Source organism: Pithys albifrons, chromosome 3 (assembly GCF_047495875.1).
Source record: "Pithys albifrons albifrons isolate INPA30051 chromosome 3, PitAlb_v1, whole genome shotgun sequence".
NCBI lineage: Eukaryota > Metazoa > Chordata > Aves > Passeriformes > Thamnophilidae > Pithys > Pithys albifrons.
In genome coordinates, this window is record NC_092460.1 from 22,896,202 (window position 1) to 22,966,555 (window position 70,354).

General features: G+C 48.1%; 1 protein-coding gene and 1 long non-coding RNA gene across 3 annotated transcripts; one reads left to right on the plus strand and one right to left on the minus strand.

The window, feature by feature from the left end:
- The first annotated feature begins 1,961 nt into the window (after positions 1–1,961).
- On the plus strand, positions 1,962–32,100 carry HDAC11 (histone deacetylase 11). 2 transcript variants are annotated; one of them, XM_071550990.1, is made up of 10 exons: positions 1,962–2,003; positions 3,892–4,040; positions 7,035–7,135; positions 13,313–13,429; positions 17,737–17,779; positions 18,912–18,988; positions 20,005–20,067; positions 22,741–22,837; positions 25,850–26,028; positions 30,254–32,100. In XM_071550990.1, coding segments are annotated over exons 1-10 (1,017 nt in total). In that variant the 5' UTR covers positions 1,962–2,001; the 3' UTR covers positions 30,443–32,100. The 2 variants fall into 2 exon arrangements, with proteins under 2 accessions (XP_071407091.1, XP_071407090.1); XM_071550989.1 differs by lacking the exon at positions 1,962–2,003 and adding an exon at positions 2,111–2,379.
- Positions 32,101–37,136: 5,036 nt separating this feature from the next.
- On the minus strand, positions 37,137–38,109 carry LOC139669301 (uncharacterized). The gene is made up of 3 exons (XR_011697231.1): positions 38,038–38,109; positions 37,306–37,552; positions 37,137–37,196 (listed from the first exon to the last, which is right to left on the minus strand). It is a non-coding gene; the product is annotated as an uncharacterized lncRNA (long non-coding RNA).
- Between the last annotated feature and the right edge of the window lie 32,245 nt (positions 38,110–70,354).

Below are 70,354 nucleotides of genomic sequence, written 5' to 3' on the forward strand. Positions count from 1 at the left end.
TAAATATGAAAAACAATTTCTGTCATCCAACAAATATGGAAATGAGTCTACAAGTTGATTTTTAATTTAACTAAACGTTAATATAAATGAAAATGAAATAAGAACACGTTGTATTTGCAGCTTATTAACCAAACACTCAAACTCTAATTAAGCCCCAAGCATTAAGTAGTCAGGAACAAGGAAGAAAAGGTAGATATACTGAATGAGTACTGATGCAGCACACAAAGGGGCAGAACAAAAGAAATGTTAATTAAAAGATAATGTCAGAGGGATAGAATGTTTTCATGGGATAACAGTCTCCTGCTGCCAAATAAATACCAAGGTGAAGTCCAAGCATCCATCAAAACTGAATGTCAGGCCAAAGCTGGTGTATTTTAAAAAGAAAGACATTTATCTGGAATTCTCATAAAAAAGACATTACTCCTTCCAAGAAAAGTGCTCATGGGCATTTCTCCCTGCTCTGACAGGAACTGCTTCTCTCCAAGGCCCATCATTCATGATGGGGGTGTGGATTTACTTGTACACCTGCATAAGGTGTGCTTTTTCTATAGATTCAAGCATAATTAGTTAAGTACACTTAGTCTTGAAAATCACTGATTCTTCCCATGTGCCTGAATTTAGGGATGGTGTTCCCAGAGGGAATCCTGACCTGTCCAAATCAGCAGGACTTCTGCTGCTGTTGGGTAAGATCACTATTTCACCTTTGTTTTCTTCATCCTAATGCAGACCTGCTACATCTCTGCACCTACTGGGAACTGAATTTTGTTATGATGAGGACGAGATTTGCCAATCCAAATATATCATCTGTGTGGAACCACCTTGAAGCCTGACAGAAAACGACGGTGGGGGCTGAGTCCTCCCGGCTCCCACATCAGACCCACAGCTCGTCCTGTGCCTGCTCAGCTGCCTTTGGCTCAGTGTCACCTGTGTGAGCTGGTTTGGTGTCACCTGTGTGAGCTGGTTTGGTGTCACCTGTGTGAGCTGGTTCAGTGTCACCTGTGTGAGCTGGCTCGGTGTCACCTGTGTGAGCTGTTTTGGTGTCACCCATTAGAGCTGTTTCAGTGTCACCCCTGAGAGCTGGTTCGGGGAGATGTCACCCCTGTGAGCTGGTTTGGTGTCACTTGTGAGAGCTGGTTTGGTGTCACCTGTGTGAGCTGGCTCCGTGTCACCTGTGTGAGCTGGCTTAGTGTCACCTGTGTGAGCTGGTTCAGTGTCACCTGTGTGAGCTGGCTCGGTGTCACCTGTGTGAGCTGTTTTGGTGTCACCCATTAGAGCTGTTTCAGTGTCACCCATGAGAGCTGGTTCGGGGAGATGTCACCCCTGTGAGCTGGTTTGGTGTCACCTGTGAGAGCTGGTTTGGTGTCACCTGTGTGAGCTGGCTCCGTGTCACCTGTGTGAGCTGGTTTGGTGTCACCTGTCTGAGCTGGCTCAGTGTCACCTGTGTGAGCTGGTTCAGTGTCACCTGTGTGAGCTGGCTCCGTGTCACCTGTGTGAACTGATTCAGTGTCATCTGTGTGAGCTGGCTCGGTGTCACCAATGAGAGCTGGCTCAGTGTCACCTGTGTGAACTGGCTCAGTGTCACCTGTGTGAGCTGGCTCGGTGTCACCTGTGTGAGCTGGTTCAGTGTCACCTGTCTGAGCTGGCTCAGTGTCACCTGTGTGAGCTGGCTCGGTGTCACCTGTGTGAGCTGGTTCAGTGTCACCCATGAGAGCTGGTTCGGGGAGATGTCACCCCTGTGAGCTGGTTCAGTGTCACCTCTGTGAACTATTTGGTGTCACCGTGTGAGCTGGTTCGGTGACACCCATGAGAGCTGGACTGGGGCGATGTCACCCCCGTGAGCCGGTTCGGTGTCCCCGTGTGTCGGCTCGGTGTCCCGCCCGTACTCAGGCCCAGCAGCCCCTCCCGCCCGCCGGTGTCTCTCCCTGTGCCCGTCCGGGCCCGCCCCGCGCCGGGCGGAGCTGCGGCCGCACCGCCCCTTCCCTGCGGCCCGGCCAGGCGGGGATGTGAGTGCTGCGGTGGGGACGGGGACGGGGACGGGGACGGGGACGGGGACGGGGGCGGGGGGGACGGAGACGGACGGAGACGGGGACGGGGACGGGGACGGGGACGGGGACGGGGACGGGGACAGGGCCCGGCGCGGCCTGCCCGGGCTCGGGGTCGCAGGGCCGGGGCTGTGGCCGCGCCGATCCCCGCGGTGCGGGTGTGGGTGATCCCCACGGTCCGGCCGGGCGGGAGAGGCCCCGTGGACGGCAGCGCCATGGCCTGCAGGGAGCAGGAGGAGCCCCTGGGAGCGGAGGGTGCCTCTGGCAGCGGGGCAGAACCCAGCGGTGCCCAGGCTGCGGCTCCGGGCCCGGCGGGGGCGCAGCACCTTGGACACAGGTGTGTTCGTACCGGGCAGGGCACAGGGCACAGGACACAGGGCACAGGTGTGTTCGTACCGGGCAGGACACAGGGCACAGGTGTGTTCGTACCAGGCAGGGCACAGGGCACAGCACCCGGGACACAGGTGTGTTCTGTCCCAAGCAGGGCTCCGCAGCTGTGCCACAGGTATGTGCTGGCCCATATAGGGCTCAGGGGTCAGCACCTATGCCCCAGGTGTGCTCTGCCCCAGGCAGGCCCAGGCCAACAGCCTGGCTCTGTCCCTGGGCACTGTGTGGGCACTGCACTGTGGGCTCTGCTGAAAAGCCGCCTTTGTCCTCTGGTTGGGTTTGGCTTGTTTATAACTGGGTTTAAAAGGGTGGTTTGAGCATATTCAGACTGGAAATAAGGGTCTTTCTGTGTGTATTGTTCACCTGACAAAAGGCTCTTGTGTCTTGCTCAGTGCATTGTGAAGCCTTTTGCAAACTTCAGCTGAATTTTGGGGAGCAGGAGAGGCCTCAGGGTGCCTTGGGTTGGGGGCACAGAGGGAGCCACAGAATCATAGAATGGATTGGGTTGGAAAAGCCCTCCGAGATCATCAAGTCCAACCCTTGGTCCAACTCCAGTCCCTTTACCAGATCATGACCCTCAGTGCCACGGCCAATCTCAGTTTAAAAACCTCCAGGGATGGGAACTCCACCCCCTCTCTGGTGGTGGAACAGGCTGTGAGCACAGAAACCCCTCTTGGGCTGCTGACCCACCTGTGCAGACAAGTGTCCACCAAATAATTGGTGTTTGTGTGTGCAAACACACAGCATTGCCTGTTCACTGGTGGGTTGTGAAGGAGGGCTGTGCTTCCTCTTCTGTTGGGAAAGATTGTTGAGAAAATACAATAATTTACAGGAGGAATGAATAAAGGAAAGTGTTAGTTAAGGGTTACAGGCATGAGGTCCGGAGTTAGGAGTGTGTCCTGTGGTTTTATGCCACATAGATACAATCCCAACCCTCTTCCCTTCGCTCATCTGGTCACAAAATAGGCTGTTGCTTCCAGGAAGGCATCCTAGAAATCTTTCCCAGCTTGTGTCATGTGTAGCAGCAATGTGGTTTGGTTTATTCAACTGTGTTTTGATACAGACTTTAAAATGTGAGACCTGTGTTGAAGGTTATGTTGTCTGTAAAACTGGATGCCCCTTTGAAAGCAGAGGTGGAAAGACAAGGGGAGTAAACCAAATTTTTCCATTATTTAATGTCTGCAGTGAACTTGGTCTGCATAATTCATTATTGTACATTTTTCCAGCCGTCAGTTGTTCTGTTCTCCCCACTGCTGGTTAGTTCAAGAGTTTAACTCCCTGACCTAAAGAGCAGTTGAACAAGCAAGTGTTGCCTTCAGTAAGTGTTGGAAAAAGCATTCTCAGGAATTATTCCTAAGGTAAAGGTTGTATTGATAAGGGCTCTCATTTCAAATTTAGGGTGGAATGTTTGCCCTGGTAACTGGTTTCTGAAGTGGTGCTGAGTGTGTTGTTTGCTGTGCAGGCCCCACAGGACGGAGCTGTACCAGGACCCCCCGGCGGGATGTTGGCCCATCGTGTATTCTCCAGATTACAACATCACCTTCATGGGACTGGAGAAGCTGCACCCCTTCGATGCAGGGAAATGGGGAAAAGTGATCAACTTCTTGAAAGGTAAAATGCCAGAAGGTGCCTCTTACACCAACATCTGCACAAAAGCCAAAGCAATTATGTGGTTAGTGCAGACTTGTGTTGATAATTGCCAATAAAATAGTGACTGAACATCCTCATTGCTCATTGTGTAGGCTTAAGCTACGTTCTTTAATCATATTTGGAGTGCTTTAATGTTTTTATATACTTGCAGATTTAAATCTTAACAAGTTAAATTGATTGTAGGATTTCTGAGGTCGGTTGGATGTCATTGTTGAATATCTTGTCTGTGAAGTATTTAAAAGATTAATTTGTAATGTGAGAGCAAACATCCTACACCAGGGCTTTTTAATACAAAGTTTTGATTCACAGTCCTTAGAAATTGTATTTTCTGGCCTGCTCCATTGAATAAACCCACAGTTTTAGGTTCAGCTCAGTCATGGTGTCTGTGCAGAGTGAAACTCGTGAAATGTGATTGGAAATTGGAGCTCATTAAATGATTTGCTCTCCCAAGAGGCATGAACAATGCTAGGCAGAGTAACTAGTTTGCTTCATTTGAGCCAGGCCCAGGCTTTACAAGACTGTGAGTGAAAAGGAGGAAGAAGAAATGTGAGCATAACCCTTAGACAATCTTAAAATAGTTCTGGGCTTTACAGCTGGAATGAGGCATGACATGAGCAGAATTCCATTGCTTGGCCTTTGCGAGAAAGGGTCATGTGGGATGTCTGAGAATTGTTTCCCCCTCTAGAGTGAGCAACAGGGTCTTGGCTTTCAGCCCAGCCTGGGTTTGGTGCAGAATGGGGAGCCTTGTGGATGTACAGTATTTTAACACTTGGCTCATTTTTAATGATTCAAACTCTTTCAGTTCTAGGTGAGTGTACGAGAGAAATATTTCTTTTAAGTTTCCTCCTGAGAACAGCTGCTGTTTGCAGGTCCAGTTTGTCCTTGCTTTTGAGGACCAAGCCTGGCTCTCAGTCAGAGCACAGACTTCAGTTTAGTGTCAGTGAAAGGGGAATCCATGCTGTGTGAGCTGCAGTCTTACAAACAGCTGGGCTTACTCCCAGTGCAGTGAGTGCCTTCCTAAGGCTTTGTGCTGCCCCTGGTTTACACCTGGTGGAGCAAGACCTGGGGCATTCCTGTGGCTGCTGAAACCACAGGTGTTAATGATGGTTTGCTGCAGGTGTAACTTGGTTATTGTGCTTGCACTGCTGGCAAGTGGTGCTGCTCAGGCTGAGTTAAGTGCAGCTTGTGTGAATCCATTCTTTAGCAACCTCATCCTATTGCTCTGATAATGTTTGGAAAGAGCTTTGAGGCCCCTCTGGCGACAGGCAGAGCTTTTCTGAACCTTTTCTTTATTGCTGTTTAAACCAACTGAAAAATACAGACAGAAATTCATTAAGAAAATACAAATGTAAGAACCAAGGAGAGGATCAGGCCTGTAAAATCTTGGCATCTCTTTGTTTAAGCTTGCTCATCAAGTGTAAAATAAAACATAAAAAGCTTTTTGCCTTGCCAAGACAAAGGTTGTCCCAAAGCCAGACCTCCCTTTATGTGGCCCTAATGACTCCTTTAGCTGACAATCCTTTGCAGTTCAGGACTGCCCTTCCCTCTTCAGGCTGCCTTGTGTGCATTTAACTGAGATTGAGTGAGTTCTATCACTCCAACACACTTTTAGTAGCTGAGGTTTGGCTTTTTCCTCTAATAACCTTAAATAATTCGATCTTTGGTTCCATGGCAGTTTTGTTAATTAGGCAGAACCTTTACCTTTCTGTTCCTTGTCTGTGCTTTTCCTCCAGCTCTTTCCCCTGGGATGTGTCCGCTCTGAAGTGTCTCAGGCTTTCACACAAAATGAGTTTCCCCGCTTGTTTTACTGTCCTTGCTTTGACAGGAGAAAAAGCTGCAGGATAGCCCAAGGTGCTTGGTTTGCTCTGGCACTGCAGGAACTCCTGGCAAGAGCTGACCTACCCTGTTCCTTTCAGCAAACCACCAGTGAGCACTTCCCAGCTCCCCCTCCTCCTGCAGAGGGAAGCTGACAGCAGTTTGGCTGCATGGAATGTGCCTCAGGCCAGACAGAGCCCTGCCAAGGCAGATGCTGGAGCAGGTGCTGCCCTTATAGGATGCTCCAGAGCACAAGTGCTCACGTTGCCCAGTTGTTTTCTTCCTCCTCCAACTATACAATTAAAGAAAAGATGCAGCCTTAGAAGGTGCAGCAATTAAAGATCAAGATCTGCCTGGGAAGATCAACATGAGCCTTATAATTGTTGTTTGTAGTGATGATATGGAAAGTACCCTTGTTTTTCTGCACTGCCTGCCTTGTGTGGTTGGCCCCAACCTCAACTCTCTGGCAAGTATATCCAGATGGATGCATTTAAATGTATTATCTCTGATCACATCCTGAAATCTTGGAGTGATATTTTGTAACTTGCTCTTATAAAATGAAGTATTTAAAAAACCTATCTTTTGGTGCTTGAGAGAAAGTATTAATGGTATTTCCTGACATTAAATTGAGGTAGGGGTGTGGCAGAAATACCCTAATTAGGCTTGCTTGCTTCTATGAACATCCAAGCAATAATGTTGTTTCGAATTCTGATTTATTGTTTTATTCTCCTGTGATTTAGGGGATTAAATACTGGTGCAAACTTTGGGATTTCTTAAAGCATGTTAAAAAGTGATGAATATTTGATGTTACGACCACTAAGTGTACCAAGCCCTGAACTGAGCAGTGTTGTGATTCTGTTGTGTGTGTCCATCCTCTGCCACCACCTGCCTGTCCTTCCAGTCCAAACAAGAAGCTGCCACAATCACACGATATTTCTCAGTACACACTCCCTGAACAGCTCACTGGCACAGAGGGGGTGTCTTTGGAGACCTTGCAAACTCTGAGTGACCAGAGTTGTTTCAGCCCCAAACAACAGCTGAAGGTGTTACACTGAGGTCAGAGCAGCACCTTGGCAGGGTGGGACATGGGGAGCCAAGCCATGGTGTGCAATGCCAATTGTTATTTCTCTCCTGTTGCAGAAGAAAAACTAATTGCAGATGACTTGATTGTGCAGGCACGGGAGGCGAGCGAGGAGGATCTGCTGGTGGTTCACACGAGGCGCTACCTTAACAAATTAAAGGTGCTGTGCTTGTCCTTGTGCTTTGCAGGGAAACTGTCCAGAACTGGTGTCAAAGGCAGTGGGTATCCTACAGATTCACTGTAGAAACAGCTTCATAGATGATAAATGGTGTATTTGAACATTGTTACTGAGGATACTGAAAGAAAACCATGGAAATAGTGGCAGCTCACAGTGTGGAGGGGTGGATGGGACAGAGGGTCTACCATGGTAAGCAGGTGACCTGAAATGGTATTTCAGAAAATAAAATAATCACAAGGCAAATTTGAATGTTTGAGATGAAAGTAATAGTCTCCTTAGGGAGTGTAAGTTTTGATTTCCTCTGGTAAAATAGGGTTATGAAATTGAAAATACTTTGGAGAGCACTAACATGGAGGACTTTATTGGGTGTTTTCCAGTGCAGGGATTGCTTTGTGGGGTTTGGGGTTATGTCATATTGACAGGGGGATTCTGTGCAGGGGTTCTGTGCTCAGTCTGCTGTGGGGGGCAGTGCTGTCTTCATGGAGAGCTGCAAGATCAGTGTAGGGGCAAAGCCTTGCATGTTGTGTGTGAAGGTTTCCGGTACCAAATCACACAGGAGATAAAAAACATCCCTTGGATATTTTTATATGAAACATTGATTTGTTAAACTTCAGTGTAGCTTTAGAACGTTAACATGTAAGAGCTCTGTTTCTGACCATACCCACACATCTGTAGTGGAATTGGACAGTAGATGAGTGCAGGTGACGTTGCTTTTATTTTTAAATTCTGCTTGGAGGGTGGAGAAGGAATATGTATAAGAAAAGAAATCTTCCATTTCATCATTCTAAAGAAATTATTTTGAGTCACCTGTGCCCTTCCACAGTGGAAGAGTCCTTGGATTGCTATTTCTGGAATGTTTTATTTTTCTAAGTGATCTGTTATTTGTGTGAACTTTTTTTCATTCTTACTCTTTCTGAGGTCTCTTCTGCTTCTTCATTCTGTGCCATGAAGTTAGATGTAGTTTCATACATCATTAGATTTGATCTTATTGCAGCTATTTTTGATACTGAACTTTCAATGCCATAGAACTACCCACCCCTTGTTACTGAATCACTTCTTTAGAGGGGGGTGTGATGTGCACAGCTCAGTTTGCAATGCCATAGCAACATTTGCAGTCCCTACAGGGTTGGCTTCACAGGGAATTGTCTGCATAACTTGTGTCTTGGTGGTCAAAACTAGCACTGTTGTGTGCTTTCAGAAGGGATTAACTGGGTATCACTCACTGTCCTTTTCTTGGGAGAATATTTCCTGCGGCTGTGGGAAGATATTGTTGGTCATGCCAGCACATTCCTGCCAAGCAGTGAAGGTAAAAGTGCTTAGTTGCAAAAGAGAAATAATGTGGTTGTACATGAAAATCCCTGAGTATCCACTGTATTGCCTTATCCAAAGTCTGCTGTGCTCTTTTTTAATCCAAATACCTATAAATGCTGTAGTTTTATAATAGATCAGCTCTGAAGACTGGGAAGGTGCTTGTCTTTCTCAGAATGCCCACGTGTCCCAAAATATTGGATCACTGCAAAGTCTGAGCATGAATTTGGCAGGAAATGCATGAATTTGGCAGGAAATGCATGAATTTGGCAGGAAATGTCCTGCTCCTCCAAGAGGAGGTGGTGGTTGGAGTCTGAGCAGCAGCAGCAGCCAGAGGAGTGTTGGGTGAAGAGAAGCAGAATGATGTGCACAAAGTAGATCTGCTGGGAATTAGTTCTGGCTTGGCAGGAAGGGTCTCCCTGTTTCCCTGCTCAGTCCTCACAGCAGAGTTTGGCCTTTTGCCCTGAGCTGATTCCCCCTCAGTTACTCCTTTGAAGAATGCAGATCTCCAAGGTAATGACTGGACAGTGGATAATTTGCTTGCAAGACTTTTCCACTCAATGCCTTTCTCTGGTGTTGTGGAAAATAATGAATTTGCTGCATGTCAGCATTCTGAGATTTTGGAAGGAGAGAAGCAGTGAGCTTAAAGCCAGTTTCAGACTCAGTAGGTCTTTCACTTGGACCCTTTGATATATGAGAGATTCCATGATAACATATGTGAGTGAGCAGTGAAATGTGAATGCTGAGGATAAAACTTGGGCACCAGTGGAGGGCAAGGGGGGCTGGGACAGCTGGTTGATCAGTTATAAATGTATAACTCACTTTAGTTCATAGATATGCAAATTATGCAGGTTTAAAAAGAAGAAGTTGATGCCATGCCAGTGTTTATACCTGGTGAGGAGGGGGTTGGTGGGGCTCAGGGACTGCTTTGTCTCCTGCCTGGCCGGGGCAGTTCAGCTGCCAGGAGCCCAGGGGTACCTGGGGGGGATCTGGCAGGGCCTGGGCCTGGGAGGGCTCCCATGAATGAAGGCACAAGGAGCAGGCTCATGAAATAATTAGTAATCCTTGTGTCTGGTTTGGGTGTTGAGATAAGCCAGCACAGGCGAGTCGGGGTGACCAATTAATGAAGTGTTCTTTTGCTGTAAAATGTTCATTTCAAAGGTCATGAGAGCAGATAGATTCATTTGATCCCTTTTACCTAAGTTTTCATGTAAAATGTGTCAGGTCTGTAGGAATATACAAAAATGTCCTTTGAAAGGGAGTAATATTTGAATGTATTTGGAGAAAGTACCAAACCAGAGTGCCAGTCCCTGGGAACAGGGTGTGACAGTTCAGGTTCCAACTCTGTGCAGGTGCTGTGGGGCCTCCTGTGCAGCCAGAGCAGCTGGCAGAGGTCTGAGGGCCAGGCAGCTTTTGGTTATCAGCACTTTGGGTTCTTCCTTTCAGTTTGTCCAGTCTCTGGTTAGGACACAGTGGTTGGTGCCCGTGGGCACCACTTGTGCCAGTGCAGCCCCTCATGCCAGGTGGGAACCTTGGCTGGGACCTGCTGTGAGAACTGCAGACTTCCTGCTGTCCTTTGTGATTTTATCTTGTGTTAATTCAAGCTTTCATCTGAGATCAGCTCAGCTGGTTAAAACTTGGTTGTAATAACGCCAAGGTCATGGGTTCGATCCCCTGTGTGGGCCACTGACTGAAGAGTTGGACTCGATGATCCTTGTGGGTCCCTTCCAGCTCAGAACAGCCTGTGATTCTGTAAGAACACCCTTTCTCTGCCTACTGAGGGTGGATCCAGAGAGTTTTGTCCCAGGGAAGCTTCTAAATACAAATCACGTTTGCTGCTTGGTGTTGGATTTGTGGCTCTGTGAATTTTCCCTTGAAGCTGGGACCAGTTCCAGGAACTTACCAAAGATTTAAACACAGTTTAAATTTAGATATTAAAGAACAAAATTCCGTAGTTTTTTTTTTAATTTGACGCGTTGTTGGCTATTTTAAAATGCTGGAATGCAGTGAGTGCATAACATGAAAGGCAGCACATCAGAGGGTGGGTTTGATCATTGATGGTCTCTGTGTTCATCCAGGAGGTACCAGCATAAAAGCAGCTGCTTTAGATTTACATCCTCCTCATATTAGTGCTGCAGTTTAACTCTTAGTCCTTGAAGACTAAGCATTTGAAGACATTCAACCTTACTAAGAAGAGTTTACAGTTAAGGAATTAAAGTTAATAGTGATATAAGTGAGAACACCCTCACTGAATGTGTGTGTTACTGCAGAGTTTGGGAAATTAAGGGAAGAGAATTAAAGCAAGGGAAATTAAGAACTCTTAAAGTTGTGGTAGTTTGGTGTGTGTGTGTGTGTTTCCTTTTGGCTTTGGGGATTTTTTTGGGTGTAACATCTTGGTGTGGGGTTACACTTGGCCACATTTGTTGCTGCTGCCTGGGAGTTAGTGTGGAAGGAAGCATTTATTAAAGAAGGGGCTAACCTGACTTCTTTACTCCTTTTAAGAAAACAGGGAGATAATTTTTTAAAAATTGAAGCTTAATTCATCCACTGGATTATTTACTGAAAATATAGAAAGAAAAATAATTAAAAAAATCTTACAGCATTAGCAATAAAAATATAGGAGTTATACTAAGTTGATAACTAAAGAGTAAGTGAAGACTTGGTATTGAATAATTTTTATATATGATTATTACTCTTCCTTGAGTCCAGACAAGTTTTAATTTCTAAGTCACATTATTACATGTCTACAAAACTTTACTGGAGAATCAGTTATTTCATAGAGTCACAGACTGGGGACCTCAAAGCCCAGCCAGTCCCACCCTCCTGGGCAGGGACTCCTCCCACTATTCCAAGTTGCTCCAAGCCCTGTCCAGCCTGGCCTTGGACACTCCCAAGGAAGTGATTTGATGGTGGCTGAGTGAGAGCAAATACCCACCAAAAGAAATAGTAACTGATACTGCTCTGATATATGCAATCATGAGCTATGAAAAATACTTATTAAAAAAAAAGAAAAGATTTGAGGAGTTTGTTCTCTCTCAGAGGGAACTGCTGTGTGAAGGCTCATTGTGGGAGCCAGGACAGCCTGGAAAACATACTGAGCATAGTCCTCAGCTGTTCAAATTAATTTTTGAATTTACAGCATGAAAAAATCTGCAATTATATAAAATCAATTTCTTTTTGAGGTTGTCCATAGCTGTTCTGGGAGTTTACTGTGGGAAACACTGGAAAACAAAACCAGCACATGGGAAAAAGCACAAACCATTGCACAGCTGGAGAAACACAATCCCCAGTTCCTGAGGGGTGTGTTTGGAGCAGGATTGGCATCATCTGGAGCTCATTCTTGTGCCCCAAAAGTTTCCTCAGAGTCAGTGACTCTCCCCCATGTGTTGGGAATTACTAAGTCTGGAGCAGTGAGAGTCTTTGGGAACGTCCCCAGCAAGCCTTGCCTGTTCCTTAATCCTCCTCTCATGGATTTCTTCCCTTCTCTCAAAAACCTGCACCAGCAGAATGGTTGATTCCAGTCATTATTGCTCCCACTTCTCCTGCTGACATTATTTTTTTAAACTCTGTTGGAACTTGCTCTGTGATCATCATCCACATTTGAGATCAAATTTATTTTTTATCCAAATATGACCTTTTCAATCCCGTTTTAGAACAACAGGACTGAATATGGTTTTTCATAATGTGCTTATTCAAAAGCTAAAATGTCTTGCAAAGGGACTTCATCAAGATAGACTGTATTAAAAATAATTACAGCACTTTATGATGGGCAGCTGGTGATATGGTAACAGAGTAATGGGTTGATAGTATGTCAACAGAATAATGGCTTGCAAATGTAAAAGTAGTAAGAGCTTAAAATGAACTGTTGGCAAAATTTAATTAGTACTTGGAAGACCTTTATTAAAGGGCACCCCTTCACCCCACCCCGTAGGACTTTGTAGTTGAAACATTGGGAAGTTATTTGGAGTATCTGAGGACCCTGAGGTTGGGATGGGATTGGCTCTGGTTCAGATTGCCCACTTGGATGCCCTGCCAGCTGTGAACAGCTCCTGTGATGGAGTAACAAATGCACTGACCTAGTCAGAATTCCTAATGCTGGAGAAAACAGGATCTATTCAGGATCTGTACAGCTTGGCAAGTTGCAATCCTTGGTCCCCAAATGTTTCAGTGTTGGAGGAACAGGTAGATTCTTGCTTGTGACTTGTGCTTTGAAATATATTTAGCAGTGTTATCACTGGTAGCAGTGTTAGTGGAAGTTCTTTGAAGGAATCTATGTGTTTGCAAAAAAAGGCATTTACATATGGCAAATATTTTGTGTTCTAACCTTGAAGACTTTTGAACAAAATGTTTCCTTGAAATGTGTTTAATATGCTAAACAAAATTTAATCATTTCGCCATGCTTAAGTTTGCACTGTGTGTTCACTTAAGTTTTTGAACTTCTTAGCTCAGTTGTCTGTTTGCTTGTGTTTCCTTTCTCCTTGGCACATCCTTTTGATTCCTCACAGACAGAGATATTTCCGGGTTGAACCTATCAAGTGTAGCTGAAGGACATCCCACAATTCCTCCTCCCAATCCCAAGGATAGCAGATTTTCTGCAATACTAGCTTGCTGTAAAATGGCTGATCTGTTACTGTGTGATACTAAAATCTGGAAAGTTGTGATTCTCATAGTTAATTACTTGAGGATGAACCTGTTGGGAGGTCAGGAATGAGGGTTGGTGTGGTCACCCCCAGCCAAAACCCTTACTGAGGCCCTGTGAGCTCCTTTTCAGTAATCAGCTACTAATGAGAGCTCTAAATGTCCTCATTAAACCAGACTACATTAATGGGAACTCTCTCTCTCCCCTCCTAGTGGTCCTTTGTTGTGGCTACAATCACAGAAATCCCACCAGTGGCCTTTCTGCCCAACTTTGTTGTTCAGAGGAAAGTTCTGAGGCCTCTGCGAACCCAGACAGGAGGAACAATCATGGTAAGGAGCTCTTGGTTTTCTGTTACCACATTTAGACTTGCTGGTCCTCTGCCAACCTGGCAGCTGTACTGTTTCATAACTGAAATAATAGTTGTAATATTAATATCAATTAATAGCTGTGCTGTTTTATATAACTCCAAGACTTGAGGCCGGTAGAGGGCAGTGGGTTCATGTAGAGTCCTAAACATGAGCAAAGTCCCAAGGGAAGGACAGACCTGGTTTTATGGTCAGGAATTGGCAGAGGAGACAATGAGGGTCAGCCTGGGCAGGCAGGACTTAGACAAATACAGAAACTGAAGTAGTGTTGAGCAACATTCAAGTACAGGCAAATTGTAGGAATGGGAGGTTTCAATACTGATAATACAGAAGCTTTTTTAAAGCACATACTTGCCAGATGACCTTGGAACTGTATGGGAAGAGATGGATCGTTTGGTTGTTCTTGAATGTAATTTAAAATTCATGTCCCTTGGTTGTTTTAATGTTGGAAATGAGTTTATTATCTACTTTTTCTGTTGTAAATACTGCAGAAGCAGCTCAGCAGAGCTCGAGGGAGACTCTCACCTGAGCAGAACTGTGCTCTGAGTTAAAGGAGTGACAGGGCTGTGCCAGGGGCACCAGACAGTCATTCTGCCTCAGAATTGCCAGTAGAGGTGTTGGGGAAATAACAGGGGAGAAAACACTTAATAACTGGAGCTGAGAATGAGCTGTTGAGGAAAAGATGCCCTCACAACTGGGAACTGGGAACTACTGGGCTCTTTTCTGCCCTGTTTTTATCAGTCCTTGCCAAACTCTGCAGTGGGTGCTGGGAGGAGATGGGACCAGCCCCACACTCACTTTGCAGGTACAGAGCTGACACAGTTCTAATGGAAGACAAATAATCTTGTCTGGAATTATTAATATTATGGTACTAATAGATCTTTGCTGCATTTTAATAACTCCTGCTGTGCAAGTGGAAAGGGTTGCAGCCCATGTTGCCCTTGCTGTATCTGTTTGAAGCCAGTTGTTGACTCACTGTCCTGTGGTTTGGCAAACCCTTCACTGTCCTCTGTGCCAGATTTGGGAATAGGACCTATTGCAACTCCTGATGTCAAAGGTGGGCGAGGCTGGGAGGCCAGGAAGGAGTGGTGAAGCATGGCATTATTTTCAGGAACAGGCTAAGAGGTGGCTTCCCTTTTCTGTCAGCAGAAATGCAGGTCCTTAGTACTGGAACCAAGGATTCCAGTTCTTATATGCTTCCCTTCTTGAAGATATCAAGAATTCATTAAGGACATTAATAATATAAAAAGGTCTTCTCTGTCTAGCGCATAAAGGGCAGTGCAGGGCAGAGTTCAGAGACCAGGCTGGACCTGCCCCAGGGCTGGCCTGGGAGGGTGACTGAGGGTGACCAACCCAAAGGGTTGGTGAGACAGCTCTCCAGGTTGTCTTTCATCCCATGAGGCTGACATGAGGTGGCTGTTGCTGCTCTCAGGTGTTTGTCCGGGTGGATTTGGGCACTGGGGGGTTTCAGCCTTCCTGGGGTTTACTCTGTGAAGTGGAGAGTCAGTTGTTTCTAAGGCAAGATGAAATACCCTGATTTATTTTTTGTTGTAGGTACCCTTTTAATGATGGAAGTACTGAGTGCCTGATCCTTTATTTGAAAAAAAAATGGCAATTTCTTTCATTGTTTTAGTACTCTGTTGTTAAATCTGTGTCCAGCTGCTGGATTTGCAAGTGTTTAACTCTCCCAGTTGATGGTTTTTGTTACTGGAAAGTAATAGAGAACCTGGATGACTTGTGCCTAAGCTTAAAGATCTATTGAAGAGATTCAGAAGCATCTCCTGACCGTGCTAGTTAATTGCTTTAAACATGTCATCTTATTTCCCTTTGTAATGCCCCAAACTCTCGTCAGAGATATGTAAAAATCTGGAGCTCCCCAAGGAGCTGAAGCAGCTCACGTGGGATCAGCGTCAGAGAAGCAGCAAAGGAAAGTTTTCAGGATGTTTTGGAATGTGGGTATAGTGGAGGGAAAGCTCAGAGTCACCTCCTTGATGCTGGAATGGTCTGTGGGAAGTGAGGGAATTGCTGCTTGTTGCTCTGGGCTGTTCAGTAAAAATGGCCAGTGGCTTCTTCCTTAGGACCACAGAGAGCTCTGTGGCATTTGCCACATTCAGGGTCCTTGCAGGTGGCTGAGCCTGGTTCTCATTCAGCCTTGGGAGCAGGAAGTGGCTTTCTGTTAAAAATTAAAGTTGCACATACCTTGCTCGCTGGGGACTCTTTTCTCCAGCTATTGCTCTTCTCACCTCTTAAATCCCATTTCCTAATTCCACTTCGATTCCCTGGTGTCTCTCTGTCTTCTTGGGTGTTATTTACAGTCAAAGAACAGTGGGGTAAGGAAATGTGTGAAGGTGTTTGTGCAGTGTAGGATGCTTTTGGTGAAGCCTGAAAGCCTGGCTGAGCATGACAGAACCAGATAAAGTACTTCAGATGTTAAACCAGTTTTTTAAGGAAAATGTAAGGATATGAATTTTGAAAGAACATGGAGGGTTCTGGATAAATCTTGAGATTAATTGGATTATGGGGATAGGGCAGATAATGAAAGTGCTGCCTCTTTTAGTAGGTGTGAACTGGCAAAAGCAGAGATGGGGAGGACTGGAGAGAAAGAATTGTGTTTTCATGTGCTTAAAAATATTTGGTTGTCACTGAGAGGGAAGTTCCAGCCAGGTGGGGGTTGGTCTCTTCTCCCAGGCACTCAGCAATAGGACAAGGGGACACGGGCTCAAGCTTTGCCAGGGGAAATTGAAGTTGGAGATGAGAAAAAAATTCTTTCCAGAGAGAGTGCTCAAACATTGGAATGGGCTGCCCAGAGAGGGGGTGGATTCCCCATCCCTGGAGGTTTTTAAAGTGAGCTTGGCCGTGGCACTGAGTGCCATGATCTGGTAAAGGGACTGGAGTTGGAGCAAGGGTTGGACTTGATGCTCTCGGAGGTCTTTTCCAACCCAATCCATTCTATGATTCTGTGAGAGCAAGTCCTGCTGAGCAGGGCCATGCAGAATCTTCTCCTACCACAGCTGCCTGTTCTGTCTCTTGCCTCCTGACATAACAGGTGCCGTCCCCGGGCACTTTGGCATTCGTCTTGGTGCCAAATGCTGTTGTTTTTATCTTTTTTTTCCCCATGATGGGGAACTAAGTATGTACTTGAAAAGCAATTTTGATTAATCAGACAACAAAATCTGTGCAATGCAAGTCAGAAGTGCATCTTCTGCTATTCCTGATGGGCCTCTTTATCACAAACATTCCTGTTGAGTTTCTCTATTTTTAATGATATTTTAGCACTATGGGAAGATTGGGTTTTGGTGAGGAATCCCTAGGAAGTGTGATAAATTGCTGATAATGTGCCTCCCTCTGACTTAATGGGTTTTATAGTTGAGAAACTGCAGTCTTTCCCCAAGATCTAATTTGGGTGAGTTGGCATGATCAGAGCAGGGTGATGTTTACCTTCCCCATCATTTCCCTAGGAATAAATTAGAACTGTTCAAATGTGGCTGTTGGTGATGAAGACTTCTCACCTGTCCAAGCTTCATTTTATGTATGATGTGTAATGTTCTTTCCATGACTATGGACAAGAATTAATCTATTTCTACGTCTTCTCTCTCCTGTTTTTTTTTAATCTGTTTTTTAACTGTAGATAGTACTAATTTCATTCTTTTGTCCTGTCAGTTAAGCAGTACTGCAGTTAAACACTGGCTTGACTCTTGCTGACTGAAATAAGTCAGGTCTTTCAGTTAAAATTTCATCATTCAAGCCTTGTGTATCTCTTTTGTCAATACTTTCCTGAATGTCCATTGAGTTCAAAGGAGAGATCCAGGCCCAGTTTTGCCATGTTGGAGAGGAAAGGGTTGCTAACATTCTGTACCATGTACGTTCTGTCATTTAAAGGCCAAAAGTCCCAGGACCCTTCCTACTGTAGTGCTTTCCTGGCCCCATCCCAGCTGGAACTGTGTCAGGCTGTGCTTTCAGGACTTGAACTTTACATTCCTCCTGTTTTTCCATGGGCAAGAAGGATATTGTGAAATTCTTGCTCACTTCTTCCTCTTCCCAGCACTGCACTTTCACTTTTCCAGTTGCCAGGGAGGGAAATGGACGTGACACAGCAAATGTTCCTCCAGCTCCCGATGCTGAGGGTGGTTTTGCATTCAGAGATGTGGGGAAGAACAACCTCCAGTGGTGAAACATCTGAGAATTCCATGGGCCCCTTGGGATGCTGAGGGTCAGTTGGGTGGAAATTGCTTCATTCATTCATGGAATTCTGACTGTAATTGTGTTTTAAGGCAGGAAAACTCGCTGTGGAGAGAGGCTGGGCCATCAACGTGGGTAAGTGCAAGGAGGGCATTCAGTGGGACTTGGACCTGTGTGTTTGAAAACAGGGTCTTCATTTACGTGGTGTGGATTCTGCTTTTAATAACAAAGTGATGATTGTGTTCAGCTAAAATCAACTCCCAAGGGAAAATAAAAAGGGAAAAGTACTGGATTTGTTCTCTCACCCACTGATGCCGTTTTATTATAAAATATTTTTGGAAAGGAAAAGGATAATTGGATAAAGCTGTGAGTCATTCATAAGGGCAGGTGTCTGGATTGAAGTAGTGTGAAGAAATGGAGGAAAAATGTTTGGAGCAAATGTAAATATTTCAATAAAATCCTTGTCTTCATTAAATAATTTTCATAGTTATTATCATCAACTGATGTGTGTTTCAGAGCAGCTCCAGGGGTGGGTTGGTCTGTGGGTAAGCAGGGCTGGACCAGTGAGTGTCTATTTTTGGCAGTGCAGTTTTTCCTGAAAAAGCCTTGAGTGGACAAGCTGTGAGGGATACAGTGCATATAAATGTGCTCCTCTGCTCACAGCAAACAGCAGTGCAAAGCCAGTGAGCCACTGAAGCAACAAAATCCTGCCTGTCATATGGGCCTTGGCTTGTTGTTTTCCTAAAACTCATCAATTCTGGGTTTTTCCATTATTTCTTGCACGCATCCTCTACAAAGTGAATAGCCATGATTAAAAATTAAACAGGCATTAAAAGCAAACAACCAAGGCCTGTCATATATACTGATATATAAAATGAACTTGTTAAGTTTCTTGCTTAGGTATTTCTAGTGGGTTTCTCAGTAAAATAGTGCTGATTTATTGTACAAAACCATGTTCAGGGAGGGGGAGGACTCAGGACTTCCCCATGTATCGAGTGTGTGCCTTTTTGTTTTCAGGAGGAGTTCTGGAAGAGTCTTTAGGTCTGGGTGTGTGCAGCAATGGCCTGTGCACAGTTCTTAGTTTGGGGGCTTTTTTTAGTAAGTTTTTTGGATGTTCAGCGTAGAAAAGAAGTTTCCAAGTCCTTTCCACCTGCCTATAATGTTATTGGTGCCTGCCATGTCTCTCTTTGCAAAGCCCATTTCTGGTTTTGGTGTCCAGCTTTTCTTTCGTGTCTGGCTTTTCACCCTTCCCCATTTCCCTGTGCAGGGGGTGGTTTCCATCACTGCTGCAGTGACAAAGGTGGAGGGTTCTGTGCCTATGCTGACATCACACTGGCCATCAAGGTAAGAACTGCTCTTAAACCAGTATCTTCTGCTCTTTGTGCAAATGGAGAAAAAAATCCACAGAAGTTCCTAAGAATTAATTTCCATCTTAACAGGTGCAAAAGCAGTTGTCCCCAGATGGGTGGGAATAGGAATTTGCAGGGAGGAAAGGTTTGCAGGGGTCAGAATTACCAATGTAAACATGAACCACTGCAAATAATGTTGTCTTGCAGAAAGCACTCCAGATCAAACCAGATGGGCTTTTAATATTCTCAGTGGTAATTCCCCAAGCCTTGCATTGAACCTGAGCCTTCCACAGTAGTTTCAGTGGTTCCAATGACACTGCAGGGACAGAAAACCTCTCTCTGAATGAAGCTGCACTCGTTCAGATTCAGGAATGAAAATGGGAATGACTCAGTCACTGAATGTGAAAGAATACATTTGGTATTTAGCTGTTGAAAGGCTGAAGTAAGGGCCTTCTGCAAGCAGGGTTTATTTTTACCAAATGAACTGGGGTATATTTGGGTAATGGAATATTTATAAAGTATCAGTAATAATCAAACATTGAAGAGCTCTAATGATTGCAGCACACCATGTGACATAACATCCTAATTTCTGTACATGGTAATTTGCAGAAAAGTAATCCACTTTTGATTTTTTTACTCCCTAACATTAAAATACAGATTGAGAAATTATAGTGGGTGACAGTTTATACAAAATCTTTGGGGTTTACCATGTCTGTGTTAAAGACTGGGAGTGGAATGAGATGATCTTTAAGGTCCCTCCAGCCTAAACCATTCTGTGATTCTGCATCTCAAATGCAGGTTTCTTGTGTTTAATCTGGTGAATATATAGAGGGGGTTTATTGTAGAAGCACAAAAGGTATCTTTCTGTGTCAAACAAGCTTTTGTCATTAAATGTATTAGAATAATTTAGCAGTTTATTTGGTGACTGAAATTAATATGTTATGGAAGCTTTAAGCCTCCAGTTTAATCGGCCACCCAACTTTCTAAATTTCTCCATGTTGTTCTTTCCAGTTCCTATTTGAAAGAGTACCAGGGGTGTCTAAAGCCACAATTATTGATCTGGATGCTCATCAGGTGAGTAGTTTATTCTGTGCTGCAGATATTCTGCTTAAAACACAAGTGGCTGATAAATACCCTTTTGTAACCCTCCTATAAACTTCGACTTGCAGAACACAAAGTGCGTGGGAGACGTTGGAAACCACACAGTTTAGTTGTTGATATTATGGTCCTAAGGACTCTTGAGCCAGTTGAATACAATTAAGCTGAGCTGCAGCTCCATCCTGTGGCTGGATGTGAAACCCCCGCTGCGCTGGAGATTGGGGCAGAGCCGCGGTGGGTTCGGCCGTGGGGCTGCCCCAGCTCTGCCCTGCCCTGCCCTGTGTGATGGGCACAGAGCTGGGAGGCTGAGAGGGGAGGGCACAGCCCTGTGTGATGGGCACAGAGCTGGGAGGCTGAGAGGGGAGGGCACAGCCCTGTGTGATGGGCACAGAGCTGGGAGGCTGAGAGGGGAGGGCACAGCCCTGTGTGATGGGCACAGAGCTGGGAGGCTGAGAGGGGAGGGCACAGCCCTGTGTGATGGGCACAGAGCTGGGAGGCTGAGAGGGGAGGGCACAGCCCTGTGTGATGGGCACAGAGCTGGGAGGCTGAGAGGGGAGGGCACAGCCCTGTGTGATGGGCACAGAGCTGGGAGGCTGAGAGGGGAGGGCACAGCCCTGCCCTGACAGGGACTGCTGTGAGCACCGAGGGCAAACCTCAAACTCTGCGAAATAAACCCTAAAGAAGGGATGGGAATGGTGTTTTTAGAAAGGCAGTTAATGCACCAAAGTGATGTCCTGTTAGAGGATTCAGACATTTCCAGGCTGGCAAACCAAAGACAAGTTTGCAGGTGCTGCTAAGATAAGAATGGAATTTGTCTGGAGACCTTGAGCTGGTGCAGAAGCAAGAAATGAAGCTGCAGAAACTCCATGGAGTAACATCAAAAGAGCTCTTTTATAATGTTAAAATAAGTTGCATTAAGACTGTTTAGATCTAGCAATTTTTAGGAAAGAGGTATTACTTAATAATGAGCTAGAGCTGTGTGATGTTGGATAGTTTGCATGTTTGCATAGTGTGTGTAGGTTTTATGATTGTGTGTAACTGTGTGAAAAAATAGCTCTGAATATGGTCCCTCCTGAAACTTGAATATTCTTGTGCAAAGAATAGTTTAAATATTGTTAATGTCAACAGAGTTGCACCTTTCCTCTTTTTCTTTCTCTGCTGCTCCCGTTCTCTCCACAACTACTGTAACCCATGACAAAGAGGACAGAGAAATAAAATACCAAAGAGAGAAACCCACACCAAAATTATATGCAGTCAAGTGATTTATTTAACGAGAGGGGTTGAAGCCCCTGAAAAGGCCCTGAGAGGCTCCATTGAGAACTGTCTGTGGAGCTCAGGTGTCATGACAATGTCCAATGTGAAGCATTTCAGGTCATTTATTATGTATTATTTCTAATTTATTATTACTTATTATGTGTTACTAGGTTGTTTATTATGGCGGAGAGGAAGCCTCATGGCTGCAAGTTTGTCATCTTCTCTCTTTTCCTTTATCTGCATCCCAAAATTACCATATCAGGACAAGGGTTATGCAATAGGAAGATGTTTTGTGTTCCTCTCTCTCAGGGTGTGGATCTGGTTTGTGCTTTTTGAGGGTGGTTTGTTTTGTTTTTAAAAACTCTTGCTGTGTGTTTTGGTTGTCAGCTGTGCTGGTATCTCTGTGTGCCCAAGGAATCACCCCTTGTTTCCTTCTTTGGGGAGTGGGAGGTGTGAGAAGCAGCTCAGCAGACCCTGTTTCAAAATGCAGATTTTCCCATCTTGTGACTGTTCCAATTCTTAGTACAGTGGTGAGTCCCACCCTCCTTCAGAAAGTGGCTCACTGAGAGGCTTTCATATTCCCAGACTTGTGAGCATGAACCAGTTATTTGTGGACCAAAGATGCTGAAGAAATAAGTTGGAGTTGCCATTTTTTAGCATAAAAGCTGAATTACAGAAGATACATCTGTAGTTTAAATGAAATTCTGGGCATAGGGGCTGTGCTGCTCTATGTTATACTGATTTAAACTAAATTATCTTGGTGACTGCTGTGGAAAAATTATTTTTTTATTAGTGAAAAAGTCTGAATGAGAGCCAAAAGAAGAATATTTAAGTTCAGAAATGGGGAAGGGGGAAATATTCAAAATCCAAATTTTCTCTTGACCATCCACCTTTACACACCCACCACAAAATTTTTTTAGGGAATTTCTGTTGGGTCTTTATTGTCTGCAGTTTTTCCAGGGATTACTTATCTCCCCAAGGCTTGAGTTACAAAAAGAGCTGTAGCTGCTTTATTTATTTATTAATTCTTACATAAGGATACTCAGTTCCCTGCAACAGTTCAAAGAGGCTTTTTCTTGCACAGCTGGAGGATGACAGATCTATTTATTGGTCACACTTGCTTTTGTGATGCTGCTGAGGACAATCAGCTTCTATTTTTCACTTATTTTTCTTATGTGTGTAATTGGATCTCTGCTGATTCCCTTCACACAGACACAAGTGATAATAAATACCTGATCCCATGAACCCCCATAACTCTGCACTTCCAGAAAACCTTCGAGGCTCTGAGTGAGGGAGAGACACAGGAGTTGTGAATGTTGGAGCTTTAATTTAATTTAATTCTGATTTAATTCTGTGCTGGCATGCCAGGAAGGGCTAACTGTGACTTGCCTGCAGGGGAATGGCCATGAGAGGGACTTCCTGGACGACCCCCGGGTGTACATTTTGGATGCCTACAACAGACACATCTACCCTGGGGATGGGTTTGCCAAACGTGAGTACACTGCAATGCCCACTCCAAACTGGGAAAGCCCTTCTGTGGTGTTACAGAGCTTCAGTTACTAATAAGCTTCCTTGCAACAAATTTTTAATTTCACATGGTTTTCAGTGATCACTGTGATGTATCTCAGCAGTGTTTTCCCTCACCTCTGGGATGAGTTTTTGCGATGGGGGTTCAGTGCTCCTGCCACGCTTGGAGCGGTGAGTTAAATACTCCTTAGATTTGAAGAGGTTGTTAGAACCTCATCTTGCCCTTAAACTGCATTTATGAAAGAAATCACTGATGATTCACTGAGGTACCATCAGTACCTGGTACTATGTAAAAATGTTTCATGTTCCTTTGAAATTTATAAATTACAAATACTGAGATGTGGTGTCTTGCCAGTAGAAGTTGGTTTAGAAGCATCCAGAAAAACTGCATCTGAACATGAAACAAGTTGGGAAGCAAAAGGAAGTCAGGGAATAGAACCATAAAAGTTGGAAAAGCCCCTTAAGATCAAGTCCACCCCCAGCCCTGCCAAGGCCACCACTCACCCACGTCCCCAAGTGCCACATGCCCGTGAAATCCCAGCAGGGGTGGGGATGTCCCTGTCCTGTGCTGCCACTGATGAGAGCTGGTGCTTGATTGTCTTGGTTGTGGTTTGTTTGTGCCTGTTGTGTCCTGGGACCTGCCACAATTAATTAGTGGGGCTTTGATAATGGTTAAATTGGAATGCAAAAGCCCAAAGTTGATTTGATCTTTGACTCTGGTGCACTCGTTTATTACAGGTGTAATTTGTTCACTGAGTTAGAGGTTGTTGGGGGCATGTTGGATTTCCTCAGTGATCCCGTCCTTCTGCAAAGCCTTCCCTTGGGTTCCTGGCAGGAATGAGGTGCAGTGCATTGCACTGCTGGTTTTTGACCTGTAAAGATTTTGTGGATTGGACTATTTCAAGATCCTGAACTAAAAAATGGCCATTTAAAGCACACCATGTTTGCAGGCAGGCAAACTGCAAACAAATGCAGGGGTCTTCCCCCCAGGAAAAGCATCCCTTTATTCATGTATCACATGGCAACCTTGACAGATGGATCAAGGCCAAAGCCGAGTAAGTCCTTGTTAGGAAATGTGAAGCACTGAGCTCACCCCTCCCCTGTGAGGTTGGGAATACCAGCATTCCTGTCCCAAGGATAAGGTGCCAAAGGCATATGAGTATGTAGGTCCTTGCAGATTGCATAAGAAGGTCTAAATAGGGTTTTTTGGCTAAATCCTTTAAACCCTTCCTGCTTGGTGACCCTGCAAAGGTGGCATCACAGAGGGAACCTCTGAGGAGAGGCAGAGGCTTGAAGCTGGCAGTTGGAATCCTTGGGGTGAGCTCTGACTGATCACTGTCTCCTGCCTGGTTTTAACATGTTTTATTGCAGGAGCCTCTTCTGCACATTTTTACCCCATGCCCTTCTTTAGGGAAGGGAAGAAAAGCCCATTGCCTCATGGTAAGCCATGAGCACGTTGAATCCCTCAGGGGAAGCAGTTTGGGGTTACCCAAGCTTTGGAGGAGAAGGGAGAAGATGGGTGGGGAATAGGACTAGTTCCCTGGAGGGCGAGCAGGACAAGTTGATAGCTGAAACTCCAAGTTCAGGCCCTGAAAAGCTCCTGGGTCTGAGTGTCATTTTACGAAGCTGTAGAAGTACCTTCACTGAGGAGCAGGAGAGGGACAATGAACACGTGGAAAAGCTGTGTCCATCCTCACCTAGACATCTGTCCCTGCTCTGTCAGTGCTCCTGGTCTGTGTTGGTGGTGGAGAGGAGGGAAGAGCCCTGCAAAGACATGGCATCTTATTCACCATCTCTCACCTTCTTTGTGGCTCCATCAGAACAGCAGTTGTTTGTCCCCTCCTCCACAGCTCCAGCCAGCAGAGCTCTCACCCTGAGGAGGCTCCAAGTGCTCTTCAGAAGAGCTGTGCAGACTTACAAGGACATTTATATAACAATAAGGAAAGAATTCAGGAAAATATCATAAAACCCCCCAAAATCTTAGAACTAATGTTGATGCAGTAAAATGGAAATGAAAAAGAATACTTCAGTGATGTTGAACAAGGATGGAAAGCAGAGACAAACCCCTACCCAGCAATCACAAGAGTAATTAAGTGTCATTCTGTCTTCAATGCCCACTTGGTGGGGGCTGAATCTGTCTTTATCCAAGGAGTAAATTTGAGGCAGAGGGTGTGAGGTGGAAGTCACTCCTTGGAACACCTCTGACATGGTTTGGTGTTAATTCCCATGCAGACTTACACATACCTCATAAAGACACCCAAACCCAGCCTGCATAACCTTGGCCTTCCTCCCTTCACCTTCTCAGCCCTCCTCTTCTACTTCTGTTGCTTTATTAGAAGCATTAGAAATAATTTGATTTAAATTAAGAATAGATAGTTGCTCTTCTGGTAGGATTACAGGGTAAAAACATTAAATTGAAAATGCTTGGGGCAAAGCTGAATCCTGTTATACATTCATAAAGCAGTTCACATAAATTTATGATCCTTTGCTGTGAAGTTTTGAGTGTTGTGATAAAAATAAACCATCTTCATAATTTCTCATTGATATTTATCTTGGTTTTTTCCCCCAGCTGTTTTCTCTGCAATAGCAGTTCAGTGTTTTCTTTGCCTTATGCTTTATTTAGGTTACTTTTAAGTTAATAATTTCCTTTATGATTTCTCTGCTGATTGGTAACTGGACATGTAGATCAGCTGCTTTTCAATAACATTTTCCACTTGCATCTCAGAGATCACTTTTTTCCTCCTGCATCTAATTTTCTCTCTTCAATGGATTTTTTTTCAAGGTCATTGTGCTTAACATTTGCTGGGAAAAAAAGTGGTTGAGTAATTCTCTTTAATTCAAGGTTCTCTGAAAATGCAATGTATTGAGAAAACTTCCAGAAATGAGATTTTTTTTTTCACTTGCTTACCTAAATCTTGCGTTTTCTTTCAAAGCAATACTTTGCTTATTGAGGAATGGTTGGTTTGTTTGCTTTCAGGTGCCATCAAACGCAGAGTAGAGTTGGAGTGGGGCACAGAGGACACAGAGTACCTGCAGAAGGTGCAAACCCACGTGGAGGGAGCACTGAACGAGTTCAAACCTGACATCCTGGTTTATAATGCTGGCACTGACATCCTGGATGGGGATCCCTTGGGAGGGCTGGCCATTTCCCCTCAGGTTTGTGTGGCACTGACAGCCTGGTCTGTGTGGCACTGGCAGCCTGGTCTGTGTGGCACTGGCAGCCTGATCTGTGTGGCACTGGCAGCCTGGTCTGTGTGGCACTGACAGCCTGATCAGTGTGGCACTGACAGCCTGGTCTGTGTGGCACTGACAGCCTGGATGGGGATCCCCTGGAAGGACTGGCCATTCTCCCAAGGTTTTATGGCACTGACATCCTGGATGGGGATCCCCTGGAAGGACTGGCCATTCTCCCAAGGTTTTATGGCACTGACATCCTGGATGGGGATCCCCTGGAAGGACTGGCCATTCCCCCAGGTTTTATGGCACTGACATCCTGGATGGGGATCCCCTGGAAGGACTGGCCATTCTCCCAAGGTTTTATGGCACTGACATCCTGGATGGGGATCCCCTGGAAGGACTGGCCATTCCCCCAGGTTTTATGGCACTGACATCCTGGATGAGGATCCCCTGGAAGGACTGGCCATTCTCCCAAGGTTTTATGGCACTGACATCCTGGATGGGGATCCCCTGGAAGGACTGGCCATTCCCCCAGGTTTTATGGCACTGCAGTGCCCCAGCCCTGCTGCTTGCACACACTGCAGGCAGTGTGTTTGCTGGAGGAAAGGGGCACCCTTTGCCCTCAACCGGAGCATTTCCCTCTTACAGACATCAGAGATCCAGCTCCCTTTTTTTAAAAGTGTTGTTTTTTCCTGCCTCTAAATATTTTTGTCCATCAGGTGCCTGTTCAGTATAACCCATCTCCACTCCAAACTCTGCTGGTTTTGAACAACCAGACAGTAACCAGAGAGACAGACATTTTCACACTTCACTTCTGTTTTTCTTGTTTGCTTTCTTTGTTCTTCCCCTCACGTGACCCATTTTGCAATGTATTTCTTTTGTCACCTACCCCCAGTATGCATCTTACACTTAATTTAGACTGCCCATGTAGTGTCTTCCAGTTCTAGCAGTTTTGTGCAGCCTGTCTGGTATTCCTAGCAAGTGAACACCTATTTTTCTTTCTTTAATTCTTTTCTTCACAGGTATCATTCACTTTCTCTCACCAGTTTGGTACCACACTTAAATTCTGAGTTTTTCTGTGCAGCTTCATAGAAGTCTTCACCTCCCAGTTTATGTACCTTCCCCTTCCACCTTCGCTTTCCAGTCTGCTTTCTCAAAACAAACAAAAATGTACAGATTTGTATTTCCTCCCTGGTTTTAATGATTCCTTCTCTGACAAGCCCCTCTGTGCTGCCTCTCTCCCGTTTCAACTTTAATGGCCACCAGTTCAATACAGGGAAGTGCTGGGTTTGGGAGCTCTCAGATTCCCCCGATGGAGCCACCACTCCATCTACTTGGCTTTCCTTCTGTCCATTGTGGTGCACAAAGGAAGAGCTGAGGGGTTGGACCTGCTTTTGGCCTTGGAGAGGTCGTGGCCTGAGGTGGGAGGTGGTGGAGCAGCCAAGGGAAATGGCAGCTTAGGGTGGGGGAGAATCCTTGAAGATTTGCCTCAAAAAATTTTTTTGAGGCTTTTTAACTGCCAAGCCAAGGGAGTTGCTGTGGGTTGTGGTAGAGGGAGAATGGAAGGATGGGGAGGGAAGATGGTGCAGCTTTCCTGCTCACAGGGAGAGATGAAAGGCAGAGGGTGCCATTTCCCTGCACAGCCTGAAGGAACAGAGGCTTCTGCAGCTCCAGCCTTTGTTGTCTGCACTGAGGGCAGAATTTCCTGTCTCTCTGGTCTTGTGTAAGTGTGGAGGCACATTCCACCACGTTTGGAATCCCAGGCTGCTGGAAAGGCCCAACCTGAAGGCATTGTGCCTGGACAGTTGATCTCTCTGAGGTTTGGTGGCACACCTGAGGGTATCATTGACACCTTGCACTCCTGCTGCAGTGTCAGGTCTGCTGAGAGTTGGGCTCCCCAGTGCTCTCAGTGATGGTTTCTTGGTGCTTGAGGCTGCAGAAGAACCTGAGGTGTGGCAGCCACGTCCCTGTTCCTCTATGTGGAAGTGGGAACTGTGCTGGGCTGTTGTTCCCACTTGGTGTGTTTTCTTTCCTGGTAACACAGAAATGTGGGAATAAGCCCATTTTTTCCCCTCATCTCCTCCAGGCCCAGCCATGGGAGGTGCTGGAGCAGAGAGGTTCCTCTCAATAGCATCTACTTCCAGTTCTTGGGGGGCGCAACAGAATTCCAGCTCCTCCTGGAATTCTATTTCTTCCTGTAAGGGGCTGTTTCTTGTGGAATTCTTCAGTTTTCTTTGTCTCACTTGTTCAGTTGTCACTCCTTGTCCTTTCACAGGGCTGTGTCAGCAATAATAAACCACAATAAACAGTACTGTTGCATGGTTTTACCAGGTATTTTTTCTGCTACATTTGTATTTTGTTTTTTTCTTTTTATTATCTGTTTGTGCTCTAATTAATGGCAGGGTAATACTTCTTGATGCATTTACAGTCTCCTTTAAGCAGCCTGAGGAGTGCACATTCATTTCGTAACACTTTCGTTGCTGCTTCCTTAATTTTCTCTATTTCATGGCATTCTGATCCCCTTCTCCAGCTTTGCAGTTATTTAAGCTCTGAGCTGTCCAGTGTCTGTTATGTTGCAAAGCTTTTGGGTTGGGGTTTTTTGAGGAGTTGTAATGAGTTACGTGTATCTGGAATTCTTTGCTTTTGCAAAAAGTAGATTTTAATTCCGTTCTCACTCATTTATGAAGTGTTTTTTCCCACATGTACATTTTGAAACCCAGAAGACTCAAACTTTCCAGCTGTATGGGCTCAGTGACAGGACAGTACCCTCTTGGTCAGCAGTCTTTGTTATTTTTTAGTTCCATACCCTTCTCAGTAAGGAATTATTTAGAATTTATTTCCTTTTTTATGTTGTTTTTTTATGGGTTTACCGTTGCGTACATTCTGCAACTCCCCCTCCAGCCACAGATTCTTTTAGCATTAATTGCAGGCTTTTATTAAAGAAACTGGGACTTAGAATTCAGCCAGAGATGGTGAATGTGTGAAACCTGATTTGAATTTTGGGTTCTTCTGTAGGATTGTGACATCTTGAGTGATTTGCTAAACTTTTGTCAGTGAGTGCTGTGCAAGATGAGCACAAACTAAGGCACTTTGAATTCAGACAGTCTTTCTTAGTCTCAATTCCTCACGTGGAAAAGAGGCTGAGCATTTTTAAAATTTGTAGTCAGTTTAGACTTTATGGCCTTTGAGAAGAAATTCTTTGAGGAACTTGTACTACAGACTGTTATCTGTCATGTCCTCTAAAACAAGTCAAGGGTACTTGATTTGCTGGAGTATTTTGTTGGGGTTTTTTTTATGATTGTTCACATACACCAGCTAACAGGGCTTTTAAATGAGCTTTTAACTGCTATTGTAAAATATAAGGCTGAAACACTTACCAAGCATCCAGTACTATAAATCCATAACCCAGAGGTTAGAACTGACATACCACAGGATCACAGAATATCCTGAAGTGGAAGGGACCCACAAGAATCATCAAGTCCAACTCCTGATCTTGCACAGGACACGTCAAAAATCACACCAGTGATTGAAGAGTGTTGTCTGCGGGGTTTGCTTTGGGAGGTGGGGGAATGGCCATCCTTGGGCATTCCCAAGCCTCATCCACATAGAGTCAGCACTGCCCTCAGTCCCTGCTGCTGGTTGTCCTGCTTCAAGCAGGACACTGGTCTAGAGATGTCCCAGCCTGCATTTCTACAATCCTGCAGCTCCACAAGCTCAAAGGCTGGGCTCGTTTTTTTGTCCCAGATTGCAGCAGATCAGAAGGAAAGACATTTATCCAAGTCAGTCATGCTGGGCGGTCCCGTGGTGTAAAGCAGAGCACTCTGGACTCTGAATCCCAAGGACTTGAGTTCCAGTCTCAGTGGGACCGTCCCCTGGCAGTTCAAGCCCTCCCTGCCATCCCATCCCGTCAGATCTGGGATGCTCAGCAGGGTCAGCCCGGTCAGTACCGGAGGCTGTGACAGTCCCGAGGACTTCCCTGTCACTGTCCAAGCTGGCTCGGCCGTGGCAGATGGACCTCAGGACTGAAACGGTGGGGCCAGTTCTGCTCACCCTGTGCCTCACCTGAACAATCCCCTGCGCAGGCTGGAAGGGCTCGGGCACGTGGGGAGAGCCCTGCCCAAAGCTGCATTCTGAGTCTGGCCATACAGACATGTACGTGTTGATACCACTTTTTTTCCCCTTTGTGCCTGCTGTGAAACTGCAGGGCATCGTGAAGAGGGACGAGTTGGTGTTCAGGGCTGCCCGGCGGCGCCGCATCCCGGTGCTGATGGTGACGTCAGGCGGGTACCAGAAGAGGACGGCGCGGATCATCGCCGACTCCATCCTCAACCTGCACAGCCTGGGGCTGCTCCCCGGGGCCCTGCCTGCAGCAGAGGCACAGGGACCCTGCTGAAGGCTTGGGCAGCCTGGCCCTGCAGTGCCAAGGCACTGAATTCCAGTGGGATTCTGGTATGGACAATGCAGTCACACAATGGCTCTTGCATTTATCCTGAGCAAAGGCAACACATCCGTCCAAGCTAACTGAGCCTTGCACTCAAGGGTTCTGTCTCCATGTCTAATATTGCTGTGGAAAGCTTTAATTGCTTCTCTCATTGCCGGGGGGGAGGGGTTTGTTATGCTGAAAGAACTATGCAGTTGGTATCCAAAGACTGTCCCAGACCTGTTTCAGATGGTGCAGCTTTGTCTGGGGGGGAAATACAGACTAAACCCACTGTTTGGGGTTTTTTTTTTAGATACTGCATTTTATTTATTGCTTTTTTATTTGAAATGTTGTTGTAAAACGTGTTCTGTGCAGACTTCATTGTCAATTTAACCCTAAAGTAAAGTGCAATACTGCAAAAACCAGTGCAGTTGGTGGCCTTTGAAGCCATAGCCTGTTAGAAGGAAAGGTCATTAATTTATATTTTATTCCTCTTGTTGATAGTGGCTTAAATCTTACTCATAAACACCTTGAGAAACAGAATAGGAAACACCTATGGCTCCATATGCAAATGAGCCATAAGGGATCAACAGGAACAGTCTGATGTTTGCCTCTCTTGCATGTGAAAGGCAATAGTTCCTATGCATTGTGACTCACAGAGTAAAGAAACTGCACTCAAATTAAACCTGATTTTAGAGTTCTGAGCAGCCTTGCAGAAAGAAAGTGTGTAGAAATACAGGCTGTCTTACTCTTCCCAGCCTGGCATGTATAAAACAGTGATGGGTACATTTAAGTTGGTTTTTTTCCCCAACTAGTGCTGTGTTTTTCACTTGCTCAGAGAGTAACGGTACTTGTAGTTGCAGTCATAGTTGGTAAGTAAATTGTTCATCATTATTGTTCATCTAAAACTACAGTGGAATTTCTATGTGAAGTTAATGTGCTAACTTTATGTGGAGCTTTTGGAAGGATTTGGGAACAAAAAGGTGTATTCCAAGCAGATTCAGTGCACTACCTGTAGAGTTTGGCTTTGTTTAAGTTGGTGTATTTTGCATTGTAGCAGTGGGTTGTAAATGTACTAAACTGTATATTTTGCAAGAGCTTTTATAACTTCCAAGTGTTCACTGAGTTGTACTCCAAGTTTCATGTCATGTTTATGTTTGAGCCTTCCCATGAAGGCACACCAAGATTTTCCTTGTAGTGGAGTTGGTGTATAAGCTATTTAAGGGATGTTTAGTGCTAATTATAATACTTACCTCACTTAATGTTTGTGTTTAGATGGGGTTTGTCAGTTGTAAAACTGCACAGTTGCTATAAATACCTGCTTTAAACCAGAGTTGACATATTGCACTAAGCTTGAGTTGCTACACTGGGATTAAAAAGCACTTTTAAATTTCTTACTAGAAGAACCATCAGAGTACGACTAATGTTGAGATTTATTTTTTCTATACTGTCTGACGTTACGGAAAGATGTTGTTATTCTTTCATATAATTTTTATAAAATTATAAACTACATTTCTATAAACTAAACCCCTGTCATAGCACCATCTGGTCTTTTCCCAAGCATCTTCTGTTTGTGTTAAAATGTTTCCCTAATTTTCCCTCAGTGGAGATTAAACTGATGTTGAACAATGCTGACTGACTTTTCTTTTCACTTCACATGGATCTTGGCTGCCAAAAACTTTGACTGGCAGTTTCTCAAAGAGACCAGAAGATGTGTTTTTTCCTACTTAAAACAACTGAAACTGCAGTGAGTCCCAAGGGTGAATAGCACAAGGTTTGTCAAGAGGTTCTTTGAGGTGACTTCCTAAAGTGAGCAAGGTTTGTATCCAAATAATTTTTAAGATGTCATCATAAGGGGTTAAAGTCACTTTCTAATTCCAATTTGCATTTCATTATCTATATTATGACTCCTAAGTATTTTATTGTTGCAGGTGTTAAACTGTAAATTAAGCTTCTGATAAGCCTCTAGTAGTTTTAGAGGTCTTTTATAAATCTGTGTCTTTGCAGAGATAACTTAATGTTGGCAGCAGAGCCTGACAGCTCTCAGCTCATCTGTGAAATTGGTGATTGTTAAGCAGCACACACATTGACTGCACTTCAGTGTTCATTGTAAAATTAGAATTGGAAAACCCACCACTCCTTCATATTTTTCATAGATTTTAATTAGGGTATTATTCGACTTTGTTGCCAAAGGATTGATCTCTACACATTAAGAAGGTAATCCAAGGTAAATGTTTATGGGAAAAACATGGAACTTTTGGGGTTTGGGTTTTAATTGCAGTTGTAACAATAAAATCCTGCTGTGACAGGAAGGGTTTCAGAACTGGTGCCCTTGCCGCAAAAACAGTCTTGAAGAAAGGTATGGGAGGTCTTGTCTTTCATAATAAGACATTAGTTTTGACTGAAATTACTTGAGAAAGAAGCAGTGAGGATTTAGTGTATGAACATGCATTTCTTGCTGGGCATCCATGTGTGAAATACAGTTCAAATATCAGCTGAAGAGTTGGTGTTTTCATGTGCTTGATTTGACGGTGTGTTGAGCTCCCCTTGTCTGTGTGACAGTGACCTCAGGGCAGGGAACTTGGCACTGAAGGCACTGGGTGTTCTGGGCAGAGCATTGGACTGACAACATTTAGCTGTAGGTGGTGACACCCATCACACTTGAAGGTATGACCTGTTTGCTTGACTTTGATGCTTGTTTCTTAACACCCTGCATTGTGTTTTTTGTGGTCTGTGCAGTGACACTTGGGAATTTCTTGTACTATACAAATGGTAATGTCCAATTGTGTTCTCCAGGCACCACAGGCCCTTTGGGGAGAACATTCCCAGAAGTTGTGAAGTCAGTGATCTTGGAGCTGCCCCTTGCTCACACTGTGCTGCCAGGAGTCAGGCTGCAGCTCAGGGGAGCAGTGAGGTCCATCCATCCCATCCCATCCCATCCCATCCCATCCCATCCCATCCCATCCCATCCCATCCCATCCCATCCCATCCCTACCAGGAGCAGCTCCAGCTGCACTGCCCAGGGAAGGCTGAGGGATAACCCCTCTGAACACCAGGAATCCTGTCCTGAGCTCAGAAATCCTTGTCTCTGTGCCAGGAAGCCCTGGGAGATCTCACACTGTTCATTGCCATCCTTATCTGAGTTGAGTTTATAACAGTTGCCTAAAACACCACTGGAGGAAGTGCTGAGACTGCTGGAACTGCAAACAGAAACACTGATGAAATTAACCTTTTCTGGATGGGTTCTTTCACCTTCATGTCTCTGAAATGAATCCTGAGGTTAATTTTATCTTGGCACTGTTTTGCAAAGTAGCCTTTTTTAGTTAAATAAACCCCCAAACTTCTAGGGCAAATTTGTATTAGGAGTGCTAAATGTCTTACAGAAACTCAGAGGAAATGCTTGACGGATTTTTCCTTAGGCATGCAGTGAAATAATGCACTTAAAGCTATTGAGAGCAGAAAACAAAATTCTATAAACAGAGATCTGATGTACTCACAGCTGAGAGAAATACCTGTGATGAGGCTGTAAAAAACTTGATATCAGAGTATATCTAGAATTGGTATGTCAGTACCAAAGAATTATTTGAGATGGTAGAAATAGGGTAAGAGTGTATAAAAAGAAGACTGAGAGGGAGAGAAGACAAACTTGGGCTTTCATTCTTCCTTGATTGCATTATCATCAACCTGCAAAAGCTGCTGTCATGTGAAAGGGAGGAGGGAGACAGAAATACAAAGATTTCTAGTCTTAACTATATTAATTAAAAGTTATTAGCTGTAAGTGCTTCTAGACAATCAGAGCCTTATGTTCCCCAACACTGTCTGTCTTTTAACTGACAGCACACAGGTTGGAAGGGGTTCTGACCTCTGATATGAGGCCACACTTCAGCCAGGGAGAAATAGCTATAAGCGTCCTTGGTAATCAAAACTTTATGAACCCAACACTGCCCGCCAGACTCTGGACAGAACACAGGCTGGAAAGATTTTGACTCCCCTATGAGGACCACACTTAATAGCAACAAGAGAAAAGAACCTTTCTCACGATAGCTCCTGAAATAACATTTATTAATAGAAATATGTGACAATAACTATATGGGTTACTTAGTGATAACATTGAGCTGCAAGATTGTACAAGATACCCCCAAAGACACCGGCACAACACACATTTCAAGGGCCGCCCCAGCGGTATAACCACTCCCACAGCAAACTTAACTGAGATTACTAAACAGAAACACAACAGTTCAACACCACCAGTAAACACACTCAATAACCCAAAAGAAAAGCAAAAGGAAAAATAGAGCCGCTTCCCATTAACACACATACACCCAGTGAGCTATAGCAAATTACAATTAATAAGGCATAAGAAAATAAAGTAAGAATTCAGTTGCTTACCCCTGCAATGTTGATGGAATGGGGAAGACAGGGTAGCTCTCAGGTTGCCCTCCCAGAGGTGGAAAGTTTTTCTCCCCAAGTTGCAGTTAAACTGCACTTCTTTTTATATCTTTTTTCCCTTCTCCAGGTGTTTGTGTGACTAATAGTCAATCTGTTGGGGGGGATGATGCAGATGCCCTGAGGTGAGGTGGGCCCTTGAAGATATCACAAAAGAAGGCCACTGCTATGTCTTAACACTCCATCCTTTGTTAATCTTATCAGTTTGCTTCTGCGGGGAGCACCCCCCAGAGGGGTCTGAGGCGTCTCCCTCCACCCATCAGGCCTCATCAGCTCATCACCCCATAGATGCTCATCTTTATCTCTTTTTTTCTGTTACTTTTTCTAGATGTAAACAGGGTGGAATCCTTTGAAAACAGCTGTGGGCTCATTCTGGGAGGGAAAATCACCCCAGATCTGCTTCCCAGGTGATTCCCTCCAATCCCTTCCTGTGTATGTTGACTTATAAACACACTAAATTGTAGGACAGGAAAGTAACTCCTCACTGTAACTCCAGTAATTAACAGCAAAGCCAAGCAATGCATCTCAAGCCAACTTGCCTTATGATTTCTTGTCCTCACTGTGACAGTGTCAGGAGGCTTTGAGAGGTCCCAGTCCAGAGTTCTGTTTTTAATGCTTACAAAGTAGAGAACACCTGGAGAGGTTCAGACTTGACTTTCACTGCTCTGTGCAATAGGTAAATGTTTTACCCAATTCTTAATTAAGCACAGGTTTTACAAAAAGCCCAGTCAAAGCTGCATTATGCCAGAAGAATAAGTACAATGTCCAGTGGTTGTGTTAAAAGGCAAGAGAAGGTTTTGTATTTTCTCTGGCCTGTGTTCATTTACTCTCTGGGGAGGAGAATATTGAATCAATCCTGTGGAGATTCCATGGTCCATCAAGATTTCCCACTGCTTGTTGTGATTAGATGCAAGGCCAGATGCGGATACATTAATTTGAAAATGTCTCTGACTGTGACCATGAACACAACTCCGTGTAACTCCTGATGCTTCAGCAGCTTGAGCTGCTGCTGGGGACAATTTCCCTTGTATTGTCTTAAAAATCCAGGAAATTACTCAAGACTCTGTAGTGATTTCTTTTGGTTAATAGAAATATGAGCTGTATTTTTATGCTGGTTAACTAGAATACCTAGTTCCATGAAAGAGATGCTGTGGAAAGAAAAGCTGTCTAAAGAGAGACTCCCCACCCCTCATGCAGAGCTGTGCTTAAGCAATAAATAGTTTTATAAAGGAGTTCTTCCTGAATCCAGTTGTGCCACTCATGGAATTTGAGTCCTGTGGTACCATGAATTAAGAGCCAGAATGGAATGGCAGCCCCAAAGCTGAGTCTTCATCATAGAAGACTCATCATAAAATCATAGAATCAGTTGGGTTGGAAGACACCCCTGAGATCATCAAGTCCAATCCTTGATCCAACCCCACTGTGATCACCAGATCATGGCACTCAGTGCCACATCCAGTCTCATCTTAAAATCCTCCAGGGATGGTGAATCCACCCCCTCTCTGGGCAGCCAATCCCAATGCCTGAACACTCTCTCTGTAAAGAATTTCTTCCTGATACCCAACCTAAACGTCCCCTGGCAGAGCTTAAGCTGTGCCCTCTTTTTCTACTGTTGGTTGCCTGAGAGAAGAGACCAACTCCCACCTGGGCACAACCTCCTGTCAGGGAGTTGTAGGGAGTGATGAGGTCCTGCAGGCCAGGACCCCGTGGAGCTGCTGCAGCTCCCTGAGCAGTGTGTGTTGGACCTGCTCTCCCCCTGTCACCTCCGGTGGGGGTGAATGAACACTGAGCTCATTCAACATAAACAATGATGGGCATTCACTGTTCAGGCACTGGCAGAACTCTAAGAAATAGTGAACTGTGTGGACAGGCAATTAAGGTATTTGATTGGATTTGCCCCAGAGACAGGCTAGGTAGCCTCCTTATAAAATAAGGCTATATAACTATAGCAAAAACAATATATATGAAATGAAGATAAATATATTAAAATTTATATAAAGGAATTCTTGGGTTTAGAGGAAGAGGCAGAACACATAATCCTTGTTTGCATTTTCCTTTCTGCTTGCTTAATGGGTGTCAGTTGGTGTTTATTACGTGGTTTGCCCACCCCAGAGCACATGCCAAGCTGCACTGGGAGAGGTGGGAGCTGCTGGGGATGTGGAGCCTTCTGGCTCAGTTTGGATTCCCGGGATTCCTGCAGGGGCTGCTGATCTGCACTTGTGGGGTGGCAGAGCTTCCTCAGAACAACCTCAGGAATTCAACAGCTTTACCTTATTTTGACCTGAGGAAAGTGAATGTGGATAAATAAAGAAGGCTGAAGGTTAACAAGCTGGAACAGAAATCTGTTCTTCATGCTGCAGTTGCAGTAATTCCATCCTGGTTTTAAATACCTGAGGCTCTTGATGTAATGGGTCTCCATAGCTTGAGAATTAAAGCTGAGTCACCACATGAAAATGCAATAAACTGCACTCACAGCCACTGCCATCTAGTTTCAGAAATTCCTCCTCAGGAGAACTGCAAGGCTGATTTTTTCCAAAGGCTGCCATGGAATCCAGGCATTCCTGTGCTGCAGCCTGGCTGTTCTCCTGTTGTTCACAGCCAGGGCATCACACAGGCTGCCTCCCTTTCAGCAAGAATCTTGAGGAAATTTGAAAGAAACATTTTGAGGGTACAGGAAAAGCCGAGGACTAACCTTTGAATTGTCCATAGGGATGACCAAACCTTACTTAGGCCCCACATAAGACAGTCTAAACTAAGTAACTGCATGTGCTGCAGTGTTGTCTGAATGATTTGCTATTAAGGTGTCTGGGTCTGGCCTAGTGCTTTTACCAACCCTGGACTGCCCTCCTCCCAAAGTCTTCCCAGCAAAGGAAAAAAAACTGAAAAGAAAAGCAAGAACTCATAAGAAACTGAATTAAAACAGAAATTATATTTTCTAACTTCTACAACCACGTATGCAACTTGTACACACTATTTGCCCCCCCCTCCCCCCAGGGGAAAAGGGAAGAGGGAACAGGTAACAAGGGATAAGGAGGGACAAAACCAAACCAAACCAAATGAAACAGACAAATACAATCAAAAACTTTAAGAAAGGAGGAGAACAGGCAATGATACAATCTCACCATGTCCCGAGCTAGGAAACCAACTGAAACAAGGGACCGTCAAGGTTCCTCCTGCTCCCCCAAGCTTTGCCGGAAAAAGGAAGACTAAACTACTTCCTATCTCTCCTCCTACTACTCTTACGTGGAAAACACGTGTGGAATACTTATGTAATGTCCACTTCCTTAGTTACATGTGGTTACTGAGGAAGCCATGGATCAAACCCATCACAAGGTCAATTTTATTTAAAAAAAAAAAGGTGGAGGAGGGAAGAGATTATGTTTGTTGTCAATAAATGCAGTTTTGTGAACTTTAGTTCTCATACAAATCCTTTCCCACCTAAGGACAAGGAATATTTGAGCCTGGATGTCGACAATATAAACCCACAAAGGACCCTCAAGGTGAGCGCTAACAAAGTTGGGCCTGATTTATTGTGCATTTCTCCAACAACGGCAGCATTTAGAGGGTTGGGTTTGTTTAATTTTTTCCTCTGAGGGGGAAAAACCTGCTCACCTCAACAATGAGCTGCTGTGGGTGTGATGATGAAATGGTGAGATTGTTGGGGAGTCTGTGCAGGGCCAGGCGTTGGCCTCGATAGTCCTTATGGGTCCCTCCCAGCTCAGGATGTTCTGTGGTTCTGGGCTTGAAGATGATTGTTCAAATGCTTAGAAATGTTTAATTTTTTGTTCTGTTTTAGTATTTCCCTTCCATTGCTGGCAGAGCTGGGGCTGCCCAAAGTGGACTCCTGGTGTATCTGACATTGAGGGCCTGGCTCTGCTCCTCTCTGTTCCCCCTTGGCTGAAGCTGGTTTGCAGTTCATCTGAAAAGGAGGTGGAAAAGATTTTTGCAAATCACAGGGCTGGCTCAGTTCTTCCTTTGACTATTTGGAAGAATTCCACTGAGAATAAAATTGTAGATCTGAAAAAATATGCTGCTTTCATGAAGATCCTTCCCCTGCTTCTCCTTTGCTCTCCATAGGGGTGGCTTTCAAGCTGTTCCTCAGTGGAAGAAAAGAGGATGCAATTTCTGTGTCGGAACTAAAAGTCAGGTCATTTTGGTGACTTAATTCATAAATGAAAGAATACTGAGTGGAATTTCCTCACTGAAAGTTCCTGTGTGTTCCCAGACCCAAGGTGTTCTGGGCTCCGATTGGCTTCTCTGCTGTGCTAATCTGTGTGTTGGATGGTAAATCAGTGCAATTATTAGTCTTGAGCTGTTTATAAAGGGAGTGTAAATACAGCTACTCTATAATATAGAGCACCATAAAAATTATACAGAAGGGAGACAAGGCTGAGGGGTTGGAGTCTGACAGCTGGGGAGGGTTTGTCCTACCAATAAATAACTCCCTGAGGGGGAGGGAGGCCACAAATCCTAGAAAATAATATTTAATTTTGCCAGAGGTTCCGGAGGAAGATTGGTCTGACCTGTACAAATAATGAACATATTTTAACAAACCAGTTTGGTGGTCAAAGCTTTTTCATCTATTTCCATTTACTGTGAGTCTTTGCTCATGAAGTGCAGAGCTGTGGAGCAGATGTGCAACATGCACAAGTCTCTCTCAGGGTTTCTTTACCAACATAAGCAGAGGGAGAGACTCTGTTTGTTTGGACTGCAGGGAAGTTAAAGAGGAGACTGCCACGGGTGCAGTATCTGTATGTGTACATTTATTTATCCTACTGCAGAATGACTGTTTAACAAGTTTCTTCTGCCACCAGGGACTGTAAAACTCCTCCTTGCAAGGTGAGGAAGCTCCTGAGCTTTTTGCCACCAGATAACCTGGACACAGCAATCCCAGACCACCTTCCAGCTGGAAATCACCAACATGTAAGCAGAGCAGTAAATTTAGAGAAGAATATAGGCTTGTTCCTTCTCCAGATCTCCTGAGCTTGCCTTGGTTTGCCAGTTCAAGGCAAACAATAGCCTTTATTGTCCTGGAGATAAAACCTTGGAGAGGATGTGTCTGAAAGGAATGAGGCTGCTAATGAAGCATGTGGTGCTCAAGTTGAGGGCTAATTATCTTTTCCATCTGTTACCCAATAGAATTCTGTAACACTGGGATTTAAGGTTTGTCAATTTGTGCTATCTCTCATTCTGAACCTGCGCATCTCTGCCAAGGCCAACAGTGAAATGAGCACATGAAGAGAATAAATCTCCAGTGAACAGCCCAAGTTGTTTGTATTGGATGGACAAGGCTCCATGTAGAACTGGGTTGTCTTTTGGGTTGCTGGAGGTGGGAGTGCTTTAGGAGTTCACTGCTTTTATATTCAGCTTCAGTTGTGGGAACATTTGAGTCTGAGATGTGAGAGAATGCAGACCTTTCAAAATATGGTATGTGAGAAAAATGTATGATTTAGTGTTTCCATTTCCAGAGAGGAAACAGCAGCCCAAATGGTACATTTCCTTTAAACTTAGTCATATGATGATCAGGGAAATAATTCCCTTTCAACATTTGTCAGAGCAGGTGAGGGCAGAGTTAGGTGTCTTCAAGCCACCTGCTGTCTACAAGGACATTAATCACAGAGTGGAGAAATGCATTTTTTCCTCTTTGTAAAGTCTTTTTTTAACAGGCCTAGAATAAGACATAAAAGTATTTATCAAATTTATCACACAGTTGTCAGAATATGAATTGGGTTTGTGGTCACTGCAATGTCAGACCAATTGTAAACATGACTCAGTCTAAGACAAAACCTCACTTGTTCCTTCAAACAATAGAGAAAATTGGAGGGTTTATCATCAGTGTTTCTGCATTTGAGCTGTTGGACAGTGTATGGATTTTGAAAGCACAGAATCCCAGACTGGTTTGGGTTGAAAGAGACCTGAAAGCTCCTCCAGTCCCACCCCGAGTCACAGGCAGGGACACCCTCCATCAGCACAGGTTGCTCCCAGCCCTGTCCAGCCTGACCTTGAAATGTATGAGGTTCATCTTTCAAACCTCACCTCGCACAGAAACATGGCAGGAAAAGACCTCCACTTCATTGTGGTGCTTCTGGAACCACAAAATGCATCTTGAGCTCTCTCTGTAGCCCTGAAGGTGCAGATAACTGGGGAGAGCTTTTCATGTGTCCCAAAATATTTCAGACTCACACAGGTGCCATCAGGGTGTGGAACACATACAGGAAACAATAATGATCATCATTGCTGCCTTTCTCTCTCTTAAGCCTGAGGCAAAGAAGATCTTTGGGTGCTGCTTGGGGTGTCGGCAGCGTTGAGGGGGATGCTGAGTGGCCCTGAAGGCCAGGATGGGGTGGGGTGGGATGCTGGAGGCCAGGATGGGGTGGGGTGGGATGCTGGAGGCCAGGATGGGGTGGGGTGGGATGCTGGAGGCCAGCAGGGTGCTCAGTACTGGGGGCAGTGCTGGGCACAGCTCAGGAGCAGCTCCTGCAGCACTGGCAGCAGCTGGGGCTGGAGCCCACAGGGCAGGGCTGTGCTGGCAGTGACTCTGCCAGGGCTGCTTTCAGCCACCTCTCCTCCTGCCCTTGTGCAAGGGCTGGGTCAGTTTGAGTTGGGGAGGCTTTGTCACATCCCACTGAAGCAGATGTACTGTTTCCAGTGACACACTTAAAACTGCTCCCACTAGAGTGTTCTTGTTCTTCAACTTAGTGGGGAGATCTCGGTGTTGAGAGTCATGGCAGGAGCAGACCAGGAGCCCACAGGATGATCCTGCAGGATTTGTGCAGTTGTGGATCACCATCACCACCAGACAGGGACAATGCACAGGTACAATGACCCCAGAGGGGTGGTATTCAGATGAAGTTATTTAAAATTTTATTGCATTTACAACAGATTAAGGGCTCTGCAATGAAACCCCCCAAGTGCTCAGTTTAACAAGTGTTGAGCTACTGTGTAAATCTTTTCACGAGCCCTTTCTTGGTCCATCTCATTATGTAACACAATTGTGTGGCCTGGATTGTTTCCAGGAAAGCTCCTCCTGGCCCCAGGGCGGTCTCAGACCAGCCTCACTCAGCCTGTCCCTGCACGGAAGAGTCTGGAAAACATGGCAATGGCAAAGAGGACCAGTGTTTGCAAGCAGCTGATGGGAGTCCCAGCTGCTCTGGGAGGCTGCATAACCTTGGGGTGGGAAAAGCAGTGCCCTGAGAGAAGACACTGCCAAGGAGCCTCTTCATGGGCACCCCATCAGATGATGTGTTTTCATGGGCATGTTTAAAGCCTCCAGTCTGTCTTTTCTGAGTTCCTTGCTCAGGCAGAAGGGCCCAGTGGTTTCATGTTTTAATTGGAGAAAATATCTCTTGAATGCTGTTGAATTTAGAAGTGTGATTTGGCTCAATTAAACTGTGATTAGGCTTTGTGTCTCCACTGCAGAGGCTGGGAGTGCTCTGGAGAAACGTTTAATGCTGAAGGCTGGCCTGCTGCTCTTGGCTGAAATGCAGCACAAATATGCAAAGCTCTGAGAAATTCCAGCACTCCCACTAGGGCAGAAAATTCTCTCTCAACTCTAGCATTTCATCAAGTTTCCTATAACATGTCTCCATGTATCACAATCCTTATTGCTTGGCAATCCACCAGCTCTGCAATGAGCTGAGAGTATTTCTTATATGTGCTGCATGACATTTTCTTAGTGGAGAGATCTGATTAAAATAATTTTAAAATAATGGTTTCAGACAGTCTTTGTGTTACATGCTCTTGTTTTACTTGCTTTACTCATGCTTTGGACGAGATTAATTTAGTTACACTGAGTATTTATCTAGTCTAATTCTATTCATTACAATATTTTTAATCAACCTAACCTGGGATAATATGCCCAGGATCCAGTCACTTGAGTCTGGGTTAAAGCAGAAATGAGTTGTACTTTCAGAACTGCACTTGGCATAAATCAAAACACTGTCTACAGGAGACCTTAAAAATCCCTGAGCTGGTTGGGTTGTCATGGCCATACTATTTGGGAACTCAGTGGCAATGCCTCACTTCAGTATATCAAATATTTTAAAGAATTTATTTGTGAGAACTGCATTGAACTGGTCTCCATGTGGACTATCACTTTTCTGGGGGACAGACAGCAAACTTCAGCTGAGCAGAGCTAAGGCTTGCAGTGCACCTGTGCTCTGCTCTCATGGCAAAGCTCAGGGCTCACACAGCCCTTTCTTGGCTTCGGCACTTCTGATTAGGTTGTTCAGAGCCTCTCCAATACATAGTTTAATGAAACATTTTCAGCTGAAAGAATGGTGTGATCTGCATGTGGAACCCAAAATCTCTTTGTTTACCACTGCAGCCTGAAGACATTGGTACTACAGTCACTTTATGGTAAAACAGAGCACTGATCATAGAATCACAGAATCACAGAATCAGTTGAGTTGAAAGAGACCTCCGAGATCATCAAGTCCAACCCTTGATCCAACCCCACTGTGATCACCAGATCATGGCACTGAGTGATATTCTGTGGAGTCTAAGAGCACTCAATATTTATGATCCTACAATGTGCTGGATTCCCTGGACCCCCTTCCTTTTAGGATGGGCATGATTTGAGCTGATCTTCACAGTGAGTGGCTTGATGACCTTTTATTTAAAGAGAAATTGGGGCAGCAGAGCTGGAATATTCCACATTTTGGGCTTCCCTGCAGCTTCTCCACGTGGTGAAGGGTTGCCCATGGCCCCTTCCATCCCCTGCCTGTCCTGTCCTTACAGCAGTCAGGTGAGGTGTCCCTGTGTCTTTGTGACTCCTTAAAGGAAAGAAAGGTCCTGACCTTGCAAGGAGAGCACCAGTCCATGCTGGCTGGGCCCAAGTCTCTGAAAACATTGAGGCACCCTGGGCTTCTTCAGGGCATGTCAAGCACCTCAGTGACTTTGTGGGAGGGGAGATGCCAAAAGCCACCTAGGAGTTCCTGCCGGGCTCTATGCCCAGAGCTCCAACCACTAAAGGCCACTGCCTCATTATTAGTGGGAAATTAATCACTGCAAGTGGCAAAGGCAAATGACAGGGGTTGTCTTGCTGTTGGCTCAGCTCAAGCTTGGGGAGGATGGAGTTTTCCATTTTGCACTGTGACCATCCCCAGTGCTGCCACACGCTGAGGTTCCCCTTGGGCTGGGCTGCCCTTGCCCAGGTGACAGTGACACCTGAGCCCACTGCCCAGGGCCTGGGGCAGGCAACACAGGAGACCCTGAATTAGCCAGAGCTGAGCATTGGCTGGGTGAAGGGAAACCACACAAGGAGTGAGGACACTTGGTCTTTTCAGCTGGACAGAAGGAACAGAGGTCAGAGCTCTGGAGTTTCCTCACCAAGGGGCAGCTTCGCCCTCTGCTCTCTGTGACCAGGGACAGGACCAGGGAATGGCCTGGAGCTGTGCCAGGGCAGGGTTAGGGTGGATCTCAGGAAAAGGTTGTTCCCCCAGAGGGTGGTGGGCACTGACCAGGCTCCCCAGGGCAGTGGGCACGGCCCCAAGGCTGGCAGAGCTCCAGGAGAGTTTGGACAACAGGACAGGGTGAGATTGTTGGGGTGTCTGTGCAGGGCCGGGAGTTGGACTGATGATCCTTGGTGGGTCCCTCCCAGCTGAGGATATTCTGTGATTCTGTGACTTGTCAGAATCACAGGATGGTTGCTCAGGCTCACATTTGTTTTTCCAGTCTCCCTTGGGCTTGTTAAGCTCTGGCCTTTGGTCTGGAGCCCATGGACAAGGCATGTCCAAGGTGTCCTGATCCCACCCATGTCCTGTGAGCTGCTCCAGGGGAGGCATTGGGGGAATGGGACAAGCCCCTGCTTTTCTCCATTTGGGATTGCCTGGTGCTGGCAGAGCTGTGTGATGATCTCCTCATTCTCCTGTACTCTGGCAGGATGAGGAGGCCACCAAGGGACTCAAGTGCAGGGCTGAATGTCACTGGCAGATCTTGGCTTTCCATGGAAAGAGAAGCAGGAAGGTACAATTCTTTCCGTGTCTTCATCTCAGAAGTGCTTCAAAAGCAGGCAGTCATACAAGCATCATTTTCTGCAGTCAGACCCAAACAGAAGATGGAGAGGCTGCAGGGTAAGTGGCTGGAATTTGCTGCTGCTTTCACCCATCAGGGTGTTGGCTGGGACCCAGTCTCAGGGTGGCAGCAGGAATTCAAGTGCTGTGGACAGTACAAATTTGTAGATGTGGGATTACATTCACAGAGCTGCTGTAACCTTGGGGAATACCTGGATAGAGTAGTCATTATTCTTGTGTTAAATCCCACAACTCATTCCCATTACATCATGCACTTACTGAGTCGGGAAGTCATCCCTCCTGGATCACAGAAATGTGTCTCATCCAAGACCGCTGGTTTCCCTGTACCTGGTGCATCTCACCCTGCAGACTGGAGAGGGAATTGGCTGGGTTAAGTTCCAGAGCTGGCTCTGTTAGATCCCTGTGAATCTCTGAGGTGTCTCAGAGTGAATCAGCTTTGGCAAAGTGCTGTTAAATCCACGAGGAGATGGCACAGTCTGGAAGAGTTCATCAGTCAACCCCCACGTGCTTTTATCTGCAACACCTCCTGCTGCCCTTCAGCAGCTCCCTGAGGACTGCAGGTTTCTGCTCCCACAAACCATCCCCAGTCCCCTGTGTGTGCAAAATTTGGTGTGGTTTTATTAATACTGGAGATGTAAAGAACATTGTGGAACTTAAAAAAGAGTGAAAACCAAACTGTCTGAAGGTAAGGTGGGTGTCAGCCCAAATGTCTGAACCCCTGTCAATGACACAGGCAGGGTCTTTACCTGGAGGGTAAAAACTGGCACATTTTTCCCTCCTGGGAGACATTTCTGTGCTTCAGTGAGGAGATACCCAGGCAGCTGTCTGTGCTGGATGCTGCCTGCAAGCACTGGTTCACTGCCAAAGGCATGACAGCTTCATTAATTTCTGTGGTTGTAGTTGTGGTGATCTCCTCTCTTGTGCACTGAGCAGGTTTTCTGGTGTTTTGAGACTTGTGCTGGTGCAAAGATCTCCTGGGACTTGAATTTGACTGAACGAGCCAGATGGGAAATGTAGTTTTGACTGACAGATGCCCGAAATTTGTAGCCCTCAAGCTCCTGGTGCAAACGGGGGGAGCTCAGCACATGATGCCATATTGAAAGGGGGATGTCAGGAATGGGGAGCTGATGTGTGTGGAAATCTGGAGAGCTTGACCACTTTGATACAGCTGGAGGTCTGAATCAATCACAGAAGCAATGACCAATGTAAATTGGTTTCTGCTCATTTTACCAGGGGGGCATTTGGGGTTGTGTTTAAAACTTACCACAGAACTGCAGCAAACTCTTCTGTGTCCAACCAGGTGGTTCTTGCCAGGGGCTGCACTCACTGAAGCTCCCCATGCAAACAGTGCCTGGGGTTTGGAACTGGGCTGGCTCCTCCCCTGGGGATGCCTGACTCAGCACAGCTCCCCCCACAGCTGCTCTTGCAATCTGTGTGCACTCTGAGGAACACTTAGTGCTTGCTGTCTCTGCTTTCCTCCAGTGCAGCCAATGCGAGGCCAGTGAACTTGAGTGCAGCAAACCCCAGTTAAATCCATGATGAAAACAGCTCTAGACGTGTGTGTTCAATGGGGGCTGCATATGCTCATGAAATTAGAAGAAAAACACTAAAATCACCCCACAAAAGTGAAGAGGCAAGTTGTCCAGGTCAGCTCAGTTTGGTGCATGAGCTGTAAAGTGCTGCTGTGACCCTCTGCAGCAGAGCCAGGGGTCAAGGGATACCGTGAGCCACCCCAGGGTGCAGCTCCCAGGGAGCCCAGAGTGTGGTGGGGTCCAGGGAGGGCTGGCTGGGGCTCTGAGGGGCTCTTTGGTGCAGACAGGGCTGGCTGGGGCTCTGAGAGGCTCTTTGGTCCAGGGAGGGCTGGCTGGGGCTCTGAGGGGCTCTTTGGTGCAGACAGGGCTAGCTAGGGCTTTGAGGGGCTCTTTGGTCCAGGGAGAGCAGCCTGGGGCTCTGACAGGCTCTTCCATTTCATGTTCTCTGTCAAAGCAGGTTCAGTTCTTTGTGGTGAGCTCCTTTCTGTGTAGCCCCACATGCTCATGGTTCCTCTTCAGGTCAAGGGAATGTGGGAGTCTCTTGTCCTCGTTTCTCCCTCCTGTGTGTCACCAAGGACTGACCCACCAACAAACCCAGTGGGGGATGTGCCAGGAACTCAGAAAGCAGATTTAATAATCCTGTTGGCTGCAAGCGTGTTCACTATGAATGTGTTCCCTGCTGAAGCTGTGGGATGTTTTTTGAGTGCAGTGCTGTTATAAACTGTGTTGGTGATTGATGTGTGAGCACTGTGGGTCACCAAAGTCTCCTCATTCTGTCTGTGTTCTTGACACTGTCACTGAGTCACTGGCTCAGCACTGTCATGTTTCTCCAAATCACAGCCTGGTTTGGGTTGGAAGAGACCTTAAAGCCTACCCAGTGCCACCCCCTGCCCTGGGCAGGGACACCTCCCACCAGCCCAGGTTGCTCCAAGCCCTGTCCAACCTGGCCTTGGACACTTCCAGGGATGGGGAGTGCACAGCCTCTCTGGGAAACCTGTGCCAGTTTGCTGTCTTTGAATCAAGGTCTCTGCTGCTCAGTGTTAACAGAAGTGGTTATAGGTGGGGCAAAATGTGGATTTTTTTAGCACAGAAATACTCAGGAGTTGGGCTGTTCTTCTTGGGATGCCACTGTGTGTTGTCTCAGTCCCTCCTCAGTACCTGAGGGATCAAGAGCCCAGTCAAGGAGGGTCTTCAGGGTTCTGGTCTATCCAGTTTTCCCACTGGATGTTTTTCCTGCATGGCAGTGGTGAGAGGCCAAGGTGTCTGGCAGGAACACCATTCCTTGGAATGCAGCAGGTGCACCAGGTGGCATATGCTACCCTCTGCATGGTCAAGTTTTGTCTTGGGTTAAAAGAGGCCAAATTCATGCCTCATGAGTGGCTGCAAACAGGGTCCATATCTCCACCACTGCCTCCCTTGCACTGCTGAGCTCTCCCAGGTTCCCAAATGCTCCACGGTTTGTCTGCTGTGGGTTTTCAGACACTGCCCAGTGGAGCTCAGGTTCTTCCTGTCTGTTGTGGGTTTTCAGGAGGTGCCCAGTGGAGCTCGGGTTCCTCCTGCTCTTGTGGCCCTTGGGAGATCAGCAGTGGCAGGACTGCACCTCGGGAATGTTGGGACTTGCTCTGCACCCCACAGGCAGCAGCCCAGCACCTGAAGGGGTTCAGGGACACAGACCAGGCTGAGGACTTGAACCAGGTCTCTTGGCAAGAGCTGGCAGAAAAAGTTTGTTCTGGACAATTTCAGACCTGGAGCCAAATTTGAGCAGTGGAGTAACCTTTGATGCTAAGAATTTTTGTTCTTCCTGGTTGGGAGTATTGGAGAAGTTCAAAAGAGGTGGGGATAGGGAGAGGAAAGAGCCCAGATGAGTTTTAAGAGGTTTTTCAGAGAAATTCTGCAGTTTCCTGTTGTTGCCACTGTCCCCTTTGGATTTCACCCTCCTGCAGGGTCAGCTTATGTAGAGGAATTAAACTCTGATGATTAAATTCCGTGTTAATTGAGTAAACACACTGGGATCCTTTAGCACTAAATCACAGCGGTGTTATATTAGACACTGAAAAGATAATCCAAAAATCACTCATTTTGTAATATTTTAGAAATTATTTTAGATGCCTTTTAATATCTTCTGACATGTACTTTTAAAGTGATTTATCCATGCATTTATAAATTTCTCCTTTTACTTTGAATAAAGCAGAACTAGGTCTTTGATATCTAGAATCCTCGCAATTGTTCCTGGAATTTTTCTTTGGATGAAGATTTTGGCATGGATGATACTTTATGAAACAGTCCTGGGTCTGGACCTCATTCATCATAGATCTTGAAAAGAAATGTCCCTTGGCTTTCAGATAGGGCCACGGAATTTTTCAGAGAATGAATTGGAACTATAAAGTGTATGCACATTTAAATATAGGTTCCTTTAAATATGCAGAGCTTCTGTAAGGGTCAGGTTTGTGTACATTCTGTTAATGATAATTGTAAATTTAAAATCTGTCATAGGCAATGGGATATAGAATCAGAGTCACAGAATGGATTGGGTTGAAAGGGACCTTAAAGCTCATCCAGTCCCATCTCCTGCCACAGCAGGGACACCTCCCACCAGCCCAGGTTGCTCCAAGCCCTGTCCAGCCTGGCCTTGGACACTCCCAGGGATGGGTCCGCCCCAGCTGCTCTGTGAAACCTATGCCAGGCCTTCACCTTTATGTTAAGCTGGGTTTAAATATGACAGAATTTGTCAGATAAACTGATTTCCTTGAATTAATTCTGTTCAGATGAGGCATCATGAATGGAAGCCTAAGTTATTGCTGTGTGTTTAGTTTCTGTCAGCTGTTTGTCCTTACAGAGTTTGCAGTGGAGTGCTCATCATCAAATCCCTGTCTGGAGCTGAGGGCTGGACTGGGCTGAGCTTTGGCAAAGCACAAGGAGAGTCTGTGCCAGCTCAGAGGGTACCAAAGGGCAGACAATGAAAAAGAATGGTGGGGAGAGGAGAGCAGGGTCCTGCACTGCCTCATGGAATAGGTTTTCTCTGTCTCTGATCTTGATGCCTCCAGTCCTGGGAGGTGTTTATGAGCTGTGCTCGGTCCTGCTGCACTTCTGGTGTGTAAACTGAAGCTTGTACATCCATCATGTCAGGTTCAGGGCTTATCACTTTGCCTGGAGTGTGGTTACTGCAGCCAAAGTTTGCTTTAGATGGGTCCCTGGGATAACAAAGGAGGGTACTGAGTTGTATTAAAGTAACTGAGCTCATATTAGCAAAGCCTGGCAGTTCTGACGTGGAGCCTTTAGATTTACGTTGTCTTTTGTCTTGGGCCTGACCTAAATCACAAGCATTTAGGGACAAGAAATGAATTAAGTGTTGTCTGTGTGCAGACTAAATCCCTGGCCTGCGCCGAGCACAGCATCAGCTGAGCCAGCAGTGGTCATGTCTTTCTTTTATGACTGTCATAAATTGCATTTATTAATGGCAGATTGCAGAGATTTCAGCCAAGTCTTTATCAGCACTCAGGCCAGACAGCAGATAATCAGCTGGCTGCAGTTCTGCCCTCCTATAAAACTGTTCGTGAAACTTGAACTCAGCGTTGCGGTTTGAACACTCTCAGCAATGAGCTGGTTGCTCAGGGATGTGAGCTGGGCCCTTCTGGAGCCAAATCCAGCCTGCTGGGATGCATCCTTTGAGGATTCAGCCTGGGAGAGGCCTGGGAGAGCCCTGGCTGCTGCCCTGGCCCCTGGGGTGGGGCACGAGGAGGAGCAGAGCCAGGGCAGCCGGAGGGCACTGTGCCCATCCCTGCTGTGCCTCCCACTTGCTGCTCCGGGATGAGCTCCCTGCACATCTGGCCTGCCAGCCCCCCTCGAAGGACAGGCGCTGAGTGCCAGGGCACTGAGGAAATCCCCTGCTGCTGGGAGGAGATTCCCTGCTGCTGGGAAGAGGTTCCCTGCCCGGCACAGCCTGGGCTGCACAGGCTGGAGCTCCCGGGGATTTGGAGCTCCCAAATCCCAGCAAAGTGACAACACATGTACTGCCGTGTTTGCTGGAGTGGCTCTGGCAAGGCACAGGGAGCAGCCCTGGTGAGATTTTGCTAAGGTTTTTTTTCAGGTCTTTGAAATCCTTTTTGACATCTGCTCTTTATTACACAACAATATAACTGTCCTTTTAGGAAAAGAGATATTTTTCATGATTCCTTTCAAAGTTAACAGACACATTTTCAAGTGCTACAATAACTGCAAGGGATTTGCTTTCAGGTGATTTGGCTGCACAGCCGAGTCCAACTATACAACACTGTTTTCTGTTCCACGTCTGCATTTACCTTGGTCACAGCTGAAAGCAGGTTTTTATCAGAGGGCCTGGGTTTGGTTTTTATTAAAGAAATACTTTGACTCTGACATCAAACTCTGGGAGGAAATCTGAACCTCGTGGTCCTCCACAAGTTCATCAGCAAAAGCATTTTGTTTGTCCTTTGTGGGGACAACGTGGTTGCTTTTCCCTTTCCCATCCAAGGTGTTGCATCTTAGATTCTTTTTGTACATCCAAGTGGGACAGACCTTGGAAGGATTTTTAAGCAAAAGCAGTATGTGAGGAATTTGAGGCAGAGGTATGCAGCACCGAAAGGCTGACCTCTGTTTCCCCTCTCGTGCCACATTGCATTCCCTGTCCTTGTGTTTCTGGAGGAGCAGAGCTGAGTGTGGGGCTTGGGCTGCTTCCTGGGGGCAGGAGGCTGGGGAGGAGCAGCCCAGGTGCCATGAGGATGGGATTGCAAAGCCCTGACCCGTGTCCTTAGTAACTGCTGCCACACCACCAGCACTGGCACAGCAGGGAAAATGCTACAGGCACCTTTGGTTCAGTTTTCACGGCTCACACAGGACCCCTGAATCCTGTGGTGCTGGAGATGGGAAGTGGGGGCAGATCCAGGCTGGGGGATGCTCTGAGGGACAAGGCAGAGGGATCTCAGAGCTCAGCAGGTCCTGCTGCTGGGAGAGGAGGTCAGGGGGCAGTTTTTTCATTTGTTATTTTGTGGTTTATGGAATAGTTCAACTTTTAGGGAACAAGGGGAAACATTTTCTACAAAAAATACTTGTTATCTTGGCATTTTGCTTGTTTCTTGACACTGAGAATTGTGGAACTGTTGAGATTGGAAAATCCCTTTAAGAGCACCAAGTCCAGCTGTCAACCCAGCCCCATCATCATGTTCACCACTAAACCAGGTCCTAAGTGCCACATCCACACGTTTTTGGGACACTTCCAGGGATGGTGATTCCCTGGGCAGCCCATGCTTGGGGCAGTTTGCTCCAAACAGACATTGGTGGCAGTTTGGGCCTGGTCCCTAAAGCTCCCACACTGCTGTGCTTGACTCCAGAGCTACTTCTGCATCAAACTGGTTTTAAAGATTATAACACTTCTACTCATCCAAGGCATGGGAAGGCCAGTGTTGCAGTCTGAGAAGGTAATCCCATAGCCTGAGTTGTTAATGTAATTTGTCAAGCAGCTCATTCTGAAGATGGTTAGAACAGATAATATTTACCCCTTTTTTATTTCCTTTTTTTCTTTTTTTTTTCCAGAGTAAAATTGGGCAGTTCAGTTTCTGGGGAAAAGAACTGTCAAGTATACTGTTTGGCATTCATGGGGAAGGAGAAAGTTATGCCATTGACTAATTAAAGGCATGCTCTAATGGACTTCAGCATGAAACAAGCTCCTTTTCATATATATATTAGGCCATTTTCAGTACTAAATGACTCCATTAAATGATTTTCCAGCTCTTATTCTGGTCAGGCAGCTATTAGAGTCAATGGGAGTGCAGCCTCCATGGGACACAGAGCATCAGTTCTTCTACCAGGTGAAATTTGTCACTCAGATGCAAAATTTGTGTTTAGAGAAGCCAACAAGCTAAGGTAAACGGGATAAAACTTCAGTCCTGCTGAAGGGAAAGGTTTTAGGGTATTTGGTTTTGGTGAGGCACAAAAGGCCAGTGGGAAAAGAGCCTCTCCAGCAGGCTGGTTCTCACTAGGGTGAGCTTTCTAGAGTAAAGATTAACAATTAAATGCAATCTTACTTTTATTGCAGAATTGTCAGAATACTCTAGGTTTCCCAGAATTGTAAAAATATTTTGAGAAACACAGAACTGCTGAGGAAAAAGGGCACAATTGTTTGTTTGGATATTTTCAATGAAAAATAATTTTTAATGCTGTCATGTCTAGGAAGAACAAAGATGGTAGCTCATTGCTGCTGGTCACAGAGCCCCAGGCTGGCTACTGCCTGCCCACACCGTGGGCATCCTGGCTGAGGCGGGGCATGGAGTGTTGGAGCCTTGGGGCTTTGCTGGTGGGACCACCTGGACACTGGAGTGATGGTTTATCTTTCTGTTTTTGTATAAAAGGGGTGGGCCAACCCCTGCCCTGGCAGGGGGAGCCCAACTTCATCCCTGGCTGGAGTGCAGGGCCGGGGGCTTGGGGGCAGAGGGTCTCGTTTTGGTGGCAGTTGGATGTGGACACTGACAAACTGGTCGTGCAGCCATGGCAGAGCAGCAGGGTATGGGCAGGGAGGGCAGAGATGGGACGGGCATTTCCTCCTGACCGAGGGGTTTGGCTGCTCCGGAGAAGGTGTGCAGGTTCGCCTGTGGAGAGAGGAGGTGGCTGAGGCCCCAGCTGCAGGGGCACAGCAGGGCCCAGGGCTGGCAAGGCTCAGCACCACGGCGGGAGCTGCTGGCACAGCCTGGCCCAGGGGCACACCTGCCCCTCAGGCACCAGCAAGCAGGGGATGGCTCTGGGCAGGGGCCCTGGGCAGGAGCGGGTGCCAGGGCACCTCTGCCTTTCAAGGGCATCTCATGCCCTGCTCCTTCTCCTGCCCACCCTGCTTTGCCCCTGCCCCTCCTCCTGGGGCTGCTCTTGTCCAGGCAGGCGCAGTTGGAGCCAACACTGGCTCCAGTGCCAGTGGCTCCCCAGGACAGGCCCAGAACTGAGGGGCCAATTAAAGCCTGGGACAGAGCAGAGCCCTCAGCACAGGGATTTGCCAAGGACTAAGTGGGCACTGCAGAGCAGCCAGGATGGGAATGGTTCCTGGCTGTGAGCTGCCTTCCAAAGAAGCTGTTTGAGAGGCAGATCAACAAACAACTCACCGTTTTCTCACCCTCCAGCCCCAGACTGCAGCATAGGCCAACATGATGACAAGCTGCGTTCCCAGCATGCTTCCCATTATCACAGCCAAACAGTGTGTTCCTGAACAGAAGCTTCTTGGGATGCTCTCCTGGATTTTGGGAGCAGATGTTTTGATGTTGGCTGCATCTGTGGGAGCAATTTGGAGCATTAGCCTGTCCTGTGCACCCCTACCAAGTTGGCAGCACGTTGGATGTGCCCAGGACATTCTCTGTCTCCCCCAGTGCTGGTGCCTGGAGGCTCCCAGCCCTGGGACAGGCTGTCCCAGCAAACCAACCCCAGAAGGAGGGAGGAGAGCCCTGGGGGAGCAGAGCTGCTTGGGCAGTGGCTCCTTCGAGGGACACGGACACAACCCATTCCTGGAGCTGGCAGTGCCAGCCCCGACCCTCCCTGCCCTGGGACAGCTCCCACAGCCCATGGGGACAGTCAGGGCCTCTCAGGGGACACGTGAGCCCTGCCCAGTGTGGGAGCTGAGCACACACATCAATTACCCCGAGTGTCACTGCCTGGCATCGCCTGCCTTCCGCCAGCCGAGCCTGGCACAGACCCTCTGCTTCCTTGGGGAAATGCTGCCTTCCACAAAGCCCCTTGGTCCATCTCTGGAGAAAGCAAGAGGGAGAGCTGGATCAGATGGGACTGTTCCCATCAGGAAGGTGGCACCTTCAGGAGCCAATACTTGTCAAAGACTTGGATAAAGTTCAGGAGAAAGGATGGACTTTTGGGGCTGCAAAGAGCCACCAGAGCTGAGCTGCCTGGAGAGCAGTTAATTGCAGGGCATCTCCTGGTTTGCATGGCCCACGGTGCATTTTGCGCACAGTGTCAGGAGATGCTCAGGGCCTTCCTGCAGAGGCTGGGCAGAAGCTGCAGCCAGGCCAGGCGGGGAAACAGCCCTGCCAGGCATGAAAGCAAGCAGCAAGACAGCGAGGCTGCCACGGATCCCTTCCTGCTGTGCAGCCACAGTGTGTCTACACGTGGCTCTAAAGCCCCAGCTGCTGAGTCTCATGGCCCAGGCTGAGGGAAACACACATACCTCGCTGTCTCTGCAGGTCGCTCAGCACTTTTTTCATGACTTTGGATGGCTCTTGGGATTTCTCTTCAGCTGAAGGTTGGCTTTGGCCTGCTGGAGGACCTGAACAGAAAGTGGTTCCATTGGACATGAAGGGATTAGACCAAACCAGGGCTCAGCCTGGACACACATGGCAGGTGTCTGTGCTGGCACTGCAGAGGCGCCAGGCTGGCCCAGCTCTGGGCTCTGAGCCACAACTGTGCCAGGGGCAAAAGCCATGCCGTACCCACACGCCCTTGCAGAGGCTCCTTGCTGCTCCCTGCTCCGGAATGGTGCTCCCCTTCAGCCACAGGTTGGGCTGCAAAGAAGGGCAGGACAGGAGAGCTGCCATGACACAGTGCCAGCCCGTCCCTCAGGCGCAGTGGCCGTGAGTACCACTCTGTACCAGGATCCCTGCAGGGCCCTCATCTCTGCCGTGCCCTCAGCAGCTGGGCCAGAGTTGCCACGGGCCAGCAGTGGCCCCAGGCTGGCACGAAAGGAGCCCCATGCAGAGATGTCAGGGCACAAAGCACTCCCTGCAGCTGCCCCAGCTCCACACTCAGCCCCAGCCAGGGCCAGGGCTTGGCAGATGCAGTGGGAGCCCCTCGGGCTCTGAGGGGTGGCAAAGGAGCCATGCCAGGCACAGCCCTGCACCCAACCCGGTCCCTCTGGGGCCTTCCCCGGCTCTGCACAGCGGCCACGGAGGCAGCGACTGGCACTGCCCATGGAAAGGAGATTATAAGCTGAATGCTCCCTCCTCCCACTGACGGGGACCCTGTGGGGTCTCTCGTGGACCTGAGAATGGAGCAGGCTGAGATTTCCACAATCCATCAGCCTTGAGAAAATCTAATAGAAAATGGCACATGAGTGAGCTCTTGCCACAGGAATTATTCTGTCAGGAAAAAGACATTGAGAACTTGCCTCCAGGTTTCCCCAGGAACTTCAAAGCATGATTTACAAGGACTTCAAGGTAATCCAAATCACTGTCCCCATCTAGGAGCAAAGAGAGCTGAGAACCATTTCCATGGCATGCTGGGATCCCCTTGTGCCTCAGAGCTCTGTGGCACTGCCAGGGGTTTGGGGAACACCGTGGGAGCCAGATGTGCATGGCCATGGGCAGAGCTGCAGAGGGGCCTGGGGAGCTCTGGGCTGGCTCCTGGGCACTCTGCACACTCTTTGCAGCCCCTGTGCAGCCTCCCTGGAGGAGCGGCTGGAGCAGCCAAGGGCCCCTGGGGGCTCTCTCCCGCCCTCAGGGCTCCCTGGCTAAAGCCCTGGCATACCCTATGCCCGAGGCTTCCCGGGGAGCTGAGCCCCTGGGTCGGACAAGGTGCCCCAGGCCACGGCTCACCTGCTCCCCGTGCTGGCAGCAGAGCAGCCTGGGCAGCCCTGGTGTGCAGGGCCCCTACGAGGAGGAGGAGGAGGAGGAGGAGGGAGAGGTGCAGAGCAAGGGCCATGGCCCCTTGGCCTCACAGCGTCCCGCAGCTGCTGGCACTGCCACTGTCCTCACACCACTGTCCTGTGTTGCCTGTCCTCTATTGCCTGTTCTGTAATGCTTCTTCTCTAATCACTGTCCAAACGCCACCGACTCTGCCACTGCTGCTGCTGCTGCCACAACAGCAGGGACCGAGTGGTTGGTCTTTGTGGTGCTGTGGGACCACAGGGCTCTGTGACCTCAGAGCCCTGCTGTGACCTCAGAGCGTTGCTGTGACCTCAGAGCCAGAGTGGGATCATGTGGGGATGGATCTCAGGAACTGCCCTTCCAGTGAGGGGAGCACGTCCTGCCAGGCAGCTCTGTCTAATCTACTGTATTTCATAAGAACTGATTTATATGGTATAGGATAAGTGAGACATTTCATGGTTCCAACTGCAATGTCAATGTCAAGTCCAAAATTCAGCTCCTGTCGGTGATTCCCACTCTCGCAGGCAGTCCCTGCCAGGTCCTGCCCACCACTGAGTGTGTGCTGTGCACTCAGTGCCAGGCTTGGCCCACATTTAAGTACTGAAGGATTTGATGCCATAATTTCTAAAAATAACCCAATGCAGGCGAGCAGGGGAGCTGCAGAAACGCGAGGCCTGTGATCCATCCCTGCCTGCTCCGTCCAAGGGATGGCACCTTTGTGCTACACAAGGGTCAGCCAATACCAGCCAGGAACTAATCCATGGCATTCTGGACTTGCACGACATTGAAGGCAACAGGCTGGGTGTCCTTCTCTTGCAATTGAGGCTCCCACTTCCCTGGGAGTTGCAATAGTGTTTGCATTCAGGCAGCCATGGGATTCCAGTGACTTGGCAGGTAAAGGCAAGGAATGGAGAAACACCACACTTGGAAAGAGGTAACAAGCTTTTCTGCCAGGAAAGGAATGCATTAAACACCAGTAGTGAATATGTAACTTCTTGAGAGAGCATTTGTGGTTTTAGTCTCTCTGCCCTAAAAACTGAAGAATGTCACTATCTCCTTTTGCTGACTCGAGACAGCTTTTGATCCAAGTACTTGAACTGTATCATCTGTCCCAGTGTCTCAGATGTGACAACAGTGAATAAGAAGTCCACTCTTCAGGACGTTATGATGCCGTGAGTGACTCTTCCCTCCAAAAACAGGACTCTGAGCATGTTAGTGTAGGGTAAGATAAAAAGTAAAGGTCCTTTAATAACACAGGGCCTACAGCCCACAGGAATACAGGATGACATGCATGTGTCCCAGTTCTTGTTTCCATGGCTTTTATAATAAGATCCCTCCAATCATTGCTTTACACATTTTTCAGTCTAGCCCCAGTCCCACCCCTGGTCCAACCCCAGGAATTGGGTCTGGGGTCGTCAAGACCCTCTGTCTTCATCAGCTCTTCTTCCTCGGGCACACAAAGGTCTCTTGGAGTTCATCCAGTTCTGGCTTTTGGGTCACTCTGACCTATGTTTATGTTTCATTCTGTAGGCCTTCTGATATTCTTCAGCTCTACCTTGGAAAGGAGTCTAAACAAGATTAATTAACTAAAGGAATTTAAGCTCCCTGTTCTGGGACAGGGGTAGTGATAGAAAGGCATTAAACTTAAACTGTTAGAAATATTAACCCTCTAAAAATCTACAACTACTGTGTTCCTAAAATCTACAAAATGTGAAAATCAGAACAAAATCTCTTTGGCATCAGTTATCACATTTGCTCTCCAGAGGAATAAACTGAGGCCAGTCGCTATAAAATGCCTGCATATCCCCTGCTGATCCCAGGCAACAGGAGGATGGACCGGGGCGTTCCAGGCCAAGAGGAGAAAAGAGGCTGCGACCTCCACCAGGCTGGGGGGAGACTCAGTGACATTTGTTCAGTGAACTGTACCTTCTATTGGAATAAAGTGCATTGTTTTGGGGGCTCCTGTGTCTCCTGACTGGGAGAAATGCGATGCTGTTCTGCTTCAGCCACCGGCCCTCGTGGCCACGAGGCAGAAGGGAGGGAAGTCTCGATGCGCTCATCCCTGAGTGCAGAGAGTTGTCAGAGCCAACAGGAGGGTGAGACTGAAAACCTGCCCAGAAAAGGATGCCAAGGCCAAGGGGGAGGCCCGGGGTGGTGGCAGCCTGGGAAGGACCGGGACAGGCTGTGAGTGCCCACTGGAGCCCCTGGCAAAGGGCCAGAAAGGGCTGAAAGGGTGTCCCTGTGGCAGTGGCGCCGCTCAGGAGAGGCACAGCTGGAGCCGCCCATGGGAACCGGGAATGGCTGTGCCTGCTGGCTCTGTGTCCTGTGGGTGCCACCCTCGGGCTGTGTCCTTTGGGTGCCACCCTCAGGCTCTGTCCCTGTGGGTGCCACCCTCGGGCTGTGTCCTTTGGGTGCCACTCTCGGGCTGTGTCCCTGTGGGTGCCACCCTCGGACTGTGTCCTTTGGGTGCCACACTTGGGCTGTGTCCCTGTGGGTGCCACCCTCGGGCTGTGTCCCTGTGGGTGCCACACTCGAGCTGTGTCCCTGTGGGTGCCACATTTGGGCTGTGTCCTTTAGGTGCCACCCTCGGACTGTGTCCTTTGGGTGCCACACTCGGGCTGTGTCCCTGTGGGTGCCACCCTCGGGTAGTGTCCTTTGGGTGCCACCCTCGGTCTCTGTCCCTGTGGGTGCCACACTCGGGTAGTGTCCTTTGGGTGCCACACTCGGGCTGTGTCCCTGTGGGTGCCACCCTCGGGCTCTGTCCCTGTGGGCGCCACCCTCGGGCTGTGTCCCTCTGTCCCCGGCTCTCAGCACCGAGGTGTCCGCACGGCCTCGGCCCGGCCCCGCAGTGAGAGCGGCCCCGGCCCCGCCCCTGCGGAGCCTCCGACCCTCGGGCCCTGCCGACCCTGCCCTTGCTCGGCCCTGCCCTGCCCTGCGCGGCCCCGGCCGAGGCCCCGAGCTGGGGGGCTGCGCCGGGCCCTTCGCCTTCGCCCCGCGGGGCCCGAGCCCGGCCCGGCCGGGGCACCCCCGGGAGCGGCCCCGGTCAGCGCCGAGAGCCCGGGACGAGCCCCCGGGGCCGGGACATTCGTTGCCCCGGGCCTGGCACAGACCCCCGAAAGGGTCACCGCTATGAGCCTCCCGAGGGATCCCTGCCCATGCACAGCCCGGGACAGATCCCAAAATATCCCTGTGAGCCTCCCATGTGCCTGCTCCTGGTCCCACAGTTGCGCTGCTTTTAGCACAAGGGAGCCGTGCTGGAAACATCCCAGGGAGCTGTGCTGGGATCACCCCACGGAAAGGGATTCGAGGATCCCCACGAAGAGGGGAGGGTGCTCTGGGAGATGACTTGGGGATCCCTGGGAGTGGATTGTGCCAAGGAGAAGTGGTTTGAACCGCTGAAGGTTGTGGAGAGAATGGAACAATGCCAGGGAAGTTCCTGAGTGAGTAAAGAGACACGTGACATTGATTTCCAGCGCTGGGCTCAGCACTGACACCTTAATCCCACTGGACCAGCCGCATTCCTGGGGTGTGTTGACATAAAGCCTGCGTGGGAATTCCCCACTGCACTGTGAGGGATCCCGGGGTGCAACAGGCATGGCCTCTGTCGGGCTCTGAGCTCACCTTCAGGCCATGTGAAGGGATTCCGCGTTGTGCGGACTCCAGTCCCGTTCCCAATTTTCTCAAGGCAGGCATTACTGAAAACCCTGGCATATGCTTTCTGCTGAGTTCTGAGATTCCAGAGTGTCACCCTGGCTGCCCTTTCAAAGTACCATTCAGCAGTGGGTGGGCACATCCCGGTTACTGCCCAGCCAGTCCAAGCCTGGCTCAGGGAGCCTCTGAACAGGGGGCTCAGCACCCAGAGGGCAGCACCCAGCATTGCTGATGGCCCAACAATTACGTCCCATCAAGGTCTTGTTAATTAGTGAGGACCTTTGTTTTGCCTCCTGACATTGCTTGTCAGGCAGTGTCCCAGGAGATGCTCTTCATGGCTTCCCCCTTTACCTGGGCATCCCATTTGAGGAGGCTCAGGCCCACATGATCCCACTGCAATAAAGGTGCCCTCAGTCCCGGGACCCTCCCCATGGGCTCCCCCAGCCCCTCTGGGCCCTACTGGTGGTCAAGAAGCCCCAGTCCAGCTCCTGCCTGCCCACACCGTGGGCATCCTGGCTGAACCCGGCCATGGAGCTCAGCCAGTGCTGGTGGTGCCACACACACTGGTGTGCCAACTCCATCCCTCTTTATTTGAACAGAAGAGCTGATGCAGGAAGCTCTCACTTGGAGTTTGTGTTGGGTGCTTCAAACTCCAGTCCTGGGGGCTGCACTTTCACCCCTGGGTAGAGGGCTCAGCCTGTGGGCTCAGAACTGCTCCGGGGGTGGATGTGCACATAGAACCTGGTCTGACTCTGAGCTGCTGCTCCAGCTTTTCCGGCTGTACACATCTCGGGACCAGCCGCCGGCTTTCAGCTTTTCTTTAAGGATGTGCCTGTGGAGAGAGGAGGTGGCTGAGGCCCCAGCTGCAGGGGCACAGCAGGGCCCAGGGCTGGCAAGGCTCAGCACCACGGCGGGAGCTGCTGACACAGCCTGGCCCAGGGGCACACCTGCCCCTCAGGCACCAGCGAGCAGGGGATGGCTCTGGGCAGGGGCCCTGGGCAGGAGCGGGTGCCAGGGCACCTCTGCCTTTCAAGGGCATCTCATGCCCTGCTCCTTCTCCTGCCCACCCTGCTTTGCCCCTGCCCCTCCTCCTGGGGCTGCTCTTGTCCAGGCAGGCGCAGTTGGAGCCAACACTGGCTCCAGTGCCAGTGGCTCCCCAGGACAGGCCCAGAACTGAGGGGCCAATTAAAGCCTGGGACAGAGCAGAGCCCTCAGCACAGGGATTTGCCAAGGACTAAGTGGGCACTGCAGAGCAGCCAGGATGGGAATGGTTCCTGGCTGTGAGCTGCCTTCCAAAGAAGCTGTTTGAGAGGCAGATCAACAAACAACTCACCGTTTTCTCACCCTCCAGCCCCAGACTGCAGCATAGGCCAACATGATGACAAGCTGCGTTCCCAGCATGCTTCCCATTATCACAGCCAAACAGTGTGTTCCTGAACAGAAGCTTCTTGGGATGCTCTCCTGGATTTTGGGAGCAGATGTTTTGATGTTGGCTGCATCTGTGGGAGCAATTTGGAGCATTAGCCTGTCCTGTGCACCCCTACCAAGTTGGCAGCACGTTGGATGTGCCCAGGACATTCTCTGTCTCCCCCAGTGCTGGTGCCTGGAGGCTCCCAGCCCTGGGACAGGCTGTCCCAGCAAACCAACCCCAGAAGGAGGGAGGAGAGCCCTGGGGGAGCAGAGCTGCTTGGGCAGTGGCTCCTTCGAGGGACACGGACACAACCCATTCCTGTAGCTGGCAGTGCCAGTCCTGACCCTCCCTGCCCTGGGACAGCTCTCACAGCCCATGGGGACAGTCAGGGCCTCTCAGGGGACACGTGAGCCCTGCCCAGTGTGGGAGCTGAGCACACACAGCAATTACCCTGAGTGTCACTGCCTGGCATCGCCTGCCTTCCGCCAGCCGAGCCTGGCACAGACCCTCTGCTTCCTTGGGGAAATGCTGCCTTCCACAAAGCCCCTTGGTCCATCTCTGGAGAAAGCAAGAGGGAGAGCTGGATCAGATGGGACTGTTCCCATCAGGAAGGTGGCACCTTCAGGAGCCAATACTTGTCAAAGACTTGGATAAAGTTCAGGAGAAAGGATGGACTTTTGGGGCTGCAAAGAGCCACCAGAGCTGAGCTGCCTGGAGAGCAGGGAATTGCAGGGCATCTCCTGGTTTGCATGGCCCAGGGTGCATTTTGCGCACAGTGTCAGGAGATGCTCAGGGCCTTCCTGCAGAGGCTGGGCAGGAGCTGCAGCCAGGCCAGGTGGGGAAACAGCCCTGCCAGGCATGAAAGCAGCAGCAGGACAGCAAGGCTGCCATGGATCCCTTCCTGCTGTGCAGCCACAGCGTGTCCACACGTGGCTCTAAAGCCCCAGCTGCTGAGTCTCATGGCCCAGGTTCAGGGAAACACACACACCATGCCCTTTCTCCAGTTCCTTTACAATTCCTTTCAGAACTTCATTTGACTCCTGGGATTTTTTGTCTCCTGGAGCTTGGTTCCTGCCTCTTGGAGGACCTGAAGAGAAAGTGGTTCCATTGGACATGAAGGCCTTAGAGCAAACCAGAGCTCAGCCTGTGAGGTCAGCAGAGACAGACTACTCACCCCTGGGCTGTGAGCTGGAATCAGGTGCAGCATCCAGCTCAGGAGCTGGAAAAGTTCTCCCTATGGACACACCTGTAACTCAACAGCCAGAGAAGCTTCTGTCATCTGGATCTTGCTGCGTGCTCATCCATTAGTCTTTGAGGGAACATGGAAAACTTACCTGCAAGAATCCCTGAGGACTCCAAAGAATCTTCCATCGAAGGTGCTGGAGAAGTATTCCCAGCACCCTGACCTAGAAGCAAACACAGATGAGAAGTGTTTCCAAGGGGATGGAGTCAGGCCCTGTCAGGAGACACTGGAGCCTTGCTCTCCCCATCTGCCTTTTCGCCAGCATAGGCACCCCCTGCAGCTGCTCCCAGGTTTTGGGAAATGTCCCTCACTGAGGGCCCCCAGCAGGACGGCTCAGTGCCCGAGTGCCCTGAGTGTGCCTGGGATAACCCATCTGTGCTGGGAGGGTCTTCTCTGGGCTGTGCCAGCACTGCCCAACAGCAGAGATGACCCCAAAACACACCCACCTCGCCTTCTCTGCAGGTCACTCAGCATCTGGTCCAGCAGTTCCAAGGCCTCCTGGGACTTCTTGTCTCCTGGAGCTTGGCTCCTGCCTGTTGGAGGACCTGAATTTAAAGTGGTTCCATTGGACATGAAGGGATTAGAGCAAACCAGAGCTCAGCCTGTGAGGTCAGCAGAGACAGACTACTCACCCCTGGGCTGTGAGCTGGAATCAGGTGCAGCAACCAGCTCAGGAGCTGTAAAAGTCCTCCCGGTGGGCACACCTGTAACTCAAGAGTCAGAGACACTTGTGCCTTCTCTGCTGATGTGCACAGGCAGCCCTGAGTGGGAGGAGCTGAATGCTCCCTCCTCCCACTGATGGGGACCCTGTGGGGTCTCTCGTGGACCTGAGAATGGAGCAGGCTGAGATTTCCACAATCCATCAGCCTTGAGAAAATCTTATGGAAAATGGCACATGAATGAGCTCTTGCCACAAGGATTTTTCTGTCAGGAAAGAGACATTGAGAACTTGCCTTCAGGAGGCCAGAAGAACTTCATAACATCATCTGCCAGGTCTTTTGGATAATCCAATTCAGCACCCTCATCTAGGAGCAAAGAGAGATGAGAACCATTTCCATGGCATGCTGGGATCCCCTTGTGCCTCAGAGCTCTGTGGCACTGCCAGGGGTTTGGGGAACACCGTGGGAGCCAGATGTGCATGGCCATGGGCAGAGCTGCAGAGGGGCCTGGGGAGCTCTGGGCTGACTCCTGGGCACTCTGCGCACTCTTTGCAGCCCCTGTGCAGCCTCCCTGGAGGAGCGGCTGGAGCAGTCAAGGGCCCCTGGGGGCTCTCTCCCGCCCTCAGGGCTCCCTGGCTAAAGCCCTGGCACACCCCATGCCCGAGGCTTCCCGGGGAGCAGAGCCCCTGGGTCGGACAAGGTGCCCCAGGCCGCAGCTCACCTGCTCCCCGTGCTGGCAGCAGAGCAGCCTGGGCAGCCCTGGCGTGCAGGGCCCCTGCGAGGAGGAGGAGGAGGAGAAGGGAGAGGTGCAGAGCAAGGGCCATGGCCCCTCGGCCTCACAGCGTCCTGCAGCTGCTGGCACTGCCACTGTCCTCACACCACTGTCCTCAAACCACTGTCCTCGCACCACTGTCCTGTATTCCCTGTCATATATTTCCTGTCCTGTAATATCTCCAAATCCGCCGCTGCTGCCACAACAATTGTGGTCAGGGATTGAGTGGTTGGTCCTTGCGGTGCTGTGGGACCACAGGGCTCTGTGACCTCACAGCCCTGCTGTGATCTCAGAGCCCTGCTGTGGCCTTTGAGCCCTGCTGTGACCTCACATTTTGGGGTGGGATCATGCGTGGATGGATCTTGGGGTGCTCATGAGGAGATGCTGGAGCATGGTTACCCCAGCAGAATCAAGTGTACCCTCAGCGAGTTTGCAGATGACACCAAGCTCAGTGGTGCAGCTGACACACTTGAAGGATTAGGCCATTCAGAGGGACCAGGACAAGCTCAAGAAGTGGCAGCATGGGAATCTCATGAGGTTCCAGAAGGCCAGGTGCTGCACTTGGGTCAGGGCAACCTATGGTATTAATTCACACTGGGGGATGAAGAGACTGAGAGCAACACTGCTGAGAAGGACTTGGGGAGAGTAAGACACACAATAAACTGACACTCCAGTCTCATGTCTTCTTGCTGACTGAATGATCCACTTAAGTGTTTGGAATCAAGTTCTTACAGAATTGAACAGTATGTTGCGGAACTAAAGGGTAAATGGAAAACTAAGGTTAAAAAAAAAAAAGAAAAAATGCTGTTTGTCCCCATAGCCCATGAATTTACTGAAAAAGGAGTTTTTCAAGCCCAAAGGTTCTTGCTCCACTCCGGGAAAAGCGCAATTCAGTTGCCAGAGATTTTCCCTTAAAACATTGTTGATGTTCTCATGCTGCCATGCATTACTAGAGGTGAGGTAACTTCTCACTCTTTATGTTTGATTTTTCTTTGGAAACAGGAGGAGGAAAAAATGTGCCCACTGTGAAGATTTGGTTCATGCAGGTTGGCTGTTATTAGAGCTGCAAAAGAGTTCCTGCCTGGGGAGCTCCCAGAGGCTGTCCCAGCTGAAATTCAATGCTGGTGCCACTGGCATTTGCCCTAGGACAACTCACCACACTTTGCTGCTGGGCATATTTTGTTTGTTTTCTGGCTGTCACTGACTCAGAGCAGCCACCCAGAGTGCTGGGCATCCAGGTGCATTAAACAGATTTGTTGGTTCCTCTAAATCCAGTCAAACACACTGTGGATGTTCAGTCCCAAGAAGAGGAGGCTCAGGGGAGACCTTCTCACTCTAAAGGCTGTAATGAGGTGGTGGTCAGCCTCTGCTCCCAGGTAACAAGTGACAGGACAAGAGGAAATGACCTCAACTTGCACCAGGAAAGGTTTAGGTTTGATATTAGGAAAAAGTTTTTCATGGAAAAGGTTGTAAAACACTAGAACAAGCTGCCCAGGGCAGTGGTGGAGTCACCATCTCTGGAAATGTTCAAAAAACATGTCACCTGGGGACATGATGGTGTTGGGTTGGTGATTGGACTTGGTGGTTTTAAAGGTCTTTTCCACCTTTAACGATTCTGTGATTAGGAGGTTCTGAACAACCCAGCAGTGACACAGCCTGGTTTGTCAGTGTGAGGAGGTGGCACTGGGAGTGTCCTTCCATACAGAGCCTGGTGCTGCTGAGGGACCTGCTGTTCAGCTCCAGGGGTTTTTGATCTGACCTCCCTACCCTTCTCTGATGGTGGTGCCTTTCCTCCCCTCTGCCAGATAACCTCTGTGCCACTGCCCACCAGTGTGCCCTCAGCTGGCTGCAGGAGGGACAGAGCCTCACCCAGTGGGCCAGCCCAGCCCCCCCTCCCCGAGTCACCCAGCCTAGACTCAGGGGGCACATAAGCTTTCCAGGACATTTTTGGGCATTTGCATCCCTTTCTCCTCTTGCTCATAGTAAATAATCAGAATCATGCAGTCACAGACTGGTTTGGGTTGGAAGGGGCCTTAAAGCCCATTTCATTCCACAGGGACAGGTACACCTTCCACTAGACCAGGTTGCTCCAAGCCCCATCCAGGGGTGAGGAGTCCACAACCCCTCAGGACAGATAACCTTTCTTCTTTTTTTTTTTTCCCTTTTCCTTACACATCACCACAAATTCCTCCATGGTGGCAGAGAGGCTTCTTCCCCACCCCCAGATTCCCCAACCCTGTTCATCCAACACTCCCAACACCTGTAGCGAAGCACCTGAGGCAGAGGAATGGCTGGATATGGTTGCAGCCATTGGACAAGGCAGACAGACTGCCACCTCCCAAGTGGAAATTTAAGCTGAACACAGCAGCAGACAAGTGGCTGTGTGTGAAAGAGGTGCTGCCACAGCTGCCACCTCCCTCGGGGACACTGGTGGTGGTTGCCCTTGTGCCAAGGAGCTCAGTAGCTCTGAGGAAGAATCCCACTGTGAGCACATTTGCCATGAGGAGGAGGTGAAGCACCAGACATGCTGGAACCTGGCATAGAGATCTTTCTTCTCTCAGGATCTTGTAGGAGCTTCACATGGAGAAAGGAAAAAGGATCAGGCAGCTTCTGCAGCACTCCCTCACCTGCTGGAGAAGGAAGAAGAGGAAAACCAGGAAGGAATAAAAGACCAATAACTAAGTGCTCTCCTAATTTCTCTCAGTGTAAATTATTTGGTCCCCTCTCTCATGTTTTCTCCACTTCCATCCTCCAATGCATCTCCCAGCACACAGGAGGAGTAAACAAAGTGCAAAGATTGGACAAGGAAAAGGAGCCCACATCACCTTCCTCAGGAAGGGAACATAAGATCCTGCAAATTCTAGAGGAGGTGAGAGACAGAAAAAAGGGTTGAGGAGCTGATGCAGTGGCAGAGGTGTCAGGGAGAAGAAGTAAGAGGTGAGAGAAGTGTCTGTGGCTGTGAATTGCAGGGCAGGCCACCAGTGACTTGGAACAGTTTGGCACCTCATGGTCATTTGGCAGCTGGCCCCACAAGTTCATCTCTGCTCAAAGGGCACCCACTGCCTGGCTCACCCAGCACAGGTGCCAGGAGCAGCATAAAGAAAAGGGAAGTTAGTGTAGAAAACTCCATGAGTATTGCTGTGTGTTTCCAGCAGGTTTTGCAGCCTGTGCTGGCTGCACTGTTCCAACACCACACAATTAGATCAGAGGGAGCTGATTTAATCAGCTGGTTAAAATAGTCAAATCAGTTGGTTAAAATCGGAGGGACCATTTTAATCTTCCTGTTGCTGCTCAAAGGATTGGGCCAGAGCCATAGCTTTGGAGGAACAACCAGATAGTGACAGACAGAATTTGGAGTAACAACCAGATAGTGACAGACAGAATTCTTAGCCCAGCAGGAGCCCAGCCCCAGAGCAGCACCCCTGGAACCTCTGCAGCACAAACAGTAGGGAGTTCATTCATACAGCAAAAGATTTCCTGCCCTTATCTGCCCTTCCATATCCACTGCACCTCTTCATTTGAACAGCCACTGTGGGAGCACTCTGTCCTTGCCCCAGTTTGCTCCACACCAAGAGGCTTCCCTGGTGTGGTTCAGTGCATCTCCTGGGTGCCTCCCACTGAAGGAAAATAGATCTGTTTACAAGCAACAAAGTGCTCTGTGTAAACTACAGCCATGAGCTGCCAATTCCATGTTCTCCCAGCCCAGAAATGCATCCTGCCTCCCTCCCTCCACTCCATCCACAGCAGCCTCGGGACAGCTCCAGGGGTGTGTCACCATGAGGTCATGTCACCAGGGACTGCAAAGCACCAGACTGTGCCCTGTGCCTTACAAATACAGATGTGTGATGATTATCTTGTGATAGCCATTAGAGTTTCTGCTGTAATTGTATTCCTAATAATTTATCCTTCAGGAGCTCTTTGGTTGGGGTCAGCCCGTGCTTCAAGCTGGAGCAAACTGTGCTCAGGGTCTGCTGTGTGGAACAGTCCCGGGGGTTCTGGTGCTGCCTGTTCCCTGAAAAGATGGAACTGTTACTTTTTCCTGGGTTCACCTGATGTGTGTAACCAGAGAGCCAGATAATTTCTAGCTGGGATCATGGATAGCAATGCTCAAACCACTAATATCACTAAATATGGTTGCATGAGATTAAATAATACCCCTACTGTCAACCACATTCCCTTTTTTTATTACCAGATTATATGGTAATATGTTATTATAGTTCTTGTCTTATATTTCTTCTTTCTATATGTTGATCATCTAGGAGGGCTGCAGCTGCAGAAGCTCCTGGGGAAATGACTCACCTCCCTTGGGGCAGACATGGATTTGGACACAGCAAAGCAGAGGAACATAAAGGTGGAGCATTGTGTGATTCAGGGAACAAAACATCACAGCAAATGACTGCCTTGAGTTTGCTCTGTTTCTTAGTACATTTGTGAAGTAAGTGGGAAGAAAATGTCCTTACTGTTGCATTACAAAAGGTCAAGTGTACAAACACCTTCAGCTGCAGATGATTGGAAGGACTGTGCTTACAGCCCAGCATGTGCCCCACTCTGCTGCTGGGAGGCTATAGCCCCCAAACAGTCCAAAATTAGGCTGTAGCCCCAAAACAGCCCCAAACTGGGCTCTAGCCCCAAAATGAGCAGGTCCAAGAGACAGCAAGAGGCTCCCTTTTTCTTTTTGCTTCTTTAAAAATTCCTGCCCTCTTCCCACTAAATGTCCTGTGCATGCACTGTTGGGTGCAGCTTCCAGTTGCATGATTTCTCCTTCCAGTGCTGATGCTGAGATGTCAGTGCTCCTCAGGAGGGGCACTGTGAGCACTGGCATTTGTACTCGTGGCAGTCGTGTCCCAGTAAAGCCCTGGCAATAGAAAGGTGTTTTCCCTCTGCAGTTTGCATCCAAACTCATCCAAAGCAAAGCTTGATTAAAAGATGGGTTTAGCTTCCAAGGAATGCTCCTTTGGAGCTGCTCTGGGGGCTGCAGCCTATGCAGGGGAGCCTGAAGGGTCCCTGTACCCTGAGAGTTTTAGACTGAGCTTGGAAAACACAAAAAGCTTCTTGCTTTTGGAGTGAGTGAAGACAAAGCAGATGCATCTGAGATGCCTGGCCTGCACCTTTGTCGCTTGGTGAAAAGCACAATGGTTCCTTAGGAGAAGCTTCTCTCCCAAATTGAAGTTTAGAGGCCCTGCTCCCTGTTGAGAAGTGAATCAGCATCCCTCACCTAAGCACCATTAATGTCAGACAAATTGCCTTTCCCCTTTCATTTCCAGAGCTGGGATGTAGGAAGGAAAAGGTTGGGATTGCAGTGTAGGGCAATTTTGTCTCTGTCCTACCAGCAGCACTCTCTACCTTCCCCCCAGCACTTGCAGGAGCTCTGCAGCTTCTCCCCATGAAAAATCCTCTTCCCCTGTGCAAAGTTCAGAAGCAATGCAAAATCTCTGCTCACTTCTCTTTTTCCCAGAAATGAGGCTGTGTGTGTGTTTGTAGGAGTGCACATGCCAAGTCTCAGCCAAAAGAGAGTTTTATACCTGACTTACAACCTGCTGAAATGACTTTATTATGGAAGCAGTGACATAACTTTATAGTAATGCACTCCCCCACTCTTCTGTGGGTCACGAGGCTTTTATGAGGTGTGTGAACAAGAGGTGACATCCCCGGCACAGGCAGAGCTGGCAGGGCCTGGCTGGGACCCTTCCAGCCAGGGCTGGTGGCCCCAGGGTGCCTGGCAGCCCTGTGGAGATGGAGGGTCCTCACACAGCCATCCTGGGACCTGGGAAAGGAGAAGACATCAGTGAAATGGCTCATGACAGTCCTTGGCAGGAGCTCCTCCACCTGAGAGCAGAATTTAACTGCTCAAAACCCTGCAAGTTCTTCTCCTTAGCCCTGAAGCACAGACAGCAGAATGAGTTCTGTAGGTGATGCTGTTGATCAGCTCCAGGTGAGTTCAACAGGCAGAACTCCGTCTCCTCCACCCCCTGCCAAACATAACCAGGAGCAAAGGAGAGGAGGAGAGTATCTGCTGTGTTTGCAGTGTGCACTGCTGGCATCAGAGCCTTGTGACTGCTCCTGCTGCTATGGACCAGGAAATGAGTTGTCCTGGCTGCTGCCGTTGGGTTTGAGGGACCTGGGACTCCTCTGGACAGCCAGGGAACTCTGGATCACCCCTGGGGACCAGGTATTGATTAGAATGTAAAACTGTATTTACAATGATCTTGCATTATTGCTATTAAGAAGTAGAAGTTTCCATCACTTGGTGTGTTCAGCTGGAGAGGAGGAGACAGAGGGACAACTTCCTTGGCAGGGGCAGAGGAGGGGCAGAAACTGAGCTCTGCTCTGCGGGGACCAGGGACAGCATCCAGGGAATGGCTGGAGCTGTGCCAGGGCAGGGTTAGGGTGGACATTAGAAAAGGTTCTTCCCCCAGAGGGTGGTGGGCACTGACCAGGCTCCCCAGGGCAGTGGGCACAGCCCCAAGGCTGCCAGAGCTCCAGGAGTGTTTGGATGATGGTCTGGGGCACAGGGGGTGACTCTTGGGGATGGGCGTGTGCACGGCTGAGGGTTGGA

Excerpts from the sequence above, each read along its gene's own strand:
- HDAC11 (XM_071550989.1), top strand. The coding sequence starts at position 2,258 with ATGGCCTGCAGGGAGCAGGAGGAGCCCCTGGGAGCGGAGGGTGCCTCT. Across the intron at positions 2,380-3,891 it reads GCGCAGCACCTTGGACACAG|GCCCCACAGGACGGAGCTGT; the intron begins GTGTGTTCGTAC and ends TTTGCTGTGCAG. Across the intron at positions 4,041-7,034 it reads AGTGATCAACTTCTTGAAAG|AAGAAAAACTAATTGCAGAT; the intron begins GTAAAATGCCAG and ends CTCCTGTTGCAG.